Source organism: Lepidothrix coronata, unplaced genomic scaffold (assembly GCF_001604755.1).
Source record: "Lepidothrix coronata isolate B3197 unplaced genomic scaffold, Lepidothrix_coronata-1.0 Scaffold27, whole genome shotgun sequence".
Taxonomy (NCBI): Eukaryota; Metazoa; Chordata; class Aves; order Passeriformes; family Pipridae; genus Lepidothrix; species Lepidothrix coronata.
In genome coordinates this window covers 4,207,835-4,277,566 of record NW_016690207.1, presented here as the reverse complement: position 1 = coordinate 4,277,566, position 69,732 = coordinate 4,207,835, and the positions used below count along the sequence as shown (strand labels likewise).

Here is a 69,732-nt window from a genome sequence, read left to right as displayed (position 1 = left end):
AATCTTATGCACATACAAAATGGAAACAACCGCTTCCTGGTGGGATTGCTGGTATTTTGTTTTTTATAAAAATTTTAATCTCTGTATCCCTCCTGCTACTGTTTGTATTTTTTTTTGTGTGTGTGCCTAGTTGAAAAGCAAACAATTTCGCCTGCTCCTGCGGCGCTCCAGGTTTGGTTTTGCTTTACACTTATTTATTTTGCTCAGCAGTTTAAATTATTAGTCCCTGACCCTGCAAATATCTCGTTGCACGTGGAACCCGGCGCAGCAAGCGAGACGTGCCTGGGTTTGTTTGCAGGTGAGAGCAGAGCCCTCGACCCAGGTGTGGTAATTTAATTTTAACCCAAAAGAAACAGGCCCTGTTGATACCCCCCCCCCCCAGCACAAAGGCCAATTTGGGGTTTATTTGCACCAAGAGCTGAAGGTTTCAGCTCGCCTTGATTTGGTGGCCAGGCTGGAAATGGGATGGGAAAGGGTCAGGAGAGGCTTCAACAGCTCTGGGTGATGTTTGTGTGTCCTGGGAGCACAGGGGATGCTGACACCTGAGAAGAGAAGGAAAAAACCCCTCCTGCTCTATCCCTACTTCCACCCCACCAGTCACCACTTGCCTGGGGCCAGACACAGATAAAACAGCAAAAAAATCCATATTATATCAAACCAGAGCACAAAAAAAAGGGGGGAAAGTCTCATTTTCTTTTCTGAAATTAAAACCTAAATCTGACAAGTCATTCCAGGAGCACCAGAGCTAAAGAACCCTGCTGCCCTCTGGATTTGTGCCTGCTGGTTGAACAACTCAGAGTCCTTGGGACTGGCCTGTGAGGGGCAGTTCACCCCAAAAGGGGGGTCAACAGCTGTGCTTTTGGGATCCCCCAATCCTGGGTTGGTCCAAAAACAACACACAGCTGGGTCAAACCACACTGCTCGTGTCCCCCTTCGGTCCCTTTTCCTCCCTCTAACTTTCCCCACAGAAGCAAGTGAAAAAAACATGCGGAGTAAAAGCGTGGAAAAATAAATGAAAGCACTGATGTGTCACCCCCAGCCCCCAGGTCACCCATTTATTAGTGAGAGGCTCTGTTTTCTGTACCGTGATGGAATTGGGGAGGGGGTTTCCTCGAATCATTTGGGTTAGGAAAGACCTCTAAGATCATTGATTCTGACTTTTTTTTTTTTCCTTGTAGGAATTCCCTGCCACACAATGGAGAAAGGGTCTGAGCCCCCCCCATCCTGTCCAAACCAGGGTGTTGGGAGGGAGGGATCTTAAAATCACACCTGTTGTGAAGGTGCTGTAAAATCCCAGCAGGAGTACAGGCAGGAGTACAGCAGGAGTACAGCAGGAGTACAGAGGGGACTCTGCAATCAGAATTTTAGGAGGGAGATGAGAAGAAAAATTCACCCCCTCATTCCCCCCCAGGTCACAGCTGACCCTCAGGGGTGCTGCAGGTCCCTGGGGGACACACGCAGGACCCCCCAAAATCACAGCCAAACCCACACCAACCGGGCTATTTATTCCTGCCAGTTTACACACAGCCTTTGTATGTCTCTCCCAAAATAAAACCCAAAAGCCCTGAAGAAACGCAATTAAAATATTATAATTATTGGCGGCGGAGTATTTGCTTTTATCGGCTCCCATTTAAAAAGATGCAAATAGGGGCGTTTTTAGCATTCCAGTCAGCCCAGCTCCCTCCTGCAGAGAGGGAAATATTTGCTTTAGTCAACTTTGTTGTGTTGATTTCCTGGTTTCCCTTATTTTCCCTGTTTTTTCTCCCACCCCCATCATTATGATCACTCTCCTTCCCTGGCTCGGAGCCCTCTGTGCCGGCTCTGGGATTATCTCTGGGATAAGCATCCCGGGAGGGGCTGGGACACCCCCGAGGGGATGCACGAGGTGAACCCTCCTCCCCATGGCAGAGACCCCCAAGCTGGGGGTAAATCAGGAGCCCCCGGGGGATTGCAGGGGGAGCAGTGGTGGGCTGGGGGAGGCTGTTCTGCACCCGGGGGGGAATTGGGGGGGTCGGCAAGGGCTGGGTAGGACAATTGCGAGCCCAAAGCGCCCTCCCCTGGTCGCTGCCCAGCCCTGCTGCCCCTCCCGGGGACCCCCAGTGCTGGGTGCCGGGTGTGCCCCCCGTGTGCCATGTGTGTCCTGTGCCCTGGGTGTGAGTGTAGAAGACCCTTCCAGAGGGTTTTACTGCGAGAAGATGAAAGTTTTTCGCTCAAGGAAGCGCCCTTTCCTGCCTGGAAAGAGGCACCTTTCCCAGAGATGTGTTCTCCTCCTGCATTCCAGAGAAGCTCTCCCTGGTGAGTGCCATCTTCCATGGGCAGTGGGCCCTGTGCCATGGACAGTGCTGGGCTCCTGCACCCCCTGTATCCTCCTACCTCTTTGCTTTCACTCAATGTTAGACACAAAGCAGGTGATGGAGAGGCCACCAAGAGCCTCACAAGTGTCCCCACATCACCCCAGCTCCCCAGCAGAGTGACACCTTGTGCCAGGGTGGTGATGCCCAGACCCCCACACTACCAAGCACTGCCGCTCTGCCAGGGAGGGGAGAGTCAGGTTTTGGTTGGGAGCCATCCCTGGGGACAGGACAGGATAAAGGACAGAGGGACAAGGCAGGTACCCAGCCCTTGGAACTGCCAAAATCATCAACCACTATCTGAGAGCCATCCCTGAGGACAGGACAGGGGGACAGGACAGAGGGACAGGACAGGTACCCTGGGAGCCATACTGAGGACAGGACAGGGGGACAGGACAGGTACCCTGGGAACAATCCTGAGGACAGGACAGAGATCCACATCTCAACCCAGCCCAAAGCAGGAGCCACGAGCACCCCCAAACCTAAAGGTCTTTGCCCTCTATTAGCTCACAAAGCAACTCCCCCATCCCCTGCCCAGCCGCCCCCCTCACAAGGCAGTACCAGCCTCCGAGGCTAATTAACTCTCTAATTAAAGATTAGAGCACGGTTGTTGTTGGGTTTTCCCCACAGGGACTGTCTTAAACTCAAATCTGGGTGAGGATTATACAGAGTCGTAGTGGTGGCTCCAGCCAAGGGCTTTGGGTTTGGAGAGGGCATTCCAAGGTGCAGAGGATGGGCAGGACGTGCTGCTTCCCATTCCTTGCCCTCCCAAAGGAGGAAAAAAAATTGCTTGTTTGGGGAAAGCAGAGAGCAAAAGGAAGGGAAAATAGTTGTGTGAGTCCATGGGGATCCACCCTGGAGGCATCATTCCCACCCACCAGCTCCAGGGGATGGTGCTGAGGCAGGACAGCTGGGCCAGGACACCACAGGGAGATGGGATTGGGAATAACATTGGAAATCAGCCCTTTTTTATTCCTTTTTTCCCCCTCTCTTCCTCCTCTAAGACTAGAAACTGTGGAATTTCCCACCAGTGGGATCAATGTGGGTAAATCCCTGTGGAAGAGCCAGGGGGGCAAAGGGGAAGCACAGCCTGGCTCCAGCCACTCAGCCCAGCTCCTGGGGCTCCCCTGGCACCCCTCATGTGCTCCCCCAGCCCCTTTCCCTGCCTCCCTCCCTGCATAACCTCGGGCAGTGCTGAGCGAGGCTCCAGCCCTGCTTTATTAAGTTTACCTTGACCATAAACCCCACAAGATTATAAAAATGCAGAAAAGGCCATTTCTGTTCAGCTCCCTCATCCTCTGCTTTGCACTTTCGATCACATTCCAGCCCAGCTGACTGATTTCCCTGTTTCTGACCCAATTTGCTGCTGGGCTCTCGTGCCAGAGGGGGATCTCTGTGGGACCAGCCAGCTCTGATCCCTACAGTGAGAGAGTCCTCCAAACTGTGCTTTTCTACCCAAACCAGCCCCTATCTTGGGGCAGATTTCTGGGCTGGGGCTGTTTCCCAGCCTCCAACAACCCTCCTCAAGGCAACAGGCTGACAGAAACGAATCCTAGCAAGACTTTCTTCCTTTTATTTCTCTACAGTTTGGCCTTGTTGTGGAAGAATCTATATTTTAACCCTAATTGTCTCCCGGTGGTAATGATTAAGGCATGGCTGGGTGATTTGCATTCCAAATGCCACAAGGCTCTTGGTCCAGCCTGGATGAATCCCAGGCTCAGTGTCCAAAGCCCATTAAAAAAAATAAAACCCATTAATGTACACTTGTTTTTTGATATGGTTTGTGAGAGCTTCTCACTCCTCCAGTGGTCACCAGTTCCTGTTCCCCACTTGAGAGTCAAAGAGGGGCAAGGCAGAGATTCCCAGAGTTTTATTTCTCCCTTGGGGCAAAATAAAACATCCTGGAGCTGCTTTCCCACCTCATCCTATGTGGACATTGGGATGGTTCCTCCATCCACCCTCTCCCCCAAAACCACTCCATGCAGAGCTAAATAAAACCTCCCCAAGAGGGTAAAACCCCAAAATAGATTCATTCTTTGGGGAATTTAGAAGTTATATTTGGAATTAAGCACAATAGAACCAAAATAATTACATAGCCAAAACACCTATATATAAAAATATTTCCTATGAAATCTGCATATTAAAAGAATTCCCACGAGAAATCACACAAAGCAGCAAAAATTGGAGAGTGGAAACAAGTTTGTAAATAATGAATATGTATTAAAAAAATGAAATATATTCAAGTTAGAAAGTCGAGTAGTTGCTAGGCTGGTAAATATCAGCCTATAAAGAGCAAATTGCAGCGGAGCCAGAGTTTATTTAGTCTTATGTGAGGTTTTGTAAAGGCTCAGTCCAACCCACTCTACAGCTCCATAAATGGAGTTTTCCATTATTGTTTTGCAGATTAAAAAACACAGGCTGCTAGTTGAGGAAGGACATTAACCTCCTTTTTTATTACTTTTTATAAAGTGATATAACTGGGTTTATTATATTTTCAGATTTCAATGAAATGAGCGGTTTGACTGGGATTTACACATTCCCTCTGAGGCACTGGAAACTTTGCAGTGTTGTTACAGGGTACGAGACCCCAGCACCAAAAAAAAAAGAGTCAGAATGAGTGTAGATCATGTCTTTATCCATATTTGTCAAAAAAACCAGGAACACAGTTCCACAGAAAGGTTGGAAAACCAACATGCACATGCAAGAAAACATGTCTGGAATAAATTAAAGAGCGATGCAAATCCTGCTTGGAATCACCATTTGGAAAGGCAAACTAAAAATTATGTTCCTTGACAGTAGGAGCTGAAAACACATCCCCACCTCAAATTAATTTTGGATTCACTGCCTTCCCAACAGGAATCCTGTTCCCCAGAGTCACACTGCATCCCTGACCATGTTGCCTACTACAGCCCCATCCCACAAGGGAGCAAAACCCACCTTTCACCAGAAACACCCAGTCCCACCCCACTCCCAGGAAGAAATATCTCCATTATACAACTCATCAAGCCATAAGGTTTGCTAAAAACAAGGAGGAGAAAGGAATACATACATATATTTTTAAATTACACGAGTTTGGAGCTATTTTATCAGGCCAGGCAGGAGCAACAGCCCCACCTGAGCAAAGCTGTGTCCAAAGAAACACTTCCCAAAAGCTCTTACCTTGCCAAAATCCCACAGATCTGAGCAGAATCACCACAGCAACGAGAAGCAGGACCCCCTCAGGCACAGCCATACCTGAGAGGAGCCACCCAAGTGTGCCTAATAAAGCCCAGGAGGAACTTCCCTCCCTGTTCCCCATCACAGCTGATTAGTGTGAACCACTAACGAACTCTGCCAGCAGCTGCACTGCCACTGGATTGATTCCACTCTGCCTTCTGCTGCAGTGGGAATGGTGATAGTTCAGCCCCCCCCCAAATCCTTGTTGGGGAGAGGACAGGAAAAAAGCAGAGCCTCACCCCAAAAGAGGGAGGAGAGCAGTGGGGTGCAGGATCTGGGGAAGAAGATTTTCCCCCTTCCATCAGCTCACCACACCTCCCACATTCCAAAGTCTGCCCAAGCCCTAATCCCACTGTGTTTCACCCCAAAACACAGAGCCTTTGGGGCCACAGAGAATAAAGGGACGTGGTCTGGGGTATTGCCACAGTCCAGGGGGCTCATGAGGGGACAGAGAACCAGGAGGTGAAGCACACAGGTGTCACCAGCCATGAGAGATCCCAGTGCAGCCTCTGCTCTCAGATCCAAGGATCTCAGGAGCGTGGTCAGAGCCTGGGTACATCCTGCCGTGTCACCCCAGCTGCAGGCACAGCACCATACATATCTCCTGGGGGGATTTGGGGCTGAGAGCTGGTACCAAAATCTCCCCTCTGACCCCAGGGCTTTGAAACCACCTTGGTTTAATAAACGCAAAGAGGTCTGAGCATCCAGAGCCCTGAAACAGAGAGGGAATGAGGTGGGAAGAAGGTTTCACGGGGCCAGCACATACTTATTGATTGCATTTGAAATAAAATATTACAGCTATCATAGGAATGAATCACAGAATCATAGAATGGTTTGTGTTGGAAAGGACCTTAAAGATCATCTCGTTCCACCCCCTGCCATGGGCAGGGACACCTTCCACTAGCCCAGGTTGCTCCAAGCCCTGTCCAACCTGGCCTTGGACACTTCCAGGGATGGGGCAGCCACAGCTTCTCTGGGGAACCTGTGCCAGGGCCTCCCCACCCTCCCAGGGAAGGATTTTTTCCTAACATCTAATCTAATCCTACTCTCTCTCAGTGGGAAGCCATCCTCCCTTGTGCTGTCACTCTTGTAAATAGTCTCTCTCCAGGAATCTTTCTTGCAGGCTCCCTTCAGGCACTGGGAGGCCACAATCAGGTCACCCTGAAGTCTTCTTTTCTCCAGGCTGAACAATCCCAGCTCTCCCAGCCTTTCCTCACAGCAGAGCTGCTCCATCCCGCTGAGCATCTTGGTGGCTTCCTGTGGACTCTCTCCAGCAGCTCCAAGTCCTCCCTGTGCTGGAGACAACAACACTGCAGGGAGGGTCTCACCGGAGTGGAAGGGGCAGAACTTCATGGATGGAGAGGGGCTGGTTCCTCCCGGGGGCCTCTGGTAGCACCAGGCAGAAGAAACGGCAGCTCTGGTGGGAGCAGTGACACCATCACAGGCACATGTGGCAGTGGAACACCAGGGAGGTGGCAGTGGAACACCAGGGAGCCAAGGCTGGGAGGGCCCAGCCCGTCCTGCCGCCGCTCCTCGTGCTGCTGCCGGCGAACGTGAGGGCAGATCTGATATCCATAAATCAACATATTACTCATTTTCGAGCATTGCAGTCTGACAGCTGTTACATGAGCACATTGTTAGGAGCTGTCAGGCGCTGATACATAGTGCCTTTTACAACATATGTTGACTTTTATCTAATGTTGTTCCATAATTAGCCCCAGGGAGCAGGAATCTGGGCAGCCGGCTGGCTGTGTGATCTCAGTTAACCTTTCCTGCCGGGGGGAAAAGGGCAGAGCCGGGAGGGCTGCGAGCTGGGGATGCTTCAGTGGATCAGGAGGAAGCAGGCAGAGCATGGATGTGAGCGGTACCCACAGCCCAGCACCTGGGGACAGAGCTGGTCCTGCTCCCCTGCAGGGTCCCTGAGCCTTTGGAGCCATTATAAGAGGTAAGATAAAGCCCTGAGGGATCTGGGAGCTTCCCTTATGGGTGCAGCCCTGAATTTCAAGCTCAAACCAAGGTAATGGCCCTGGGGGTCTGGATGGAGGAGGGGACCGAGGGGTACTTCTCCCCATGCACGGATGGAGATGGAAGGCAGGGATGATTTACTGACCAGGATGGGAGATAAATGAAGGAGCAGATGGTGGAGTTAATGAGTGGAAAGGGTAGATGGATGGACAAAGAGACAATGGAGACAATGTGATAATGGATGGTTGCGCTCCTACCCAGATGAGGACAAATGTTCTGATGTGTCCTCACAGCCTGGCTCCTCTTTAGGAGCCTGTGATGGTTCCCATGGAAGACCAGCTCTTGGTCACCGTCCCTTTCACCACCAGGGTCCAGGTCACCCTTCGTGAGCACCTTTGCTGTCACCAAAAATTATTCCCCTCTCTCTTTGAAACATTCCCAGGCTCCTGCTCCACCAAAACAAGCAGCAGAGTACTCAGGACATGTTGGTCTCCATGAAGCAACTCATCTTTGTGGAGAAACCCAATGGGATGATGTCTGTGGGGAGGGGACACTGTCCCACTGCAGCCCCCCGGGCGCCTGGGCTGTTTTCCCTCCCTCACTGCAGCTGCTTAAGCTTGAAAAAACAGGAGAGGGAAAATAAATCAATAAGACACGAAGATAAATATGCTTTCCAGCGCGCTCACATGTTGCAGCCGACTCCTCTGGACGTGCTGTGGTGGCTGCATAATTCATGAACTCACCACTCATATGCAAATGGGGCAGCTCCTGCCGGGCTGGCCCAGACACACCCGGCTCTCTCCCACCACTCCCAGCACTCCTCGACTACCCCCCAGTGCTCCCAGTTCCCTCCCACCACTCCCAGTATCCCTCTTTGACTCCCCCCAGTGCTCCCACTTCCCTCTAACCGCTTCCAGTATCTCTCCTTGACTCCAAAATGGAATATGGGACGAAGATTCCTCCCAGGCAAAAGGTGCCAGGTCAGAAAGGTCTTGCTGCCCATGCAGTGCCCTGGGCAGCCCATCATCTGCACCTGAGACACCCAGGCTAGGGGCTTGCTCTCCTAGGGAAAGGGCTGTAAATCCTTTGCAGGAGCCCAGCACCCAAATTGCAAGTCCACCTCCCAAAATTGACCACGGCCTCAGAAAAAATCCTCCCAGGGCTCCACTAAATAAGTCAATTTAAAGTTAGAGGTCAGCCTCCTTTGGCAGGGAGCCGTGCTCTGCTAACAGCAAGCCTGGTGTGCCCGGAGAGGGGAATTTGTGGGGCATAAAAAGGGGTCTGTGTCTGCTGCTCGTGGTAGCTCAGAGCTGTGGGACGGCTCTGCTCACCCAGGAGCAAACGCTGTTCTTCGTTATGGCTGGGAATAATGAGCGTTATATAAATCAACACCAGCTTCTCAGATGGAAAAGTACTTTATTAGTCATTTTAGCAGCACAGCATCATCAAGGGCTTGCTTCAGGCAGTGTATAGAAGGCATGGAGCTGGCCCGGGATGCTGTGGGTGGTGGTACTTACCTTGCCCAGCTCCCAGCTGAGACTCTCCCCCTTCCAGGGGCTGCCAACAGCCTTCCCTGGCTCCTGCCTCCTGCTGTGTCCCTTCCTCCTTCATCCCAACAGCAGTGCTCCCCAGGAGTGACTGCTTTTCTCAGATAAATGGTTTAATTAGCTTTTTATTGACTCAAGTGAGCACACTCCTCGGGCAGCGGCTGGGAGAGGAGAAGCAATGTCCCAGGGAACACATCCTGCATCCCAGGCTGGAGGGATAAAAAGGCCTTTGCCCCATGGAGTCACAGGTTGGATGAGAAAGAGCAGATCCAGCCACAGGAGGGGTTTCTGGTCCCTGCATGAGCACCCATGTGAGCATCCCTTGAGTGAATTCCACCCTGTATTCCCTATGGGAAAAGAAACACACAGAGGGTGGGAATGTGGCAGGAGGACAAATCCAAGGTGGGAGAAATAATAATAACAACAACAACAACAACAACAACAACAACAATAATAATAATAATAATAATAATAATAATAATAATAATAATAATAATAACAATAATAAAGCACCTGCTGAACAGCAACGCTGGAAATCAAAGCACGAACACCAAATACGTCTGCAAGACGCAGGGAAAATTTTTAATTTTGGAAACTGGCAAAAAGATTTGAGATAGCTGGAGAACAATCAGCGCTTCCCTTTGTGCCTGGAGGGACTGACAAACTTTGCATAAACAATTTTCCTTCCCTCTGATGTGGAAAGGCTGCCACGGAGCAGTGGGAGAGGCCAGAACCGGTCCCTACTGACTTGAAGAAAGCCAAGCCCAAAAAGATTCCCTGAAAAATGACATCAATGGCCTGAGAGCAGTGGGATGGGGGTAAGACTGTGGGAGAGGGGGAGCAGTGTCCCTGATTTCTGGTCCAGGGACCCTGAGCTGCTTCCTAATCGTGAGCCCTCGACCTGGCCACCCTGATCCTGTTGGAAAAGATATTTCTCTGCCAGGTTAAATGCCAAAACAGGGTGGGGAGAGATTAAAAATCATCCCCTTCCCCAGGCAAGCTCTCCCAGCCCGCGTCATCCCGAGATGTGCTCTGGCACCGGAATATTAATGTGATGGAGGATGCTGTCCACCTCAGCCAGGCACCAGCTCCAGCACAGGAGAGAGATACCAGGAGCTCAGTTTGTGTTTGCCTGAGCCAAGGAGAAAATCTAATTAAACATGGCATCAGGGCTTGGAGGAGCTGGGGATGGGGCAGGAATATAAAGTGCGGCCGCTTCCCGCAGATCAGAGGGCAATATTAATAAACCCACGGAGGGGGACTGCAGGATCAGCTGGTGATATTGATAAATGTAAAGCAAAGACAAAGCAGCCAGGGAATATTGGATGGTAAAGCTGATAAAAAGACAAGTGGGGACAGCCAGCCCTGCCATCCTGGCGGAGGGAGCCCTGCAGCCACCCGCCTGCTTCCCAGGCAGGGGATGGCACAGAGCACCCCAAACAGGGGGGGACTTGGGCCCGTGGGCTGTTACCCCTATTAATGTGCCCCCAAACCAGCAGCCCCCAGAGCAGCACGGCTGCCCTGCACATCCCAGAGCCAGGTCTCAGCAGAGAGGAGGCCCAGGCACAGGATCTCCATCCAGCTGGGAGCTTGGGATGCACTGGGGATGGGGAGCAGGGACAGCAACGGCCAGGGGCTGTGTGGGAGAGCAAAGCAGGGCGAGCTGGGAGCACAGAGCACTGGAGATGCTCCCTGCTTGCTCCATCAGCCACAGGGATGTGTGTGGAGGCAGCAGGGATGGGGCTGAAGGCGGAGCAGGGGGCAGGAGGAGTACGTGGGGGATGGCACAGCCTCTGCAGCTCTTCCCTGTTACCTGCAGCCTTTCATCTCGAGATGGAAGTTTGTTTTCTTCTCTTCCACCCTCGGTGCATTGACCTTGAGTGTCCCTGAAGCCCCTCTCGCAGGGATCACACTCCCACGGCCGTGCACCCACCGCTCCCTCCCCTCTGCCAGCAGCACGTCGAGCCAGGGCATCGAAAAGAGCCACTGAGTGCGTTTTAAATAAAAGATCGCGTCTTTCCGAGCTATTGGAGTGATGATTTAAACATGAAGTCAAAGCCAGTAATGGTGTTGTCAGAGCCGTGGCGGTAAATCCAATCAATAATTCACTGATAGCAGGAACGGTGGCTCCAGCCAGACCTGCCTGCGGAGGGCACGGAGCTTCCCCCTGGAGCAGGAGGTCCCTCCCCTCCTGTCTCCCTGCCAGCATCACCCACGCTGGCAGCAGAGGTTTGGCCCCCACTGGGGATGGGCAAGAGCCAGGAGCCAGATCCGGAGCCCCACAGGAGGGGAATGCTGCCCGGCTCCAGGGGGTGGGAGGTGAAATGAATTTCTTACCTGGAGATGGATGTTCAAAACGCTGGAAACACCTTGGCTAAGTGATGGCAGCTCAAGTTTTCCTCTCAGCTCTTGTGCCCTTTGAGAGAGGCCAAATCAGTCCCAGCTGTCCTTGTGAGGCTTAAAAACACCGACAAGGGCCCCTGCCCCAGGCCATCAGCACAGCTGGGTTGCCCACCTGCCACAGGGGTACTGGGGGTGCCTCATTCTGTGACCCCTCGCCCCTCCAGCCCAGAACCCACATGCCCCTGGATGAGCTCCTGCAGCATCATTTACCTGCACAAACACCTCAGTCACAGCCCAACCACCTCTTTTTGCCCTCCCGTTCCCTCTAACACAGCAGAGATCAGTTCTGCTGTAACACAGGATCCAGATGGGGGGCCTGGATCCCCACTTCATCCCTCCTCCTTCCCACAGGGCTTCACCAAGACTGGAGCAAAGCTGGGTGGCAGCACCTAAATGACTCCCAAGCATCTGCCCACCTGTGCTGGGCACAGGGTGTTGTGGCACCCACAGCAGGATGGTCCCTGATACCTGCACAGAGGTGTGCAAGGTCCATGTGGGAATACCCAGGGCAAGCTGGGGCTGCCCTGGGCACAGTTTTGGGGAGCAGCTGGCGAGGAATGTGGAAGTGGCCATTGTGTGCATCTCTGCTCCCCCCTGGGGAGGAGTTTTACTGGGACTGGTACTCAAAGATGCTGCACAGCCCTGAGCCACATCCCCAACACACTGAGGGGTGTGAGGGCAGCACAGCTCCCCAGAGAGCAGCCAGCCCCTAAAAACATTGCATTGGACTCGGTGGGCACCCCGGCACTGGGGGGCAGCTCAAGGACAAGCAGGAGGCCAGACAGACAGAAGCAGCCCCTCCATCCCGGCCCTGTGGGCGGATACACAGAGGACAGAGGTGCTGGAGGTGGTCGAGGCAGCCTCTTCTCCTTCCATCCTCATCACCAGCGCCGGGAGCTGCCGAGCCGGCACTGCCACCTCGTGGCACGGCCACCGGCAGACACTGGGGATGTCCCCACTGCCCCCACATCGTGGCACCACACACCGCACAGTCCTGGACATGCTCCATTGCTTGACAAAGCCTTTATTACCAGGGCAGCTGCTGCCGCCTGAATCAGTGCCAAAAAATGGCAAAAAACACCAAAGGCAGCAGGCAAAGGGGAGGGAAGAGGGGGTCAGCCTGGCTAGAGGAGGGGGATGAGAAAGGGAAGCTGTGGCAGCAGGGAGAGTGGGATCCCTGGGCTCTGAGGGGACAGCATCACCCTGTCAGATGGGATTTGGGCTCTCTCACTTCTTAGTCCTTTCCCAAAAGCAGGATCTGAGCATCAGTGTCCATCTCGGTACCCATCTCAGCTTGGACATGCTGCAAATCCCAGTGGGAAAACACGATTTGGGGAACCCCACTGCACCCCATGGGATGCTCAGGACAAAGAACAGCCCAGCATCCCAAGAGCAAAGCATCCCTACCCCCCAAACACCTCTGGGGCAGCCCACCCCCTCCCCTCAGCCCCTCCACCCAAATCAACGAGAGCGACAAGTCTTTTTATAGATATATTTTTTTTTAGCAAATGTTTATTTATATCAAAATACAAAACATTTCTGAAGCAGGGTAATGTTACATGAGGAGCAAGTTAATCGATTCCAAAACCCATCATTCTCCTACAGCATGGCTAGTTGTACGTAACATTGCAACACTGCCAGAATTTCTTATAGTGGGTACATTAAAATAATAATAAAAAAACCAAAACCAACCCAAAAAGTCAATCTATGAACATGCAATGTTACCGGCGATAAATTAAGTACTCAGCAGGCCTTAAAATCCCAACAGGCAGAGACCGAGGGACCAGCTACTCCCAGTAAGGCAGGGCTTCAAACTCTCATTTCTTCCAATTTTTTGTTGGCTTATTTAGCATTTACTCGTCAACTGACAACAGTCCAAGAGCCAAAAGGACCCAACTTTCTTGGCAGAGTGGGATTATTGCTTAGAGCTATCAAAGCAGCCCCAGCTCCCAGCCGGCCCCAGGGGAAGGGCAGGGAGAGGGCTCGCAGGGCAAGAGCCAGGGGTCTGCCTTGGCTAAGCGCTGCGGAGGTCGGGCTGATCTGGAAGATGTAAAATCCCCCCGGATGAGGGGGCTCAGTGGGTCGTTATCCCCTTGGAGACCAGCTCGGGAATGCCGGGAGGAGCGGGCAGCGCTCCCGGCGAGGTCTCGGTTCCCTGCCCAGGGCAGGATAGCACCCAGTCGGAAGGAGAGTTTGGGGTGAGGGACCCCCCCCACTCCGTGCCCCTCATCGCACACCTGGGGAGCGATGCTGAAATTTGGCTTTCCCTCCCCGTGGCCCGGAGCAGCTCCGGGCCGTTCCCGGGGATGCCGATGCCGAGCACGCGGCCACCGGTCCCTCCTGCTGGCATTTACTGGCCCTGGAGAAGGCCCAGAGCAACAATACAGGTACAGAGAGATTATAGAGAGCGCGGAATAAGTTTCATATAAGGCTTTGGTACAGCACCATCATGTCAGATTTATTTGTAAATCGTTTACAGAAAAAAAAAAAGCTTACTGAAAAAATAGTGTTTTGTTTCTCTTATTTTTTTTTATAATTTTTTTATTATTATTTTCTTCTGAGGAACATACCTGAAAGTTCAAAAATTAACCCTCTAGTTGCCGTCTGGGCTCCCATCAAACGCTAGTTTTGCTGTGTGCAGTTCCAAAACGAAGTGACTCGATCCCAAATCCCACTCAGGTGTGACACAGCCCACCCCGTCTCACAGCAGTCACTAAAAAAATCAACACCACAGAGATTCGGCAGCTGATCGCTACTCACTGTTTAGTAAAAATTAAAAAAGGATTTAAAAAAAAAACCAAACCAAAAACCTTAACAAAAATTAAAAAAGAAACTCAAAAAAAAAATAAAATTTAAGTCACGACAACGAACGTTATGGAACCAGCGGTACTAAAGTTTCTTTTATTGTTATTGTTATTAAAAAAAGTCAGTTCCACTGGTTACCATTGAAACAGCACCAAAGAGCACCCTAACGTGTGTTATACATCGTAATACTCGACATTCAAGAGATGGAAACGAGGTTGGATGGTCTAGTCTTTATATCCAGAGGCAAGAAATTCTTCTTAAAAAGAGGAAAAAGTTGTTCCACACAACCAGACCCCTGTTGGGTCCGGAAGAAAATCCTGCCTTAGGGGAAAACTATGGAGTTAGGAGGGAATTAAATCAAGAGCTACCTGTGGAGGTCTAGGAGGGTTCAGAGAGTCTACAAAACCTATTAAAAGGGGATTAAAAAGTCTGGGCTCCCTCGGAGAGCCAGGGATGCTCCCAAGGGAGAGGTGGAGATGCTCCCGGGGGGATTTGGGGATGCCCCCTGGGTGATCCAGGGATGCTCCCCTAGGAGCTGGCAAGGAGGTGTGACCTCCAAATGCCCAAAGGATGGCTCGGGAACCTTATGGCAATGTAGGCATTTCCAGGAGGATTTCTACAGGGCTTTCCCACATGGGAATGCCAAGGGACTGGAGCCTGCACAGCCGTACAGAAGGTCCTGCACCCCCTGGGTCCTCGGGAGCATCCCCTGCCTGCTCTCTGCCAGCCCCGCAGAGGGGAAAAAAGGGAAGTTTGGCCTTAAAGTGCATCTGGGAGGGCAGGGAGCGTGTGCCGGCATCTCCCACCGAGCCAAAACCTCCCCGAGCGGAGTCGGGCGCTTCCCAGCGCTCCCGCCGGCCGAGCGGGAAGAGCCTGGGAGGGGGCGGGAAGCAAACACCCCTCCCGGGAAAAGCGAGCTCCTGCCAGATGCGCGCGGCTGCGGCGGATGGAGGCAGCGGGGATGCGGGAACAACCAAACCAAACCAAACCAAACCAAACCAAACCGCGGGAAGCAGGACGATGCTGTGGGCGCGGCCGAGAGGGAGGGAGGGGCGGAGCAGCTCTTGATGTGTCTGTTTGGCATCCAGAGGGTTAACGCTACTGTGGAAAGTGTGCTTTGTAAACATTTATATCTTTCCTTTTTTTCCTGTTTTTTTTCTGTAAGTGATTCGAAAGGAGAAAGCTGCCCGCCCCCCCCTGCCCACCCCCGGCAATACCCCAAAGCCCCACCGGGGGGACGGTGGGAGGGAAGTGCAGCCCCCCCAGCCCGGACACCGACCGGTGAGAAATCTCATCCCTTCTCTTTCTCCTTACATCCTTTTTTTTTTTTTTTTTAAACATATAAAATACTCACTTATGTATTTACCGCTAATAAATGCAAGTTAGTCCCACCAAACATGCTTTGCTTCGATATCAAGAATTGGTGCTGAACAAATCTTGGCTTGATATTAGAAACATCCCTCCCCCAACCCTCCCCAACCCGACGAAGAAGACAGAAATATCATGGAAAATACAGGTGACACCTACGGAGGACACGGTGCCGCTGTGAGGGGCCAGCTCCCGGGATTACATTCGTGCCTCAGCCTGGCAGGACATGGCATGACCACGGTGAGGGACCTCTGCCTGGCTCTGGAGGGGTGGAAGCGCTCGGGGTCTGTGCCACCATCCCCTCGGGGACATCTGAGCCCAAAAAAGAAGCATCTGCATCCTCCCAGAGCCAAGGATTGTGGGACACAGCACAAGGGGTAACCACTGCCCAAAGCCAATCCCCAAATCCTGCCCCAGCGAAGGCAGAGGGGGTGGTTTGCTGCCCCCTGGCATTGCTCAGTCCCAAAACTGGCTCCTCATCCCCCCCCTGCCACCCACGGGCACACAGAGAAGGGGGTCCGGCGGGTCCTTGCAGGAAAAGCCCCAAGTATCCCCAGCACATTCCTCATCACTGGGACAGGGAGAGCCTCATATCCCACCCATCCGGGCAGGGAGAGCCCCCATCCCACCCCAGTGCATACCAGCAGCCTCCCCAGCACCGGCAAACCCCGACGGCCAGAGTTCCTCTGTTTGGTGGAGAGGTACTGACCTGCCTACAGAGAAGGTTCCCTGCTCCAGCCACATGTGGGGACCCACTGTGGCCACCTGGGTGGCTCTGAGGGGCTCCACAAACCACAGGAGGGTTTCAGGAACCCTCAGGATTTATGAGGGCGGCGAGGACGGGCGGCCAACAGCGCCCAGCGAGGCAGTGGTGTGGGGACCCCATCCCACAGCGCGTCCCCCATCCTGTGCCACCCCCCAGGTCGCAGCCGGCCTCGTCCTTCCCGCTGCGAGCAGCGCCCCCGGAGCTGAAATTTGTCTTTTTTCTCTGGAAAGAAAAGCCCTAGGTGGAAACACCACCCCCTCGCCGTGGCCCTGGGCGAGCTGGCAGCAGGCCCAGGCTTCCCCATGCCGGGGCTTTTTCCCTTTTCAGTATTTTTCCCTATTGAAACAGCAACGTGACAGCAAACAGCGGCGATGCCGGGACGGCAGCCGGAGCCGGCGGATCCCCCGGAGCCCCACGAGCCCCCCGGCCTCGCCCAGCCCTCCTCTCCCTCGCCACCGTATTGCTCAAACAGCACTAGGCATGGATACAAAAATAAAACAGCTATGTGACTTAGATATATATAATTTTTATATATATATATATATATATTTGTATATATATTTTTGTCTATTTATAGGTGGATGGAGAAGCAGAGAAGCTGAAGCGCAATATAATGTAAAAATACTCGCTCTGCTCCCGCTGTTGAGACTCTCCCCCCCACCTCTGACAGCCTCTCTCATGCTGCACAGAAGTTTCTGACACCTATTACTAAGGAATTATTTTAAATATTTATTCTCCCCCCCCTTCTAAAATAGAAAGTAAATATATATTTGTTTAATTTTATATACAATGCGGTTTCGATACACCAATATCGTTTCTTTAGATAGAGATACTGGGGCTCATTTCTCAAGGTTGGTTTTTTTTTTAAATTTTATTTTAATGTAAGTGCTGGGGGGGGGAGTGGGGGGATATTAGAGGAGCTTTCAGTCCTGGGAAGATGGGCACCCCCTTTTGCAGCCCTCTTGGTCCCCTGCAACCTCAGGAGGACAAGAATAAAAGTCCCCCTGGGAGAGAAAGTGTCATTTTGATGGTAAAGCCAAAATCTGGGCAAATTCTCCTCCCTGGGGGATGCCAGCTTCCCACCCCACTGCAACCAGTATAAAAATCCTTAGCTACCACTACAGTACATGCTTTCTGCACCTGAACCCCCCAAGCCTGGACCAGCCTGTCTGCCCCCCCTTTCCCTTGCCCACCCCCTCCCCAGGTACGGTCCTTCCTCCATCCATGCACTATCAAAAGTCAGCCAGAGCCCTGGGATTGGGGATGTCCTGAGGTCACCCAGCATGGCCAGGAAGATGCCTATGCCACACAATGACGGGGAACACACAGCTCAGGCAGCACAAACCTGCCAGGTCAAAACCACAGAAAAGGGGAAAATGGGGAAACACGGCACTGGGCAGCTCCCCCTTCATCCCAGTCACCAGGGGAGGGGAACAGCTCCCATCTCCAGCCTGTTCCCAGCACCAGCATCCAGTCCTTTCCACATTGGGATGTACCAACTGATGGGAATTAAGTGCAATATTGAGTTTCTTCTTCAGCTGGCACCAGCATTGCCAAATCTGGATGCTGCTTCCCAACCCTCAGTTCCTGGATCGTGCATTCCCTGACAGATCTCCAGCAGGAACAAGTGTGCTTCCCACCTCTCCTCCCCAGCAAACACAGGCAGAGGGGAGTCAAGATTCACAGAAACAGGAAAAAAAAAACAAAACCACAAAATTAAGCTGAAGAGGGGGAATGGGAGTAAACATCCTATTTCCTTTAGGGGTTACACTGTGCCCAGACAGCACAGGGATGGGCTCTGGAGCATGGAGGGAATACAGCCTGAATTTGGCTGCCCCCGAACCCAGTACTGGCTCTGGCATCACTGATGACCAAATCCCCTCTCTGCCTCAGATCCTCAAAGTCCTGCTAATGAGGTTTAAAATAAAGACACTGTGAAGAACATCTCGTCCCTCCAAGGAGTCACTGTTGGGGCCGGCTGGCACAGCCGGCGCCGCGTTCCTCAGCTCAAGGGACAAATTTAGCTGTACCCCCGTCTCATCCCTTCTGACTCACGCTTTTCTGGGAAGAACAGATGCAAAGCAAAATGCTTTCACATGAGTAACCGGAGAGCAGCATCTAGAGGGACTTGAGGGAAAGGTTTCTGCGTGGTGCAGCTTTTTCTTTAAACGATGGCACCAGAGATGAGACAACATTACGTCCCCCTCCCATGTCACGTCCCGTGTCACGCCCCACGCGCGTCGGACACGCAGAGGAGAGGACCTGTCCCTCCTGCTTCTCAATGTCACGGCCCCCGGGTGAGTCACAGACAATGAACAAAGCAAAAATAAAAAATGGAGGGGGGGAGATAATGAGGGGAAAAAAAGCAATTTGTTGTGTGCAGCAGGTCACGCCTGCAGCGTGCCTCTCCATTCCCAAATTCCCCTCGGGCTCCAGCTGCTCCCAGCCCCTTCCCTGCTTTGCCCATCCCAATAATCCCCCTTTCAGCACAGCTCTTAACTCTCCCCTAGAGACACACATACCCCTGACATGCAAATCTACTGAATTCTGCAAACCTATCTACCTTTGTCCTACGCTTCTCTATCTATTTATATCTCATATATACAGTGCATTTTACTCCACTTCCTTGAAAAGATTTCCTTCCACAAAAAAGCATCGACTCCGCCAGCCCGGGGCCGCAGTGAGCCCACGTGGGACGTGTGGAAATCCCTGAAGGTCCAGCCTCATGGAAAAATACCCCCAGACAAGAGCTACAGCTGAAACCAACCCGAAACTCTGAGAACTCCCAAATCTACGTCACTGCCTGAAGCAGGAGGAGAAACCAAAATGCCAGGAGGGTTTTGTCCTGACACAGGCTGCAAGGTGTGAGCAGCAGTAAGTCACGAACACGTGTCGTGCCCGGATGCCATGAGACATGACTAAGCCCTGCCTGGGCTGCTGAGCCCAAACCCAGAGCCCTCAACACCCCCAGAGGTGGGTACAGAAAATTATTATTCCTTTTATATTCCCTTTACCAAACACTGTCACCTCCAGACTTCCTCCAAAGCAGGTGGCACCGAGCCAGCTGACAAGGTGATAAACACCAGATCAACAGCCTGGAGCCCAGCAGTGCCCCAAATCAGCCTCCAAGTCACAGGTGACCTGCACAGGGCAGCAGGAATGAGCATCCCACTGGGAAAAGCATCACCTGCTCACAGAGACACTCCTCACCACCCTGGGGGCACGTGGAGACCCCCCTGCTCAGGGGGACAGACCACAAACCATGCTGAGGTTCACACTGGGAAGAGACCCCGGGACCCTCCAGCTCCCCACATCCTACAAACCCACTGCTCCAAGTGCCTCCGGATGCAGTAAGTGGCAGGCACAGAAATGGGGCCCCACAAACGAGCCCTAAACGCTCCCCTTCCCCCCCACTTACAGTAACTTGCATTTTCCTTCATGTCAACACTGAGAAACCGAAACACTGCTGGGTTTGCACGGCAAAGTCACCTCAAAAACACGTGGGTGAAAGCTCAGCAAGTCCTGCTGGAAAAGCAGGCAAAGCGCTTTCCCTGCCCTTTTTCCCTGACTGCACAGGGACACACAGGTTTTATTGGAGAGGCTGCGAGGGACGGCACCCCACGACCACCCCCTCTTTCCAAGGGATCTCAGCAACACCCTATACCTACCTCTCCATGTCATCTCCCCCAGCTTGGGGTGCCCAAATCCTGCAGCCCCCACAGTGGCATGAAAACGGCACTGGAGCATCCCCACGGTGGCCACCTTGCAGGCAGAGGCACCAGCAAGGACCCCCCAAAACTGGGTTAGCACCCCTGCACTGACGCCTCAGAGGAGCCCAGGGACAAGTCTCCTTGTGATTCAGAGGCATTTTTTCACCGTGGTCCAGGATTTGCCAAGGGACCTAATGAAACATCGCATTCACAATGTGCAAGGAGGAATCGTACGGTTACTGATAAAGAAAGAGCCGTCTACCTCAGACCAGCTTATAAAATAAGAGAGTTTGGCCCAGGAAGATAAAAATCAAGATATATTTTGCAGCATGAAAGAAAAAAAAAAAAATTAAAAAAAAAAATGAAGCAGCAGCAGCAGCAGCTGTGTTTGCAAACCACCAAAGCGGCACGGAGTTCAAACGGGGATGAAATGGGGGAAGCGTTTGGCATCGTCTGACACGGCTTCGATGTCCCAGGTCCGCGGGAGGAGAGAGGAGCGACCCCCTGGAGGGCATGGAAACCAGAGGGCTGGGAGAAGCGAGGAGGTTGCCAAAGCAAGAGGTGAGCCAGTCAGCCAAAGCACGGCCCGAGTCTATCGGAAGGTAACTCGGTCTAGCAGGGAAAGGAGTTAAGGATGGTTTTAGGGAGGAGCTGCTTCCATGAGGCGCCCGGGCGGGATTTCCCACTCCAGCAGCGTGGCAGGTACACGGCTGAAAGAGAGAGGGCTGCAGCTCCAGGCTCTAAAGGTCGAAGACCATGAAAAGCCCAGTGGCTCAAAACACCTGCAAAAGGAAAACAACTCTCAAAAGACTGACGCAGCAAGCCGGCACGCTCCGTCAACCTTCCCTGCACTCCAAGTCCTCTAGAGCTCCTTAAGACAGGATGGGGCACAGTCCCGAGGTAGCAACCTCAAGAGCCTGAAGACAGCGCCTTGCCCATCCGAATGGGCGTCATAAACAGTTTGGAAAGCACTCAAAGGAAAAAGCAACCCTCTGTTGGAGAGGCTGAGGCAACGAGAGCGAAAGGAAAAGCGAGTTGGCCACGGCACGGCCAGCACAAAGCCTCCACACCTCCCCCGGCCCCGATGGTCACCTGTCCGTGGGGAGCAGCCCAGCCCATCGGGAGCAGCCCAGCTGAAGTTACCAGCAAGCTGAAGTGAGCCAGGCAGAGTTTTCCCCGCTGCTGAGCGGGAGAATGGCATTAAATCAATTCAGATCCGAGTGGATTCTAGGGAAAACCCTAAAAACACACTCAAATAAAAGAAATCTGCAGTCATACTGTTAGCAAAGTTGAATTCTCACTCTGAGAGTTGAGGTTCTTACGTCAGGTCACTCGTCACGTCAATAAAAGGCCCTGGTGCAGGCTGGAAAGAGAGGGACATTTCTGCCAGACCCTCCCTCCTTCCCGAGACAAACCTGCTGATGGTTTGAAGACCACCTACACAAAGTTGTTAAAGCTCAGAAATATCTCGTTATTGATTCAGAGGATTCATTGTCCAGTGGTTCAAACCTTACTGAGGGCCTGGAGATTGGAAAAGACGCGGTGCTCTGCTTTTGTTGGTCGAAGGTTCCCGAGCATCCTGCTGGGAGAGGAAGCACAACCTCTGAAACCAGGTGTTTTTTGGCAGAGCAATAGACAGGCTCCGGCCTGAGAGCGTGGCGTGGCCGGAGTGCCGGATCACAACCCAGAGCTCACGTCTTTCTCCAAACATCTCAGCCCTTGGAGGTTCAACCAGCAGCAAGAGCAAAAACCAAGGCAAAGCAGAATTAAAGGCGAGATTGCAGAGAATCTCTTGGCAATTCTACCTGGGAATAAACAAAAGTTTCATATGCAAATAGAGAGCCTGGGGCAAAAACATGCCTGCAGGCTCTTCGGTTCTCCTGATGCTTTTTCTACAGCCTGAATCCACTCAAAGCCAGAATATCTACATGAAACACTCAGTGTTTTATTCCCAGGCAGGCTGGAGGGTTTAGCACTTTACCGCAGAGGAAGAACTGTGCAAACCTGGATACAGCGGTTGATTTTACCACTTCAAACTAAAAAAAAAAACCAAAAAAAACCTCTAAATATTTTAAAGGTAGGGATTGCTTGGTATCAGCACTAAGCATTTATGTAGCACTTGCAGTCTGCAGGCCACCAAGTGCTTGTCCAAAGTGCTCAAATATGACTTATCCCCATTTTACAGATGGGAGAACTGAGGCACAGAGAGGTTAAGTGACTTGCCCAAGGCCACGCAGTCAGAGAGTGGAGGCAGAGCAGGAAAGCGAGCCCGGCTGTTCTCGGAGCGGGTTCCACCTTTCCTGCTAAAAAAACAAACCAAAAAAACGGCCTGTGCAATCCAGAAAACCACCAGCCACCAAACCTACCCTAAGTACTTCGAAGAGGAAATACATTCTGGTGAAGAGTTAGAACAGCATTACCGAGGGGAACAGGGGGCAAAGGGAGGGACACGACCCTGGCGGGTGTCACAGCCGACACGGCCGGGCTGGAGCGGGAGAAAGGAAGGGGGGAACGGTGGGACCAGCAGGAACGTGTGTTAGGCTGACGCGAAACGCTGGGCTTAGCTTTGCGCGGCCGCTCCGAGGAGCCGTCCGTGTCCATCCGCAGAGCTGGGCACCTCCAGCCGCTCCCGCCCGGGCTCAGCACCTGCCGACGGAGGCTTTTGGGACCAACGCAGCCAAACCCCCTCCGCTCGCACGCCTGCGTCGCCCCGGTTCGCGGTTACGAGTCAAGATTAAGCATCACACACGGTAAGAAATCACATCACTGCACGGCACCGAAGGACATTTGCCTGTGATATACAGAGTGTCGGGAAGAATTAATCGCAACCACCCTCTTCAAAGCTGGCACGCGCCGTACCTGGAGGGGGAAACGCCCTCGCGTGAGATCGGCCCCGCACCCGCGCGCTCGCACGGCGCCCAGAACGCGTCACCGAGGCTCAAAAGCATTTGCACAGACAAAGGGTGATTTCTCACGCCTCAGACTGATTGGAAGGCTCGGGGGGATCTTTCTGGTTTTTCCCTTTCAGAGATAGGTAAGGAAAGATGTCACGCGTGGTTTTGCTGTTACCTTCACGTCAAAGGAGGCTGGGAAGGGGGAGGCGGGGAGATTTTCACAATTACAGCTTTCCTGGGATTATTTGGTCATGTTTTTTTATCATAATCAGATTCACGGGATTACCAGTTCCTGTCTGGCTTGTTAGGTTCTTGTCAATTAATTACACTCTGTGTCATTTAATTTCTTCCGGCGATTGAGGGCCAGCTGCTCAATCCCATACTTTCTCCCTAAACGCGCACTGCGGACGCAGATGTCAAAAGCTCCGTCTGTGCCTTTGAAGCCTAGAGATCTTTCCCAAAACCGAGGTGCAACACCCCCCACCCTTCCCACCCCACCACCGAAGCCGTCTGGGGTGGGGGGAGAAGCGGATCCGAGGAGCACCCAGCCCAAAGCATCCTCCCCGTCTGCCCCAGGGTCCCCCCAGCTCGTCCCCGCCACGAGCCGCCGAACCCCCTGGCAGAGGCAGCAGCATCGGGGTGTCCCCCCTCTCTCCCATCACCTCCATCCCCATCAGCTCCCTCCACCGCTCCTGTTCAACCTCCCGGGGCCGGCGCAGGCTAAAGCAGGGTGGCGTGCCCGCTGGTGTCATCGTGGTCCACGCTGTTGAGAATGGCTGTCTGGTCTTCGGGGAGCTGCCGGTGGCAGAGGTCGTCCTTCAGCGCCGAGAGCCGGGCGAAGGGGTCCTGACGAGGGTGTCTCTTCTTCTTGCGGAGGCAGACAGCTTCGTCAGGCGACAGTACCTGAGAGCTGGGAGGGTGCTGAACCTGGGAGGCAGAGCCGTCTGGGAAGGGGGGAGAGAAGGCAGATGGGACCGGAGCCAGCAGCAGGGCAGAGCGCTCTGCTTGCTGTAAAAGGGAGGTTACAGCAAGCCTGGCCCTGAACCCGCCGCTTGGCAAGAAGGGAGCACGTTTTGGGCATCAGGGAAAATAAAATGAACACTCCAAAATCCAAAATAAATAGAGAAGGGAGATGCAGGGAACAGGAACTCGGTTTGGAGGAGCAAGGGAGGGACAACCCACAGGCAAGGAGCCATCCCTTTGGGAGGCAGGGAACAAGGGCAGCATCCAGGAATGGGCTTGGGGACCCCCAGCATTGGAGCCGGCAGGGACCTGCCCAAGCTCTGCCCACAGAGGGACAGAAGGGATGCTGTTGGGGACCGCAGGGTCCTCACACTCACTGGGTTGTTTTCTGGATTTCGAGGAGCCCTTGGATGACTTTTTGGGCTTCTTTATCCGCTGGTATTTCAGAGCTTCGAGCCTCTCAGGTGCAGCAGCGTCCCCGGGCGGAGATGGACGTTTTCTAGGAAGGAAAAGCAGACAGGCGCCGTCAGCGGCTCTCGGCCACGCTCGGGCCTCTGGACGTCCCCGGTGGGGGATCGGTCAACCCCAGCCAGCTCTGCCGTGGAAAAGGAAGAGGTGAGAGACCCAGGGCTGAGGGAGCAGGGCCAGCCAGGCGTGCCGGAGCGCGGGATGAAAGGAGCGAGGCGTCCCCGCTGCCCCTATGTCTCCCCTCCACGTTGCCGAGCAGCGCCGTGACCCGGCCGGTCCCACCGGCCACGTCCAACACGGGCAGCCCAGCTCACCTGCCACCTGCCTGCCATGCCAACACTGCTAAACAAAAAAGGACGGGGCAGATCCTATGTCCGATAAGGTATTTCTGGGAAGTGGTTGGAAACCCCTTGGGATGGAGAAAGAGAGAAAGAGACAGGCAGAAGCGGCACGGCAGCATCGAGACGGGCACCACGAGCCATCCGTGGCGGACAACACCGGCGCCACAAACAGCGGGGAGGCAGGATCCTGCTGGCCCTGCTCCCACAGCCAAAAAAAACCAGGGGCCACATGACAGACAGGGACACGAAGGGCACACACCGACAGAGCCGGGAGAGGTACCTCATTCCCAGGTCCCTGTGAGAGGCGACAACAGAAACGCAACAGCACGGGAGCATCTGCTCCTGGAACATCAAGAGGCTGGGAGCTGGAGATGGAAACACTGACAAGGTTTTATTGCAAGGACAAGGAGGGGATTTGCAAAGGGGTGCTTCCTGCAGGAGAGCCAGCAGTTGCAAGGGATAGCTTTCCAGCTCTAGCCCCTGAGGAACTCTTCTACAGGAACCAGCTCAAGGTGAAACAGTCTCCCCTTTGCAAAGGGATTTTTTACTTTATTTCCTTCACTGTACCTGTTTTTCCCATCCAAGGCCTGGAAAGCAAGACTGCTGTAGAGAGCAGAGCATTAGAGGAAAACCTTTTCCTTAGGAGAGCGGGCAGTCCAGCTCTTATCTATAACACATCACAGCATCCCCCCTCTTGCTGCTTTTCCATCTCCTTCCTCTGCTTCATTTTACTTCCATGACCCTCCAAGTTGCACCAACTTCTAATGGCACAGAGGGACAAGTCTGAGGCCACAGGTCAACCTGAGTCATCACCGAGCAACCTGTAGACAAGGTGTCCAGAGACAACAGGGGAGGCATCCACAAGGCACCTTTTATCGCAGTAAAGCCAATGCTTGAAGCCAGGATCCAGCGAGGAAAGGAAAACTTAAACCCATGTGCCTTCATCTTCAAAGGAGATGACTCTCTTCTGCTCTCACAGCTTGGTCACCAGAGGTCAGTGACCAAACCTTCTCACAACAACCACGCAGAGGATGGTGCTGACAGCAGCTCCTGCGTCTTCAGATGTCCGTGACTGGGGCAGGGATCAGCAAACCCTGCAAGCCACAGGCAGAAGGATGGGCAGGCAGAGGAGCTGCCTCAGCTGGCTGCAAGGAGGCAACATCAGCATGTCCAGACTCCTGCTTTGGCACCAAAACGTTGTGGATGACGTCCTCCCGGTCTGTCAGCAAGGTGAGACCCACCCAGCATTGCAAGAACACTGTAGATGCCGGTGGGAGCAGCAGGAAAGGGACAAACACAAGGACTGGAGCACAGACCCTGCACTCCCGGGCTGTGGGACAAGAGTACACCCACCCACAGAGAGTTTGGAGCTCCTCATCTCCCCCGGGTTCCAGGTAGAGGCTGTGCACCACCACGGAGCTGTGCATCTCCATGCACAGAGCACAACAGCAACACTCCACATCCAACATCCCAAGCGGCTCCAGAGCGGTGATACTTCAGCTGGAGCGCACAGGCAAAGAGCTCTCAAGGGATTTTTGCCCTTGGGGAGCAGAAGGGTGGGGTTTTTTTGAAGATGTCTGTGATTGCAAAGCTTCTGAGTTCTGCTGGCAGCGTTGGAGAGCACCCAGGGAAGTGCAGCGTGAGGTGACAAAGCAGCTGAGGCACAGCAGACGCAAGAGAAACCCAAACACTGGGAAAAGAAAAGCTCCTTTTCATGTTTCCCATTGCAACAGAAAAGTGAATGTGTGGAGAGCTCCCAGAGAGCCTCTGTTCCAGCTCCCAGAGAGCCTCTGTTCCAGCTCCCAGCAGAGCAGCACGTCAGCTGAAGATGAAGCAACTCATTAGACATGCTGGTAGTCCCGCTGGCTGGATCCAGGCGAGAGCTTTCCCTCGTTGGGAAGACGACATTTGCAGTTGCAGAGCATAAACACCTTGCTTTCAACTGCAACCAGCCTCTTATGAGAGAGGCTACACCACCCACTCCAACACGGACACTGAGCTGCACCAACACGGACAGCCACGCACATGCTGGCTCAGAGTAGGACCACAGCGACCCACAGGTCCGACAGCACGGGATTCCCTGCAGCAATTCCTGCTTGCATGGTCAATAACAGGGTTTTCCCCCTTTATATCCACCATTTCTATGATTTGCACACGAGGTACAGTCATGCAGGTGGCCTCAGCTGCTCCAGTCCATCATCCACGGAGCTCAGGTGTGCCAAGCCCTGGACACCGTCGGGCTCGGTGATCCTGCCACCATCCTGCCCATCAGCACCTGCTTTCTACCACCTCTTCCCATGTATTTGCTGATATTATTCAAGCACAGCTCTTAGAAGGCTCTTGCTCTTCCCACTCCTTTTTCTTTCTAAGAAGATGCTACTGTGGCATGTTGACAAAATTAGACAGATTTACGCAGGGGATTATGAGGAAATTGCCTGAAGCTCATTTCCACTAGTTCTCCATAATTGGACTCGTATTTATACACACAAACATAAACAGTGAGTGTGCTGAACCCATGTGTCACCATAAATACTGTCTGACCTCTGGCAAGGAAGAGATACAGAGGAGGACAGAATGATGCTACTCACCAGCCAGATTTTATCTGCTCTACCCACCCTTTCTTTCTTCAAAGGGCTCTGATTATTTCAAATTAATTTTCATTTTAAGCTCAGCCAAAAGCCTCTTCCTGCCCCCAGAGTTAACATTTTGGGCAGCTGCCCGTGCATGAGGGAGATCTTGAATACCAACAGACAAGAGGCTCAGAGAGGTGGGCAAACCTCTTCTAGAAACTTGAGTGTAGAGCTGGGCAAAGGAGCTTTGAGAAGCCCATGTGAACTCCTGACACAAGCCTTCTGTGAGGCACCACAAACACCTGGAGCAGCAGTTTTCCTCGAGTCTCCAAAGGAAAACCCTTCTGCATGAGCAAGGGTCTGAACTGCATGGACTGGGAGGTACTGGAGAGGCTGCAAAGGTACTGAGGGACCTCTGAGAGCCCCAGGACAGGAGCAGGTAGCCAGGGGAGAAGAAGTATCCAACCCAACACACATCTCAGCTGCTCTTCTTCAAATGTCCTTCCACATACAAAGCAAAGACGTAAGGGAGAAGATCCCTGAAGGCATCACCGATCTCTTTCCACCCAGAAAGGGAACCCATATAAAGGAAGAGCGCAGGAGATTCAAGGGCACAGTACATATATTTAACCTCGTGGAGATCTCAACACACATTCCCTTTCTCCTTCTCTCCTCAAGACACTGACATCCAGAAATAGTTTGGGCATGTTATAGAATCCTCTTGGACGAGGTAGAGCATCCACTCAGACCAGTCAGAGCATCCACTTGGACAGGAGCCCACTGTGTCTCGGCCTCCATGTGCTTCAACCCTTCATCCTCCTCAGATGAAGAGCTCAATTCTCCTACAGGAGGCTCCTGCAAGTCAGAATTCCCACTTTGCTCTGAGGCAGCTCTGGCTGCTGCCTCCATCCCGGAATGCTTGGGATCCTTCAGAGAGGTGTTAGAGAAACACGGCGGTGACGGCCCCTGGCCCCAGAGCTGCTGCTGCCAAGGCACAGCAATGAGGGAGGAAGAGGCTGAGGGAAGGAGCACACCTTCTACAGGTCTGCAGACACCACAACTCATCTACACAACGGACTTCACCACCATGCTGACGGAGAGGAGAGAGGGCGAGGGAAAAGGGGCCGGACTGGAGAGGAAGAGGGGGATACAGTCACGGGGAGAGGGAGGGGGGAGAGAGGAAGATAAATGAAAAACAGGAGTGAGAAAATATATAAGTAAATTAAAGAGACTGAAAAGAAAAATAAAATAATAGTAATAATAATAATAATAATACTTAAGAAAGAAAAGAGAAACGCACTCAGACAAGCGGACTCACAACTTCTCCAAGCGGGAGGAGGCATGAAACACATGCAGAGGATCAGCACATGGACAGTCTTTAAAGGGGAACCTGTTTTCTTTCAAGCAGGGAGCGAGGGGTGCTGCTCCTCCCGCACTCCTGGCACCGATGTCCCTTCGTCACTCAACTCTACGCCACGGCCAAGCCCCCCAACTCCCAGCATTGGCAGTGCTGTCCTGGCAAAGGAGGCTGGCGGGGCCACCCAGGGCAGGCTGCGGTGCCGAGGGGCGGGGGAGCTTGGTGCCTTGTCTGTGGTTTTTGGGTTTCCCTCTGCAGGGAGACGACAGCTCCCTTTTCCCTGTCCGGAGATGCACGCTGCATCCTAAGAGGAGAAGATGGGAAAACTCCTGGTGCCGACTCGGTAACAGCATTATTTATCCCTGCCCATCCATAAAAGCTACCTGAGCTTCACCTAACAAAAGCCACCACGCTGCAGCCACCACCGAGCTGAGCCCACACACTGCCTCTCCCTCTCCTCCTCTCAGGTTTTATTACTGCAGCACAGAAATCTGGCTGGTCTGGTATAAAATCCCTGTGCTCTGCACGCACTGACAATTTTATGACCCCAAACCATCAAGAAATTACTTGGCTGGGCTCTTTACGGGATTCCTCACTTATTAACTGAGATTTATTCTTCTGGCTTCCCCTTTTTGGTGATAATGACTCTGGAGTCGCTCCTGCAACTCCACCTCCCAGCAGCATCTTGGAGAAGGACACAGCAAGTGTCCTGCTGGGCACTATGATCCTGCTCCTCAAAATCCATCAGCCCACAGCACCCAGCACTGGAGATGGGAGCCAGCCAGGATCTGTGCAAGAGCCACACCAAACTCAGATGTGAGCCTGGACTCAGCTCTGCTGTGCTAAAGCCACGTTCACTCGTGTCCCTGATGCTCCCAGAGTGGGAAAGTGCCACAGAAAAAAGAATAAACAGCCACGTCCTCACAGAAGGCTTCCCTATTCCTTGAGAAGCCTGGCACAGCCCAGATCTCACCAAGGCTCAGTGCCAGCTTTGCTCCTCATGGGATACCCTGCTCTGCCATCAGCAGGGGAAGACAGAAGAGGGTGGCCAAGTGCTCAAGAGCTTTGGAGGCTGCAAGGCTCAGATGGGAGGGGTTTGAGCTCCTGCACAAAGCACACATCCTATCCCTGCTCCCATCACCATGACCCAACACTCCCTCCTTACCTCTCCTGCTCTCCGCACCTCAGGACAACCCTCCAGGTCAGCTGGAGGAATTTCCCTCTCCTGTAAACATCCCCCTGATTTCTCTGGGCATCCCATCTCTGTTGTGAAGCTCTTTTCCAGCCCAACAAGGCTCTGCAGGCTGTTGGAGAGTGTTGGCCAGGACCTTGACTCTTCCCATCCAAGGCAGCAAAGTTTAGTTTTTGTAAGGCCAGTCCTAAGGAAGTTTGGCCATGGCCTGGCCCTAGAAATGCTCCTATCTGCAATCCCACCTCTCCTTTCATAACCAGCCTGGCTGACAGCCAAATAGGTCAGCGTTCCCAATCCTCAGGGCCACAAATTAGTAGGATCCTGTCTGCATTTAGCAGTTTTAGAGACAGTCTCTGCTTCTAAGGCCTGAAAACTATCTCCAAATTACTCCATCCCGGTTCCAGGGATGCCCATGGCCATCTAGGAAACCAGCCTCATGAAGGCAGCCCAAGAGGAATTTTCTTGGGAGAGTCTTTCAAGGTCTGCTCAGGGCTGTTTAATTACAGCTGGGTCAGAAGAAGTCTTGGAGATTTCTCCAACAAGAATTTCAGGGAGGGAGGGATTTTACTACGACTACACTTGTGTTGGGAAGGATAAAACACCTCTCTGGCAGCCTGAAACCATAGTTATGCTGCTGCCAAGCATACAGTCTATCTTGGGAGAAAGACTTCTCCCATTTTCCATGATTTAGGAGACTTGGGAAAAAGAAAATAGATCCAGGTACTGCTGGAAACTAAATTCTCCATGTGCTGGACTGCAGCTGGAGACTGATTTTTGGAGCCCCGCTCTGAGCTGTCTGCAGCTGGTTGCTCCAGATGTGGCTGTTTTACTTGGTTCTAGGGGTGGGCCATGGGCTCCTCCTGCTTTGGATCATCCAGGACAGCCCCACCTCAACATTCACCTTCCTAATACCACACAACCCTCATGCAGCCTGCCAGGGCCAAAGGTGCCACGTGCCACTGTCCTCCAAAAAAGGAAGGGCAGCCATGGGGAGACAACAGCTCGGCTCATCCCAAACCCCAAACCCCAAAGGCAGAGGAGCAGTGGCCTGCTGCTGGGAGGGGAAACCCAAAAGCCACAGAGACTGTGCGTCCAGAGGTGTTTCCTAGTGTTTTCGGATTCCTTATTCCCCTTTAAAGGAAGAGATGGTATTGGAAAAGCCCCTTCCGTGTCCCCTCTCATGCCCCGCTCCCGGCCACCCTCCACAGCACCCACACCATCCTTTCGGACATGGATCACCCTTACCTATTGAGCTGAGGAGAAGCTTGTCTCGACAACACTGCCCAGATAGCTGAGATTAATCAAAAACAAAGCAGTTATCAACACCCGCAAGGAGCCGAGCTCCGCAACACATCAGCACGTCAACAACTCCAAAGGAAAAAGGAGGGAAAGAAACCAAACTGAAACACAAACGAAACGAGGCTGGAGAAGAAAGGGGGAAAGAAACAGAAGAGAAAGGAAAAGAAGAAACGAAAACGATAATCAACGAAGCGAATGGATACACTGCATAAAAGCACGGACAACAGTGCTGCTTTAACACGGCTCTGTCCTGGAGCTGGGTCTCCTTGGGGTGCCCTGCCAGGAGACGTGGACCTATGACTACATGCCTAACTGCATCACTCCGTAGCTGCGTTTTCCAGAGGTACACAGAAGTCATTTCAGGCTCGTTCAGCTCCTCTCCCTCCCCATCCTCTCTCCCCTGAGCCCTCCTGCCTTCCGTGCAGCGCCGGAGGGGTTTTCTAAGGCCATAACGCTTCCAGGTACCAGAGGGAGGGAGTGAAATGCGGAGGGCACTGCGGGGTGAAACGCTGCCTCCCCCCTCCCCAAAACACACGCCTCTCCTCCGAATGCCTCCGACCGCGCCGGCTCCGCGGGGCTGGGAGCCCCGGCCCCCGACTCCTCTGTGCCACAAGCCGGAGGAGGGGGCTCGACCCCACCAGACAACAAGCCAAAATGAAGCAAGACGAAAGGATGGGACGAAAGCACGGCTACGGGGTCTAAGGTGCTGTGAAAGACGGAGGGAAAGAGGAGAAATACAGAGAGAAAGAGAGAGAGGAGAGAGAGAGACGCTTTTGCCTGGAGCAACCCTGGTACCTGGAAAACCAGCCGCTACTGTCTAGTGCAGCCACATCCCTCTTTAGGGCAGGATCTGAGCGTGCCGGCAGCCTCCCGATCTCCGCTGGGCTTAGTTTATTTTTGTTTTTCCTCCTCTCCTGACATGCTGCTGGTGTGGCTAAGTCCTTGATCTCTCCCTGCCCGCGTCCTGGGGCTGCAGCATCCCTTTTGCAGGTGGGGCGGTGACCGTGATAGCTGTTTCTGTCATGCATTAAAGCTCTCTAGACTCCGCGGGAAGGAAGAGGAGGAAGACAAGAGGCGCGGCGGCGGCGGCCCTAACGTTCGAAGAAAGCCAAGAGCCAGCAACTAGAAGAGGAAACAACCTCCAGTGACACCAGGACACTTACCTAAGCGAGCCGGGAGCCAGGCCTTTGCACGCCTGGTGGACGGCCCGTAGCCCGAGTCACAGCGCTCCCAGATTCCCAAGGGAGCGGCCAGGCCGGAGGCAAATGTGCCACCGGCACTGGGAATGTCGCCTCCCTAAAACCCAGCACTCCTGGGCAGCGGCCATGCAACCCATGCCCACGGCACCAACCTCTGCCTAGCAAAGCCCGCGGGACGCCGTCTCCAAAAGGGATGCTGCAGCGTGCCCAGAGAGACCCTACGAGTTGGGATGGAGATGGCAGGGAGGGAGTCAGAGGGAGCGGGTGAGGCAGGGTGGGGGAAGCCAGGAAGGGGCCAGAGGGGCACCACGGGGCTCACACACTTACCCCGTGGCGGCTACCGTGGTGGTGGATGTCGGCTCCGGTTGGAGAATCTCCTCGCCAGCCCTCCTCGGAGAGGGGATGTCTCCGAAAACATCCATGGTGTCCACGGGCAGGGAGGAGCCCTGGGAGTTGGAGAAGCCAGTGCCCACGGGGGTGAAGGCGGTGGTCGGTCGGAAGCTGGGGCTGTCCCCCCGGCTGCTGGGCGCGGGGGATCCCGTCGACGACGGCGTGGATTTGCGGGAGAAGCTGACGGCCGCGGGCGGCTGCAGCGTGATCTCCGACACCTCCGTCTGCTGGATGAGGCCCGGCCGGGGCCGGGCGCGGGCGGTCAGCTCCGGGGAGCTGTTGCGGGAGCTGAGGGGACTTTGGGTCAGAGGAGAAAGCCTTGAAGGTTGTAGCACCACCTGATGTAAACTGGGCTCAGCCCTCCTGACCTGCCGAGGGCTGGGCCGAGGTCGGGGTTGGGGCTCGTACCACCTGGTGTCCAGGCTGAATGTGCTTGTGCCGCTGGGGCCGACGGGCTCGGACGGTTCGTGGTAAGGCAACACGGGTATGCCCATACCTTGGCTGGTATGTCTTAGCTGCCCTTGACATCCCATGGGTTGCATAGGTTTGTCCTGCCACTTGGTGGTAGCGGGCACGGAGGATTGACCCCTGCCCGGTGACTTGCCGGTCCAGCTCTTTGGTGCCTCCAGGGGCAGGATGCCCGAGTAGGACGCGGGGACCACCTGGAGGGAGGAGGGGGGCGGCCCCCGAGGAAGGCAGCCGGTGGGCTGGGAGCCCTCAGCTGCCTCGCAGGGCTGGAGCTGGTGGGGGAACGGCGCGGGGGCCAGCTCCAGGCTGCCGAAGGGGAACTCGGCCCTGCCCCAGGGCTCGGGGGACCGGCCCCCCGTGGGGGTCTGGGCCAGGGGCAGCGTGCTGTTGGAGGCGTTCTCCCCGTTCTCCTCGGGGATGGTGGGGTGTCCGAAGGGCCCCTCGGGGGGCAGCGGCGGGGAGGACATGACCGAGCTCAGCGGGCTGACTTCTGGCATGTAGAAGGGCGGCGGGTCCACCTCCCCGGGGCTGCTGCTGCTGAGGTAACCGTAAAACTGGTGGTGGAAAGCCCGGGGGGCCGGTGGGCGGGCCTGGCCCGTGGCCTGCAGGGCGCCGGGACCCTCCAGCGCCCGGTGGAACCGGGGGCTGTATGCTGGTGGCTGAAGGTAGGACTCCTGGCTGGAGGAGAGAGGGGTGAGCTGCGCTTTCAGGGCGGTCACGGAGGTGGGGACGACGGGGTCGTCGTTCTCCTCGTCCGACTGCCTGAACTCGGGGTACATGTCCGTCTCCTCCACGAAGGGGAAGCCCTCGATCCGCCGTGTCTTCAGGGAGGGCTCCATCTCCGCCGGGTCCATGACAAAGCGGCCGTCGGGCCCGCGGCTGATGAGCTCGATCGGGGTGGTGGCCTCGGCTTCGGCCTCCGCCTTGGAGACGCTGTACTTCTTGCTGCTGATGGCTCGTTTGGTCTTCTTGTAAAGGGAGAGCTCCTTCTCCTTGGTGGGGCTCAGCATCCGCTTGGCCTGCGGACCCTGGTCGTCAGAGGACTCCGAGGGGGGACGGAGCGTGCGGATGCTCTCGGGACTCACCTTGCCTGAAGACAACCTGGACCACAGGGGAGAAAAACCGAGAGAGGGGACGGTCACCCGGAGGGGAAAGGAGGTCTTCTTGCCCAGAAGAACCACTGTCTGGATCCGGAAAACAAAGTGCTACCAGCCCTCACAAGAGGAACTGGGAGAAAGGGGCAGGGCCTAACCAGGGTGGCAGAGTCTTGCCAGAAGCCGCGCACAACATCCCTGCTCCTTGGGAACGGAGCTCGGCACACTCAGCATCCCCCCTGGGGCAGGTACTTCACACCAACACCTTGCAACAAGCTCCACCAACACCTTGCAACAAAGCTCCACAGCCCCACCGGGACAAAAGACAGATCCAGAGCTCACTTCCAACTCCTTCAAAGGCTTCCTGTGTTCACCTGAGCTATTCATGCCCAGGAAAGGCCCTGAGAGGAGCTACATCAAGTAAATGTCCCCTCTTGCAGAACTCAGCGTCTCACTTGGAGATGCTGACGGATCAGCTCAGACCAACTGTTTCTCCCATTCTCAACACTCAGATTTGAGGCTGAGAGCCTCAAAAGGCAGAGAGCATCAGAAGAGTTCCCTCATCCCTATCCAGAAAGCCTTGGACAAACAGGATTGTGAGGCAAAAGGTAGCAGATCCAACAGAGACAGTGCAGGTTATTTCAGTGCAGTGGATGAACCAGAAAAAAAACAAGATTCAGATCCACCAGCACCAGGACATTTTGCAGTGGTCCAGGAGCCAAAGCATGAGGTGTCCACATCCCAGGCTCTCGCACTCCTGTTGGGAAGATGCTCCCACTGATTTGCAGCCACGCCTGCTTTTGATGGGCTCCGCAAGGAGCTGTGGCTACTGCAGCACCACGACCCACCACCTCTGGGCACAAGTGGAAAGAGGCTTCAGCAGGGGACTCTTGATGAGAAAAGATGTGTTTCCCAAGAAAAAACAGAGCCAACAGAGAATGACTCAAAAGTACTGAGCTGGCAGGGAGGACTCTATGCGGCAGGCTAGTCCTCCCAAGGAGCCCCTTCATGCTGGTGTGCCACTGAGTTCCACCAGCCAACTCCAGCTTGGTCAGTGTTTACAGATCCAACAGGGTCATCTCTTATCTTAGTTTGCTGCATTCCCTGCTGCTTTCTGCTCCAAAGCCCATTTGTCTCTTGTGAACCGCTGTGCTCCCAAAAGTTCAGGGAACACCCAAAACAACTTGTCAGAAGCAACCAAGTAATGATGAGATATTTCCATCTGAGCTTTGCAATAACTGTAGGAAGGAGGCACCTTGAAGACCCACAACCTGGTGCCGCATCTAAGACAGATACTTACGGGGACTCCAAACTCTTCCTGCAGTGGGTTATCGAGAGAGGAGGGTCTGGAAGAGAATAAAAAGGGGAAAGAAGAGAGAACGCTGAGGAGGCGCAACACGACAGACACAAGACAGACTCAACATCAAGACAACAAAAGACACTCAACAAGAGGCCAAGGTTTCATTGCTCCAGTGCTTTAATGGTTGCTGACAACAAACAGCTCCCGTCACAGGGTCCTGCCCGTCCTGCTGCCACAGCCCCGCGGGCTGGAGGAGAAGGAGCCGACTCCCTGCCCTCTCCAGCTCCCCAGCCGCCCTTTTCCCTACTGGCCGCTCCTGCATGGAGGCTGCAGTCCCAGCTTTCGGGAAGCAGAGCAGCAGGGTCTCCTTTGTGGGGTCTTCTCTAGCCCAGCGTGGCACTGCCCACTCCGGGCTGGGAGCAGCTGGAGAGCCCAGCTCCGGGGGGGGAAACCTCGAGGAGGTGAGTGATGACCCCCATCTGTGTCTCAGAGGACACCCCAGCCCTAAACCCCCGGCTCTAGGAGTTATCACCACGCGGGAGAGTTCCCTCGGAATTCCCAGGCTACTTTCTCTGGCGCCTCTTCACCCACCCTGCCTCTCCCGCTCCCGACCACGGGCGCTTTTCAGGCACAGCCGAGGGATCAAGTCAGGGCTTCACCTGAGGACGCGCACGGACGAAGAAGAGACAGACACAGGGAAGAAGGTTACGACCACAACACAACCAGGGGGGGAGAAACGAGGAGGAGACAGGAGGGGGGGAGGGAGGGAGCACACCGGGAAGGGACTCACCTTTCTTGCGCTTGAGCTTGCGTTTGCGTTGCTTGTTGACGAAGCAGGCGGCGAGTGTGCTGAAGAGGATGGCAGCAGCCAGGAAGCAGATGGTGGCAACGATGCCAGCCAGCACCGGGCGGGCTAGACCCTCGTCCGTCAGGTCAGGCTGAGGGAATACGTCTGGGGGACAGACACAACGGGGTGTTAAGCCCCATTCCCTGCCTTCCACAGGGACCTACCACGGCGTGGAGGCAGTGACAGTCTCCAGGAATGATACTGTACATCAGGACGATAATCTCTGTAAAGAGATCCCAAGCCAGCCCACCCAGGGAGAGCAGTCAGTGCTGCTTCAGGGCCAAGGGTTTTAGTGACCTCACACCGCATCATAGAATCATAAAATAGTTTGAGATGGAAAGGGCTTTTAAAGGCCATCTAGTCCAACCCCCCTGCAACGAGCAGGGACATCTTCAACTAGACCAGGCTGCACGAAGCAACCTGACAAACCTTCCTGTGTTAGCTGATGGACACCCAGGAAAGAAGCCTCCATGCCAACAAATACATATTTATGTCTAAACACACACAGCTGCAGCAAACCTGCAGTTAACTCCTGGCTGAAAAACCTGCTGCAGCAGCAGAAGGTGTTTTAACTTGTTTGCCAGTGCTTCATTTCAGCTTCTCAATGAAAACTGGGCTCCAAACCCTCATGATACCCCTTCCTTAACCGTGAGCACATCTGAACTCCCAGCAGACCTCGGCTGTGGGCCCCTGCAGATGCAAACCCTGCACACCTCAGCGCTCCTGCTGTGTGCTCACACATGGAATCGGCTGGAGCACCGGCTTTCAGCCTGGGACAGCACCTGCCTGGGGCCAGGGCACCTGCCAAACCCCATCAGAAAAATCGGGCGTGAGGAGAAAGGGCAGCGGGCAGGGAGGCTGCAGGCAGGGAGGCTGCAGGCAGGGAGGCTGCAGGCAGGGAGGCTGCAGGCAGGGAGGCTGCAGGCAGGGAGGCTGCAGCAAGATCACACCACACCGGCACCACTTGGGGGCAGAGAGAGACCGCTGCATCACGGCACAGCAGAGCCGGGCTTTCCACGAGAGCCATAAAATCAGGGTTCGCCGCATCCCCGTCCCCTCCCGCTGCCCTCGCCCTCCCCATCGCCACCACAAGCCCTCGCCTGTGTCTTGGCTCGAGGAGCGACCCCCGAGCTTGGGCGGGCACAGGGTAAACACACACACAGGAGCTGCAGCGTGTTGCAGTCTCCCGTTGCAAAGCTCTTTTCCCTGTGGACCCTGCACTGCAGTGCTACGTTTCCCTCTCTCCACCTTTCATTCCCGTTTCCAGGCTGCGCAGTGCCCGGCTGGAGCTTTGTTCTCCAGGCTCACCGCAGGGCCGGGACGTGCCAGCGGACACCGACAGCACCGTGCTCCAGGGGAAGGACTAAATGGGGCAGGTTGTCCTCTCCTGCTCCAGGAGGCAGCCTGGACACCCGTCACAACCATGAGCCCACCCACCAGCCCAGCCCACAGCCCCACAGCCGGGGAGAGAAGCGGGACACCCCTCACCTGTACTGGACACCCCAGCGACGTTGCTGGGTTCGCTGATGAGATCCTGCATGACCGCCAGGACACGGAACTCGTACCAGGTGTCCTGCAACACCAGACACACCCGTCAGGTCCCCCACTGCAGGCTGCCACCTCCCCAAAGACCCCAGCAAAGGGATGGGGCCACCCCTAAAGCTTCCCCAGAGCTGCGGCAGACGGTGCAATTTTATCACAGAATCATGAAGGTTGGAAAAGACCTCCAAGATCATCGAGTTAAGTACGGCATGGGCACAGCCCCTGCTTACCAGGGACAAGTCCTTGGCAAAAAACTCGCCCTCGGTCCCTGGGATGCCGTCGTCCAAGATCTCCCACCTCTCGGCGACGCGGAATTCCATGATGTAGCGGTCGATGGGGAAGCTGTGGTTGGCGGGAGGGAGCCACGACAGGAGGACGCCTTGCTGTGTCCGGTTGGCTGTTAGGCACCTCGGTGGGGTAACCAACACCAGAGGCTCTGGAGTTGTTACAGGGAATGCTGGGGACAGAGCAGAGGGGACAGGGACACCTTTGAGATGGGGCAGGGGAAGCGCAGAAGATGCTTTCCCACGTGGGCACATCAGCAGCAGCAGGACCACTGCAGCACCTCCCACAATCCAGGAGTTTGGGGCACATCTCAGGAATCTGGTCTCTTATCACAGATGTAGAAAAGTGGCTTTTCAAAAAGCAGGGGACTTATGATGTCATGACTTCAGCAAAAGGGGCACAGTGTTAAAAACCCTCCTGCTTCCTCCCACCTCCACCTGGGACAGCCCCAAGGCAGAGCCCAATGCAAGGCCCTCCTACTGTACAAGTGATTTTGTGCTCTATTAATACCTCCTGATCCCAGCTGAACTTGAGGAAGATCTGAAAGGTGACTGATAGAGTACAGCTCTCCCACACTATCTCAGGACAAGCTTTCAGGAGCCTCGTGCATCCAGCAAAGTCTACAGGCTTCATCCAGGACCCTCCACAAACTATCTTCTACATGGCTGGAAACTATTGCTGATGATCATCATCTCCATCCCCAGCAGGCAGGACACATGGGGCACTTCTCCCCACAGACCTCCCAGATCCCATCCCTGCCCTCCCCTTGTGCCCATGGAGGACCTACCTAGAGTGTTCACAGTGACCACCTCACTGAAGGAGCTGGTGCCCAGCTTGTTTTGAGCCAAGACACTGAACTGGTAAGCAGTCTCTGGTTCCAAGGTATCCACCAGTAGCCAACTGGAACCAGCTGGCACAGGGAGAGACAGCCAGTCATGGGGACCAAACTGGGCTCTCTTCATCCTGCCAAGAGAGAAGGCAGCATCCTCAGGGAAGGTGTCTTTGACAGGGGGGACAGAGGCAGCATTAACTTCTCGAGCGAAAATGGAGCTTTCCCGAGCGATGGTTTGGTTTGAGAGCAGTGATGTGTATGGACGTGGGGCAGCCACTGCCACCCACGAGCTGGCACCATCCCACCGTGTCACAGCAGCATCCCCCGGCTCACAGGGACACTGCCACCAGCTCTCCCCTCTGCTGTGCACCACCTGCACCCCCTGAGCAGGGTCAGGGACGGCAGCAGTGCCAACAGCCCCGCTCTGATGTGATCTCCATCAGATTCCCATGGGAAAAAGTGGAAGCTGGAGCATTTCAGCTCCATGAGTGCTGCAAAGGGAACGGCTGACGCAGGAGACGGGCCCTGTTCCCATTTATACCTCGACAGCTCCTGAGCCAGAGCCAAGTTCTCCCTCAGCTGTAGCCCTGTACATGTCATCCCACAGGAGACATTTAGCTAAATCCCCATCTTTGCCACATTTGCACAAGTCGGGGGCTGCCAGCACAGCCTGGGGCATCACTCGGGGTTTGGCAGCGCAGCAGAGGCACTGGCACGGAGTGCAGGACACAGCCTTTCTGCTGGGATCTAACCACAAATCCAGGGTGAAAAAACCTCCCAGAGCCATCCCAGTGCCACCCCAGCACCCACGAGCGTGCAGCCACCTCCACAAGCCATTATCCTGCCAGGAAGCACCTTGGTGGAAGAGCCCCACGTCCCAAAGCAGCATCACTGCACTGCAATGATACTGCAAGTACTGGTGCTCATGTCAGAGAGATGCTTTAGGGAGTCTGAGCCCTCAGCTGCACGTTTTGGCGGTGTCAGCAGAGGATTTGGGAAGGATTAGTGCAGATGGTCTGTTCTGTGTAGGTAAGGGGGCACATCTGTGGCCACTGGCACACAGCCGGGGGAATCCAGCAGGAAGGAAAAGATGGAGCAAAGAGAAATAATACCACTGATGAGGGAGCAAGAGGTGAGGCAGGAGAAGCCATGGCAAGCTATGGAAAGAAGCGAGTTGGTGGAGAGCCATGTGTGTGCAGTGTGCCTCCACCAAACCGAGTGGAAAACCTCTGGATCGCCACAGCTCCAGCTGGGACTACAATTCCCAGGATCCCCTGCCACTGCAGCAGAGGCAGGAGGGCAGAGGAGCAGCCCCTGAGCAGGTTTCCCTGCAGCATTTAACCCACTGCCTTCACATCCCTCCTCCCCAGTGCTGCTGAGGGCAGGTACAGGAGGGCAAGGGGCTGAGGGTGGGGAGGGTGGAGGGGAAATGCAGCTCTAATCGCTCTGGGGAACAGGAGACAGCCCTTGCTGAGGGACAGCACGTGTGCAGGTGGGATGCTGTGGTGGCCCTGGCCATCCCTGGGAAGTGGGGTTTGCATTTCCAGCCTCAACAACCACAGCAGCAGGAGGAGAGTGTGAACCCGCAGGAAATGAAGCCATGTTTTGCTTGAGCATCCCAGAGCCACAGCAGGGAGGAAAATGCATGGATGGGCCACGCTCTGGATGGCACTACATGACCCAGCACTGCCCCAGATCCCTGGTCCCAGGGCACAGCACAGTCCCCAGGGATCACACCCTACAGTCAGGGCAAGATGGATTGCTGCCTCCCTATCCAAAGTCCCCACAGCTCCTTGTAAATTCCTTAAGGCAAGCTCGGTACAAACACCTTTCCCTGCTGGCTGCTCTGCCCGGTGTGGGGTCTGGAATTGCCTTGAGGAGGCAGGAACCCGGCAGCAGGTTGCAGAGCAAAAGCAGCAGCAGTTGCAGATGCAGCCACGTTTCCAGAGCAGAGAGGTTTAACCACTCCTTCCCAAGGACATTTTCATCAAAGCAAGGTCTGCACCACTCAGCTCACTCCCTCATTTTCCCTCTCTGCTCAATCCATTCCTTCTCTCCATCACCAGACTGCCCAGCCCCAGGCTGGAGCAGAGCAGAAATCATTACAGGCAGCGTCTCCCTCTCTTCTCTCTATCAGCAGTCTCCACCGGGGCAAATTAAGGCAAGGAAGGAGAGAGAGAGCAAGAGGAAAGGCTGAAGAACAGCCTGGAAAGAGAAAGGATCACCCCCTCCACATTTCCAAGGATGACTCTTCACAAGAAAACAAGAGCAGAGCCCGAGGAAAACCCCAATTTTGCTGCAGCTACATTTTGCCCTCCCCTGCCCCAGGGAACAGGCACAGGGCTGAGCCTGGCCCTGCTGCAGGAAGGTGGGATGCACCCACTGGCTGTGGGTGCCGGGTGGCACAGGAGCAATGGGAACAAAGCCCCAGGGGCTCAGACCCAGCCAGCATCTCACAGTGGCTGGTCATGATCCCAGCTGGGATTTAACCATCTCCAGGGAGCCACAGAGCAAGGAGAGATCATTTCTGCTTAGTCACAGCTCTTCCAGGACGCGCTCTCTGAAGGTTGCATTTTCCATCCTCTCCCTGGCTGTTAAGCCCCGTAAACAGTTTATCTTGAAATTGGATGCCAGAGGCAGAGTTACACGAATGCAAAGCACCTCCCCTGCACCACAAGCAGAGTAAAACCTGCTGGGGCAGATGGGAGGCAGTGGCCAGCACAGAAAGGAGAGGAAATACAAGAACTACATGATACCACCACCACCACCACCACCCACCTCTCCGAGGAACCCAACGCCCCACGGGCACAGAGCCGGGCGCGCCACCCTCACCACCCTCCTCCCCCCAGGCTGCTCGAAGCTCGGGTCGGCTAGGAAGGAAAAGAAGCAGAGAGCAAAGCATGCCAGGATGACTCACAGAGGGCCGTACCAAACTGAGAAAGTCTGCTCGTATCCACCGTCGTAGCCGGGCTCCCAGGAGACGTTGGCTGAGGTCATGGCGGCCACGACGTGCACGCTGGTCGGGGCGTGAGGGCTTGTGCCTGCAGGGAGAGGGGCACGGGTTAAAGGGGAGCAGGACCACCAAGGCAAGGGGGGCTGCTCCCAAGCCGTGATCCGAGGGGGCTCCTCCTGCACCTGGAATTTCTGCTGGAAATAGCAGGACAACTGTGCCTGCAAGCGGCCAAAATAACGGCGCGGAAAAAGGCAGCTCTGCCAGTAAATAACATTTAAAGGAGACATCGCTCTTAGTCATAGAATGGTTCAAGCTGGAAGGAACTTTAAAGGTCATCTACTCCAACCCTCCTGCCGTGGGCAGGGACACCTTCCACTAGACCAGGTTGCTCCAAGCTTTGTCCAGCATGGCTTTTAACACTTCCAGGGTTGGGGCAGCCACAGCTTCTCTGGGCAACCCGTGCCGGGGCCTCACCGCCCTCACAGTAAGGAATATCTTCCCAATATCTTGTTTAAACCCTCTCTCTGTCAGTTTGAAGCCATTCCCCCTTGTCCCATCACTACAGTTCTCTTCACAGGGAGCATCCCCACCTCCTGCCTTGCCAACAGGCTGCCTGGGGGGCTCTACCCAGGGCCCCTTCCCCTCCCTGCCCGTACCTACGACGGTAAGGTGGGTGCTGGCAGTAATGCTTGCGACGATGTTGGTGGCGACGCACTCCCACTCTCCGTGGTCGTCCTTGCCGAGGGAGCGGATCTGCAGGGTGCCGCCGGGCAGCGTGTTGTGCTTGCTCCTGCTGGGCTTCCCTACCTTGGGCAAGGAGCGGGGTGGGGAGCCGGGCAAAGAGAGAGGAAAAAACAAAAACCACGACTCAGAAGCGGGTTGTGGGGCAGGGCGAGGCGGCGGCGGGGTCACTAAGCTACCTGCGCGGCCCAGGGGACACCGCCGGCCACCGGCAGGGGATCCGGTCTCTCCGGTCGTGGCAAGGCAGACGGTTCCCCCGTTTCCGAGAGGACCTGAGGGGCAACGCGAGAGGCATGCGTCAGGGAGGCTGCTCTCAGCACTCACACACCAGCGGAAACCCCCACGGCACTCGCACGGACAGCGAGCCCTGCGCCAGGGCTCAACCTCCAGCATCCAAAGCTGAAACTGCTGCGGGACGAAGGTGCACCGGCCACCCCAGCAGACACCCTCCCAGGCTGGGGAAGGCACTGTCTGCCCCAGGAGATGCCCAAATTGCCCCTCAGCCTCAGACAGCAGCAGATGAGAGGCAGGACTGCTCGTGTCAGAGGTCTGGGCAGCAAAGGCCCCATGGGGATGTGGGAAGGTGGCGGGTGTGGAGGTGCCTGGAATCTCTGAAGCCGAGCAGAAAGATGGATCTTGTAAAAACTTGTCCACGCCCATCTGCCAAAGTTGTGCAAACCCCACGTTGGCCAGAGTCCTCTTCAACTGTTCTTCATGTGGGAGTCTCTGCTGATCAACACCAGGACCCACGGGCTGATGCCAAGCAGGAGGAGCAGAGGAGCCGATGGGCACATGGGGTAACCACTGCCAAGCCCAGGAGTCCTTCAAGAGACTGGTCAGCGCTGGTGGGCTGATGGGGAGCAAAGGAGTTTGCTTCTGCCACTGGGAAACCAAGCCCAGTCCAAGCCAGCCCTGACTGGAGTTTGTGGCCCTGGGCTTATCCCCCCAATATGGGGAGGACCATCAGAAGGCACAAGCAGGACTGGAAAGAAACCTGAATGAGACTGATGAGGGAGGGAAACTAAAATAAGGTGGAGAAAAAGACTAAACAGCCAACAGGCTTCAGGCAGGGCACTTGCAAGCTGTGCACGTCATGGTCCTCCTAGTGCTGGTAAAAGGGGCTCAGAGATTCAGCATCTCATGCCACAGGGATTGGGGACGGTGCCCAGTGGGTGACACTGGGACCTTGCTCACTCTCAGGAACCCTTAGAAGGGGACAGGAGACTTGGAATGAGATCCTGACAGGGGGCACAGAGCCCAGGAGGTCTCCTGTACAGCTTTCTTATGGGAGCAGTAAAGGTGGGAAGCAAAGGGAAGGCTGCAGGAGGCCTAGAGACTGTGCCACCACACCCTGCTCTATGAAAAGGGACATCTTGAAGTCATTATATCCAGTCCAGCAGCACTAAAACAGCTTCTTCCCAGGGTCTTTCAAGTCGTGGGGCAGCAAAACAGCTGCTGACTGGTCCAGCCCTTTGCCTGGACTTGCTGCTGGACACCCTGACGTGCTCTGGTGTCCCATCCATGGGAGGTCTGTGCCATGAGAGCGGCATCGCCGGGGCTGCCACGTCCTGCCAGTGACCACCTCACACCCAGGCAAGGAGGAAGGTGTCCTGTGGGCAGTGCTGGCGAGGAAGAGGAAGGGGAGGCCGGGGGTGGGAGCAGTGTTTCAGCTTTGTGGATGCTGCCGTGACGGTTTCCCGGGATTACAGCACTCGGTGGCCACAAGCCGGGCTTCCCCCACCCACCTGCGGGACAGGACGGCAGTGGCTCAGCCCAAAGCGAAGCAGCTGTACCTGCAGTTTGTTCTTACCGGGACAGAGTGTGGCTTCTCTGTCTGCAATATTCACCAAAAGCCAAAGGCACTGCAGATTTGTCTGGCAGGCCGGGTACCTTTCTCCAGGCGATGATGGGAAAGGGGTCTCCGGCAGCAGCGCAAGGAATCAACAGCTCCCTCCCTGCCTCCTGTCTGTACTCCCAGCCTGGTAGCACCGTGAAATAGGGGGGGTCCTGCAGCCAAGGGAAAAAACAAGGAGTGTCAGCCCACCCCAACTCCCATCACCAAAACAGGCCCTTTTCCAAACCAACCAAATCCCTGATTTGGATAAGCTTGAGGCGTTGCAAGGAAAGCTGCGTGGAGAACGTGTGCTGAGGAAGCGCCAAACTATACACCTGGAGGGAGGTTGTCTCCAAAAAAACACTGCACTAGGGCAGAGAATCACAGAACCACAGAATGGTTTGGGTTGGAAGGGACCTTAAAGACCATCTAGTCCAACACCCTGCCATGGGCAGGGACATCTTCCATGAAACCAGGTTGCTCCAAGCCCTGTCCAACCTGGCCTTGGACACTTCCAGGTAGCCACAGCTTCTCTAGGCAATCTGTGCCAGGGCCCCACCACCCTCATAGAGAAGAATTTCTTTTGTATATCTAGCCAAAATTTCCCCTCTTTCAGTTTGAACCCATTCTCCTTGTCCTAGCACTACAGTTCCTGATGAAGAGTCCCTCTCCAGCTTCCTTGTTGGCCCCCTTCAGATACTGGAAGGCTGCTGTGAGGTCTCCACACAACCTCCTCTTCTCCAGGATGAACAGCATCTGGGTTTTTACTTCCTTAAAACAGGAAAAAAACCACCCACACCACATCAGACATCAACCTGATTTCCTCGCCTCGGCAGCCGCCCCAGCGGATGTGTGTGTCTGGTACAAAAAGCGTTCTCATGTGAACCTCAGAGAGACACCATGAATCACTGCTGCTCACAGGCACAGGACTTCTTGTTCAGGGAAGGAAGAGGCAGCAGCTCCCACCCCAGCTGCACCAGGAACTGTGCTGGGAGCCCAGCGTGCCCCAGGCTCTGCACGCAGCCGGAGCACGTGGAGCTCAAATCATCCATTTATTAAAATCCTCCAGAACCCAAGCCCAGGCCAGCAGGGCTAAGTGTTTTGTTGGCAAAAAGGCCATCCCAGGGAGAGGTTTCCTCAAACCACCCTCGCCCAGCACTACCAGAGCCTTATATTCTCGCACCAGCCGATAATTTATATTATCTTACACCAGCTGATCCAGCTCGTGCTCAAATCCGTGCTGCTGCTCCAGCAGGATCATTCCAGCTACACCAGACAGGGTGCCCTCAGGGTTTGCCTGTCCTGGTGGGAAGCACATCTCCAACCAGAGCACAGACACACCTTCACCCTCAAGCCTCTGCTGTCCCCCTCACAGCAGTGTCCCAGGAGGACACCGCTCATGGCAAACACACCGGATTTTGGCAGGTTACCTTCAGTACCAGTCGGGCAGGGGGAGACTGGCCCATCGTACCCAGGGCGTTATAAGGCACACAGGTGTAAGTGCCGAGAGCGTCTTCAGTTGCCTCCTCTATCCGGATCGACCCGTCCTCCAGCAGGTTCCAGCCAGCATACTGCAGCAGGGAGAGCGAGGGACTGACTGATCCTACACCCACCACAGCCTGTTATTTTCCCTTCAGCCAAGCCCCCCACCCACGCCCAGGGCGGCTGTCACATCCCTGGGAGACACCCAATCCCATTCCCAGCATCTCCTCAACTGCAGAGAGAGGAAACGTGGGCAAGATCAGCCCATCCAAACACAGCCCTCCAGGGAAGGGTTGTCCTGCTCTGTATGCACCCAGCGGGTTTATCTTGAAGGCACTCTCCTCCCTACACACAGCCAGGCTTCTTCATGTAGCCCAAAAAATTTAAGATCAGAATCTAACCCTAAATAAAACTTGTCCTGGAGTGGACAAGACAACTCCAGCCGAGGGGTTGAGGGCACCAAGGACCAGGAAGCCACAGCAGCAACAGATTTAAATGGACTTAAAACTTCAAGTCATTAATATTTAAGCAAAAAATTTAAAATATTGAGTGTTTTCTTTAAATATTTAATGTCCAATATCCTTGCTCAGACTGTGATTGGAGGAAGACAGAGACTTGTTAAAAGGGCCTTTTAACCATCCGTTGCCATTGGAAAAATAAACCAGGGCCATCAGGAAGCGACTTTAGGGGGAAGCAGGCACTAGGTCTGGGAGACACTGTGTCCACAGGGCTCTGCACAAAAACCTGAATTAACTCTGCCCACAGCTGATAAGGAAAAGCAGAGTCATCCCACCCATGGGGCTTCTTTTCACCTGACAGCCAGGCCGGACCCACAGGGTGCCTGGTGGTGCTCACCAGGGATTCCCAAGGACATGAGGGTCCGATCCCCCTTTGTCCCTCCCCGGGGGCTTCGTTACCTTCTCGATTCGCAGGGGACGCCCGTCCTTGTTCCACTTGACCAGCGTGACCGGGGGCTCTGCCTCGACCGGGCAGCGGATGTATCCGTGGATCCCGATGGGAACGTAGATGACGGGGGGCATGTTCACCACACGGGCAGGATCTGGGAGAGCAGCAGCACCACGTTAGCACGGGGAAAGAGCCCATCTCTCCCCCCTGCCTGGCTTTAGAGGATCTACACCACTTTTGTAATGAACTCCAAACCCAGCACCACCTTGGCTCCCACAGGCTGTTATCTCCAGCCTTGCTACACACAAATCCACTGTAATACCTGGCATTTCTGGGAGGCTTTACCAATGCCCAGGGTGTTCCTACCCGGGGCTCATTAAGAATTGCATTTATGAAGAAATATGAGATATGCCTGCTCCTAATTCCACACCAACTTGCATCCTGCTGAAGCCCAAGCTGCTCCATCACAGTGGGACACACGTGCAAGGTGTGACACACACCCAACACCAGGAACCAAAACTATTTCAACTCTCAAGCCTTAAAATACACTAACAGCAGCATCCAAGATGGTCAAAGAGACCCATGTCCAGGCTGCCATGAGCCCTTCACCGCCTATATCTGCTTGTCCTCGTGGCTCGTGCCTCATCAAGGCTGGGTCATGTTGAACACCAAACACCTCCACCCTTTCCAAGATGCAAAAACCTTAAAACACATATCTTAAACCCCCCCCCCCATGCTGCACCACCCACACAGAGAGGTGTCTCGCAATCCTCCAGTCTAGAATGTGTCATTAACAGCACTTCTAAGAGCTTTTTAATTAAGTGCGAGTGGGTTGGAGAGAATCTAGACTTTCTTTAATAAGAAGCTTTTGAAAAAAAAAAAAAAAAAGTTACTTTTAATAAGAAGAGTGAGTATTTCCACAATCTCGTCTAGACACCGGCAGCGCAAGGTTATGGGAAAATCCCGACGGGTCTTATGCTGCATTAAGGGATGAAGGTGGTTTTTTTGGGGTGCAGCACCAACACAAAGTGGGGGCTTAAAGGCAAGGTGCTTAGTAGGAAAGGATGGAGGACGTGGGGGTGCCCTCTCCTTGTTGCTTTCTTGGGGTTAAAAAGACAAAATTTGGGAGATATTCTCCCTCCCTGCTGAAACGTATCACCCCATCCACCCCCCCAAACCGTGTGCCCCCGGCAGTGGCACCGTAACCCAGATTGCTGAGTGCTGCATATGGAGCAGGCTTTACCCCCCTCCGCTTAACTCCACCTCTTAGGAAATGTAATCAAGGACTCCAGCAGCGCGGGAGAGGGTAATGGGATCGAGCCTTTCACTACTAGGTCACTGGCCGGGGGCCAGCCCGGCTCACTAATGACCCAGAGATGTGTCCCCATCCGCTCCGGTGGGTGGGAAGCTCCTTCCCGAGGCATCAGCCCCCACATGGACGAGGTTTGCTCAGGAGGAAAAGGGTTTGTGGCACCAAGAGCCAAGCACCCCTCCCTGTGCGCCTGAACGGCAGATTGTCCAAACGCTGTTTCTCCTGCCACTAGAGCTATTTTTAACAGCTATCAGCCCTGACAAGCGGTCCTGGATTAGCAGCAGGGCAGATTTAATGGCCTGAGGCCACAGGCTTTCCCAAGAGCCGCCCAGCCGGGCACATCCAAGCCCCAAATCAGGCCTCTGCCTGGGCACAGCATAACTCACACCATCCCCCTGCCCGCTCTGCCCCACAGGGAAGCAACAGGACCTCCCAGCCCTTCTCACAGTGGCTCCCCACTAACCGGCACCGGGTCTAGAGGCAGCAGCTCTACGTCAGCCTGGAAAACCCGAGCCATGAGCCCACTTTGCTCAGGCCCGTCTTTCATTATGAAATAAAAGCGCCACAGTCTTTTACAGCAGAGCAATATTGCAATTGTGAGCGGCGGCAATTGAGGCCATTACTGTCGAATGCCACGAGGCGCCGGTGGCACACTACCCATTACCGCCCGGGGATCCCGGGAGAACAGGCGTGGGAAGCAGCACTCCTGCTCCAGCCCTTTCTCCTCCGCCTGTTTAGATCAGTTACCGCCTGAAAAATGTGACACACAAGGCTGCGGAGCTCGCGGAACAGCCACACCATGGGAACAAGCCCCCACAATAAACACCAACAAGTACAAGACCGAGAGCCCTGATCCGGTGCTTCCCAGCAGGATGAGGGCAGAGCGTCGGCAGCAGCGGTGGGATATGATGCTCACCTAGACAAAACCCACAAAGGTGGACACCTGCCCCAGCTCAGCAGTGTCACCCAGGATGCTCAGACCATTTCAGACCATTTGCTTTCTTCTCTCCCACATCCATGTGGGATGCTCTCAGCTTTCTGCTGAGGGTGATTCCACGCTCATCCAAAGGCTGCTGTCGCATTAACCCGATTCTCTTAGGATCACACCAGGACAACAGAGCCTCTGGGGCTGCCTCAGAGGCAGATGTTACCAATGCCAGCCCCATCCCCACACTCACACTGCACTGTCAGGTAGGCAGAGGCTGATGGCGAGCGGCCCAGGCTGTTGCTGGGGATACAGGTGTATTTTCCAGAATCCTCTGGCTTGACATGGAAAATAATGAGCGTCCCGTCGATCAGGATCCGCACCCTCAACTTCAGGTCGCTGCGAGAGAAGAGGAGAGGAGGATCACTGGGAGGCCCAGGGCAACGCCCAGCACAATCCCAGCTCCTGGCACAACTCCCAGCTGCCAGGCCAGGTGCCAACTCACTTCTTGAAGTAGACGTTCTCCTCCTCCCAGTACCACAGGTAGGTGAGGTTCCCGGGGTACGCCTCGGCCTGGCAGGTGAAGAGCGCATCCTGGGAGATGTTGACTGTGATGTTCTCCGGAGGGGAAACAATAAAGGGAGGTCCTGGAGGAGGGGGAAGAGGAAAGTGTCACCCCCACCTCTAAAGGTGTCCCCACAAAGGTTGCTCAGGCTCAGCTCCATCACAGCACTGTTGGCTGGGAGCTGCTGGAGGGCTCTGGGGCAGAGCTGGCACTGATTCCCTGGGATCACAGGGTGCAGGGACTGACTGAGGGCCACAGTGACCCTGTTATTCCCAACCTTTTCCCTAATCTCTACAGTTTTGTGGATGGGGTCCATGCCTGTGGTGCACGGCTCTGCTTCTCTCAGGGCACACAAACACACGCCTCACTTCATCCCGAGCACTTCTCCAGAATAGCATCACCCACGGGAAAAATCCAGGGAGGGGGAGAGCACTGCAAACTGCCAGGAGCCAGCAGTTCACCACTGCCACAAAAGCAGAGCAGAGGACACCCCGCTCTCCCCTCTGCGCCGGTAGCTGTTGACCTAATTAAAGATTTATTTAATAAGAGCGGGAGCGCGGAGCAGGAGGCCTGTCATGCATCACCGCTGTCTGACGAGGCGCTTCATGACAGCCTCAATCTTTTCCCCGCTTCCCCAACAAAACCGAGCTGCCATCGGGGCCTGGCTGCTCGTCAGGACAGCACAGCCACCGCCACAGCCCAATTAAGGACATTCCTCCATCCTCCGAACCGGGATGCGGAGCCCGGGGGCAGCCGGCACGGTGCCAAGCGCAGAGGCCTTGGGGTGGCACCGCATCCCTGTGGTCCACGTGTCCCCATTCCCAGTGCTCCTGGGGGGGTGCTGAGGGGCTGGAAGGGCTCACCTTGAACGAGCAGGCGCGTGGTGTGCACGGCCTCCCCCTGGATGCTGTACGCCCGGCAGGTGTAGGCACCTCTGTCCTCCCGGCTGATGGAGAGCACCGTAAGGCTCCCGTCGCTCACCTGGGAACAACAAGGGAAGACCCTTGGAGCGTGGGCAGGGACCCCCCCCCAGGGAGATGGGGGAAGACCCTCCCTCCCTGCTTCCCACGGCAAGGGAGCTGCCGGTGCTTTTAGGGCCGGATGAGAGACGGGTTTCCCCGCTCTGCAAGGCTTCGGATATTAATAAACCAACACACGCGTTTCTGCTCGACGCCAAGGGGAAGGGAAGGAAAAAAAATAAACCATAAAATAAATAAATAACCATCGCAACGCGTTTATCTCCCGGAGAAGCGACTGGCAGGCAGCAGGATCCAAACTGCTCCTGCCAAGCGCCCCGGCACCTCGGGGTGCTTCAGAAGGAGAAGGATGCCTCGTTAGAGCATTCCCTGCTCCCCAGGGACCAGCCCCACTGCTGAGGTGGGAAGTGAGGGGGAGACCCCAGCCTGGCCACTGTCCTCCCCCCATAGGGACACCTCACAGCTGGAAGAGGAGTGGACAGGTTGCCCCTCGGGGACACAACAGAGGAGGGATGGATATGGGACCATCACCCTCGGGGTAGCAGCACCCCCATGCACAGGGAGCCCTCCCAGCCAGGCTTCCCCCCCACCTTATTCTGCCTCATCCTTCTATTTCAATTAGTAACAAATGATTCCTAATTACTCTCATTAGTGCCTGCGCTGATTCCAATGCCTGATTTACCAATTACAGCTCAGGGGGGAATCTCTGCCTGGGAGCCTCTGGGATGCAAAAAGTGTCCTGAAGGGGAGGGGAGGAGGGGAAATCCTCCCTGCTCAAACCCCTCCTGCATCCATCCCTGTTGGAGGACACACATCCCCAGGCTGCAGCCCCCATCCCATCTCCAGGGTCCCAGCCCCTGGGATGGGTCCACAGGGAGCAGCTCGGGTGTAGGAGTAGGGCTGTCCCAAGCACCTGGGGGGGTCTCCAGCCCTCACCCAAGGGCAGCCAGCATTACAAGCTGCTGCTCAGCAGGGATGGGGAGGGGGAAAATGGGCATTTCAGCATGGAAAAGTGCTGAGAAAGCATGTCTGGCTCCAGGCGCGGCGGAGCTGCCGCCGCCATAGTCCTGTCGATACTGTCCCTGCCAGCGGGGACCCCAGGAGTCCCCACAGCAGCCCCCACCAGAGACCCCGTCCCCTGCCACCTACCTGGTACTTGCCATTGTCACCCAAAAGGTCTCCCTCTCTCAGCCAGGTGACGATGGGCTTGGGGTTCCCGAACGCCATGCAGGTCAGGGTGACACTGCTGCCCTCCTTCGCCTCTACGTACTGCGGCGGGGTCTCCGTGAAGGTGGGGGGAGCTGCGGGGCACAGGAGACCACCGTGACCCCCCCAGTTCCACTGTGGCTCCGGGGGGGCACAGGGACAGAGGGGCAGCTGCCTGCACACCAGGGACACCCTAAACATCCTCGCAGCGGGGCTGAGACCACCCCAAAAGCGATCGAGGCTGCAGGGACGGGGATGACAGCGGCTCTCACAGCAGCTGTCCCTGGGGACACCGACCAAGGGCTGCCACACCGCACCCCAGCCCTGTCCCCTCTCCTCCCCACCAGCTCCGGGGCACGGCACCGCGTCCCCCCCCCTCGCTGCACATTAACTCGCTCTTGTCAAAACATGGGAAAACACCGCAGTGCAGATCGAAAGGCTCCTTCCTGATGAAAGAGGCTGGCAGGATTACAGCCCGCCCCTAATTACCCGCGGTTGTTAAAGCCCACTTTAGAGGAAGACAGGTTGGCAATTTAATCTGCTCGGGGAAAAAGGAAAAAATAAAGAATTATATTTTGTTTCTCCCCAAATGATTTTTATTTTCCCCCTAAGAAAATTAAGCGTTGTAATGCGCTGGGGGAAAGCCACAGCCTTCACCCTGAAAGCAATCCCTCGAGCTGGAAGGATTATGGTTATTATATTGTTATTAAGCCCCTGCACACCCTGTGCTGTATAAAACCCCCAAAATGCCCCATTTTGCCAAGAGGAGGGACAGGGCATCTGGGGCCACTTCCAGTCTCTTGAGCTGGCGGTTTGCAGGATCTGTACACGTGGTGGAGGTGGACCATGCACCATCCTCCTCCTCCTTCTCTTTCCCTCTTTCCCAAACCCTCGGAGCTCATTAGCAGGCAGGGGGAAAGCAGGAAACGGCAGGCAGGGCAGCAGGCAGGGATGGGGCTGGTGGCCTGCACAGCCCCGCTTGCAAAGCTCCTGCTCACTAATTGGGCTCAATTAGGTGGCTCTGCTCCATGCCATCCCCCCAAAGGTTAAATTGATTGCTCAAGGTCAAGGCAATACCAGCAAGGAGCTGCCGGTGCCCACATCTCCTCTCCAGCCACCCCACTGCAGCAGGAGAGGCACAGCCCTGCTGCCGGGCTAAAAATAAAGATCTCTCTCCCGATGTGCAGAATGACAATTTGCTAATTAGTTTAATATACGGCCTTAATAAAATGAAAAAGTAATTTGAGTAAATCTGAATTTCAAGAAAACAAAGATTTGATTTTCTGATCTGTTTGTTGAGAGGAGATTCGTTCCCAGCCCCTGTTCTTGATGTCTCTCCTTTAAACAAGCTCCACGCAATTAAACTGAGGAATCCCTAATAAAACTTTGTCCCTTTTGAAGTCGTGGCCAGCCTGGACGGCTCCAGGCTCCTGTGTCTGCGAGGCACAGGTGCTGCTGAGGTCCAGCATCCATCAGAAACCCGGCATCCACCCGAAATCCCATTCTGGCACCGCTCACCCTGCACCGTGAGGTGGACCCAGCTGCCGTTGTGGAAGGTGTCGTACTGCTGGTCCAGCATGAGCACTTTGCACTCGTACCAGCCCTGGTCCTCGGAGCGCACCTGCTCAATGCGCAGGGAGGCTTTGTCGTGCAGGCTGGCCCGGCCTGTGGGAGAGCACAACATCAGCTCCACGGCCCCCCGACACCGGGGCAGCCCCCCGAGGTGCTGCCGCAGGGGACACCCCGTCCCGCCCCGGTTTGGGGGCTGGTGGAGCCTCCTGGTCACGGCCAGCCGGTGACACACTCGCCCGTCTGGGGATGGCAGAGCCAAGCTGCCACGGCCAGGTAAGGTGCCTCGAGCGGCGTCTGCCCGCAGTGACACCGGCCTTCTGCTCCCAGCCGGGGGCTGGCGGCGGGACAGCCGGCATGCAGGCGTGCCCCAAAGCCTTCCCTGGCCTGGGAGACTCCCAAAAAGCAGGGCGGCCCTGAGCTGACCCGGTGCACAGCCCCCCAAAAAAAAAAAAATGGGTCAGGAGCAAACCAGTCCAAACCTCCACCACCAGGTTGTGGCACTGCTCATTCATGAGCTGAGTTTGGCAGGGCTCAGCCCTGCCTGAGTGGTGCATCTTTGCTGCTGCAGCATTTCTCAGGGAACAATTTGGGCAGAGAGCCCTGCAATACCCAAGGAAGATCCCCAGGACAGCGCTCACCAGGGAATGAGATACCAAAATGGGCCTGCCCCACCACACCAGCCTCCTCAGGGCTGGTCCCCGGGTCACACCCCCCACCAGAGGACACCGGCCACGTGTCACAGGCGGCACATTGGCGAGCGGCCACATGGGCTCTGCAGCTCCAACCTGTCACCTCCGCCCGGCACGTGGCCCTGGCTCCATCCCCCCAGGGTCCCTCCCCAGGCTCACAGCTGCTCCGGGGCGCAGCGGCAGCAGCCACCGCCACCACGCGTCACCCTGGGTTTCTCTGCCTCGCTTGCTCCCGTCCCACGCAGCCCAGCTGGCTTCCTAACGCTGCTGCTTAATTAAAACCAACTGGGTGGAAAGCGAGCAACGAGAGGCAGAGCCCGCGTGGTTTCCGACGGAGGAACGGATGGAGCGGAGCTGTGCATCCCAGGCTGCGCCAGCGGCCAGGACCTGGCACGTCCCCCCCCGTCCCCCTGCGCCCCCAGGACTCACCGGCATACTCTGGGTCGACATGGGGAGGGTAAAACCCAAACTTGATGAAGATGGGGATGGGGACGCCGAACTTGAACCACTCCACGACATAGGGAGGGGGCTGTCCCGTGAGCGGGTGGATCACGTCGCATGGCAGGATCACGCTCTCGCCAGCGCGAGCGGTCACGAACTCGGGCTCCTCCCTCGAGCCGAGGGCACCTGCGAGGGGGCGAAGGAACAAACTGTGGCTGATCCCACTGCTGGACCCCAGCATCAGACTGGGACCCCCAGGAGAGCCACAGCAAAGGAGATGCCTGTCCCCAGCTGCCTGTCTCCACTGAGGGCAGCCCCTGGATCTCCAAAACCAAGAGGGAGTCCCCAAGCTCCTCCACTCAGCTCCAGGGCCACCCTGAGCCACCACAAGACACATGAAAGGGGCCATTAGCACTCACTGCTCCAGGACAGCTTCCCAATCTCTGCACCAGGGCAAGGGTGCTGCCCTGAGACCCCGCAGGGGTTTTGGGGACCCCCTGCTCTCAGCAGAGGGGGGCACAGAGCATGCCTAGCACTGCTCCCCATCTACCAGCACCAGCAGGGCTACCCCATGTCCCTATGGCAGGGGAAAGGCTGCTTTTAGCAGCCATGCTTGTGCCCTTACATCTTCCAGCAAGCATGCAGGGACCACTGACCACAGCTCTGATGTGCCAGCCCAGTGACCCAGCTCTCCTGCAGCTGCCAGGGTGGGCTGAGCCCCTGGAGCAGCGATGCTCCAGCCAAGTACACGTGTCCTCGGGCATCCCTGAGAGCCCCGAGCCTGAAACCCGGCTGCGACCTGCACGTCAGGTCTGTCACCCTGCTCCTCCCAGCTGGGTAATTACAGGGGACTTTGGTCTCAGCTCCGAGGCTGCTCCACCCCGGCTGTGCCGCCCTGCTCGCTGCAGCCTGGCGTCATCCTGCTCTGCCAGCAGCAGCAAAGCTGCATCCTCAGCACAGCGTTCGGAAAGGGAGAGAAAGGGAAACCCAGGGCTGGGGGGAAGCCAAAGAGGGGGGGTCCCCAAAACTAGGTTCAGACCCACATCTCCCTTCCCATCAAGGAAGGGCCCCCCATTTTCCTGGCACACGCGGCTGCCGCCTGCTCCGGGGGGATGCTCGGGGAGGGATGCTCGGGGAAGCACGTTCCCACTCCTCCGCGCTGCTCCTCGGGGCCGCCGGTGATTGGCGGCGAGTGACATCACCGCTTCCCCGCCGCGGGAGCCGAGCATCACCGGCTATTTTTGGCTCTGGCACAAGCGCGTACCGGCGAGAGGCCCGTGATGTGCCACCCCACGGGCCCACCAGCCGAGTGTCCCCGTGGGAAGGGCAGCGGGCAGAGCCGGTCGCGGCTCTCACAGGGCACACGCACGGCGTGCCACCGCAGAGGGTCACAGCCTGACGGTCACCCAAGTGTCCTTAGCCCCCACACCACCAGCAAACTGGGCACCGGCGCCCGTTCAACTGGGAGGGCTGGCTGGTGGCAGCGGGGCAGGTGAGGCCGGGGTGCAGAGCTGAGAGCTTTGCGAGGAGCCGACGCTGCATTACACGCCCACTGCAGGCACCCGGCCCGGCTAGGGGGGTCCTGCACAGCCCCAGAGCCGCCTGGACCCCGCCGGGGAGGGGGGATCGCTGAGCACACACGTGCACTGTGCATGCACACACGCGCACCCCGCTTTGCACCACGCCGACAACACTCTCACACCTCTCCATCCCTCGTTATCGCTGCATCGCCAACGAGCTCACATTCGCACCCTGTCAGCAGGGACGGTGTCAGCCCTCCCCTGCCGCCCCGGCACAGAGCTGTTAGAGCCCGTCCTGACCCCGCTGCGCCCATCCCGGGCCTGGGAGGGGGGCTGCGCTGCAAAGCTGGAAGCCCCCTCCCTGCCCATGGTCCTCCTGCGCCGATCGGGGACAGCGCCTGTCACGTGCTGCTCAAGAGCATCCAAGGACGCGCTTCGCCGGCCGCCTTGCCCGAGCGAGCGGGTCCCCAGCACCTCACTGCCTGCAAAGCCACAGCCTTCCTTCCACCGACAGCAGAGGATGGAGAGGGCAGCACTGCAGCCCCTTCCCCAGCCCCCTGCCTGCCCCAGCCCACCAGCTCCCGGCGCACCAAGGCGGGATCTTGGTTTCCAGCCCAACACCAAATGGAGCCTGGGATGCTGACGCTTGCCCAGCTGGAGCAGCTCTTTGCCCAAGAGGCCACCCAGACACCCCGGGGATGGGCGCCAGGGCGTCACGCGACGCCAGGATCCCCTGAGTGGCTCCCCAGCAAAGCAGTGGGTGACGTTCCCCGGGGAGGGGACGAGCCAGCCGCTCCGCCGGACCCACGGCTGGCCACGGCTGCCCGGGCGTAGGAAAATAGGTCAGCCCCGGCAGCTCTGAGCGCCGGTGTCTGATCGCAGGGCCGGTGGGGAATTGCACGCACGGCTGAGCATCACCTCCCCACGCGCACGGCCGACTGGCAGCCACGGCGGATAACCGGCCCCCGGCTCTCCCCAGCTGCCACCCGCCCCGCTACCGCCCCGTGCCCTCCTGTCCCCGCTTCCAGAGAGGCCTGAAAGCAAGGGGAGATGCTTCACAAACCCTCTTTGGGTCTCCTCAACTTCCCAACCCAACCCCGCGCTCCCAGCCCTGACCGGGTTTTCCTGCCTAGTCCAGGCCAAGAAGGCACGCGAGCGATGGGAGGCTGCAGCTCTCGATCCAAAGTGTTTCTCACCCCCACATTTGTAGGGAAACGCTTGAAAACAACTCGCAGACGCCAGAAGAAACAGAGCACAAATAGACGGGGTATTTTTAAACCCGCTTGGTCTTCCCAGCCAAGTTCAGAGGGGCTTCAAGGCTTAACCTGCAGTTTGGAAATACGGTCGCCATCAGCGAGCAGCAGCAGGGATGGGAGCCCTGAATCCCCCTCGGTGCGGGAGCTCACGTGAAGCTGGGGGATGCCTCGTAAAGAAAAACAAGTAATCAACAGGCTTCATCATCCAAGCAGATCCAGGGAAAATAAAAGCACGCCGCGTGCCAGGAGGCAAGAATACAAGATGCGGAGGTGGAGTTGAACAGCATCCCAAAGGGAGAGGAGGGAAGGCTGCTGCCACAGAGACGGTGCCACCACGGGGCTCCCCAGGATGGTGATGCCAGGGATGGGGAGACCCTCACCTGGATCTGGGCATCCAATTCCTCCCATCCCAAAGGCAGAGACATAATGTGACACAGGACTCGGTGAAGCTGAAGGCTACCAGCATCTCAGGTGCACTCGCTAAAGCAGGACCCTGCCTGCAGGTGCTTTGTGACAAGGAGGTGGCCATGGTTTGGAAACCACCAGGTTTCCAAAGGAACCAATGCCTGGGAAGGCTGTCCTGCCCAGGACAGCGGACACCCATGCCCTGAGTCAGAGAGGTGACCTACTATCTCCTTGCAGCCTGCTAACAAGCATGGAGGCACCACTATCTGCTTCCAGCACTGCCCCCCTACCCCAGGCACTCATCCCCATCCCTGTCCCCCCGAGCCTGTGGACCTCTCCTCCCTGCCGAGCACAGACGAGATCTGCTCTGACACATCCCGCTCACATCGGTGGAGGCGGGATATGGCAGGGATCTCTGAGGACAAGGCCACCAGCGTGGCATATGGAGGCCAGCAGGGAAGGAGAGCAGGCAGCCATCGCTGTGAAACGAGGAGGGAGGCGACTGCAGCCCGTGGGGGGGACAGGGACAATGTGCTGCAGGGACCCCGCTGTAAAGGCACTGCATGGGACACCTGCCCCCCCCAAGTATCTCGGGGGGTTGCACCCCCTCCTGCAAACTCGATCCCCCCCTCCCTGGCCAGGGGTACTGAGAGCCCCCCAAAAGCCTCTGCCTATCCCCTGATGGGGGGCAGCCCCGGAGCGCAGCCCTCGCCCCCTCCCCCAGCTGGAAAGCAGCATCTGGGCTTTCAGCGCGATTCCTGCGTTTTAAACCCGATTTTCCAGATGGATGGAGGGCAGCGCGCAGGTCAAGCGACATGCCTCAAGGTCACACGGGGCCAGCGAGGAGAAGGATTAGCTGCTGTCAGGGGTGGCTCAGTGCCCCATTCACAGTGAGACAGTGACTCTAAACCCCGTCCCTGGCACAAGGGGTGTCCTGTGGGACCACCAACACCACCCCCATGCAGGCTGGCAGCTTCCCTGGCATCCCTAGGGGAGTGTGCATGCACAGAGTGCTGCCCCACAACAGCCCCATGGCGGGTCCCTGCTCCCTGGAATGACTCAGGTGGGAACATGCCTGGCTGGGCAGCAGCTCAGTGAGCACGTGGTAGCACAGGATGGTGCTCGGAGAGGCACAGAGATGGGGCAAGTGAGAAAATCACTTCCCTGCAGTCACCCTACTCCCACCTGGGGGTCCCCTGCGCCCCCTCCCTCTAAACACCACCTGGAGTAGAGCATCCCCAAGTGCCACATGGCAGCTGCCTCGTGGGAACCATCATCTCCCAGCAACAACCAGCAGCTACCTGTGCATTCCCCGAGAGCTCCCTTCGCATGCCACAGGGCTGAGAGAGCTGCTGCAGTGGGAGGCTGGAGCCCAAATCCATCCCAGAGGAGACCTCCTGCACCTGGAAGCACTGCCAGGGTGCTGTGCCCCCCAGCCCAGCCCCACACAGCACCAGTACCCATGGGCAGGCTGCCCATTGCCCTCTCCACAGAGTAGCATGTACTACTCCAGTGCCTTCACAGCCTTCCTGGAAAACTGGGATGCAGGCAGCGCTCCGAGCTGCCCACCAGCAGCTCCTGAATCACACTGTTCCTGGCTCAGGCAGCCCTCCCACCAACGCCAGCCTCTCCACTGTGGAGCGGGAGGAAGGGAGTTGTTTTTCCAAAGGCCAGCTGGTCGCTCAGGGCTCCCAGCTCAGGAGATGCCTCCCGCAGGGAAAGGGAGAGGGAAGGATCCTCCATCGGCACAGAACAGGGCTGGACCCACTGCTTGCCCGTCTGCAGGGCTTCTCTTCCAGCCTCAAGGCACGACCTCCAAGGCGAAGGACTAGAGGTGAATGGGAGCTGTTCCACCCTGGTGCAGCTCCGGAGAGGAACTTGCAGGGGTCGCCCATCGCCAGTGAAGCATCTTCCAAGTCAAAAGGCAACCGAGCCGGGAAAGCACCACTGCCAAACCCCTCCGGCAAAGCCAAGTCATCGACCGAGACGCTCACACCCCTCCCTGCCCCGCGCTCTCCCATCCAACAGGTCCAGAGGAGCACAAATCCTCCAGGGAACGATGGAAACGGGAGCTGGGCCAATGCCCTTGGCCGTTCCCGGTGCCAAACCATTGCCTTGCCAGAAGAGAGTGGGGCCAAAGCCGCACGTGCCAAATCCGGCGGCTGCCAGTCCAGACCCCTCCATGGCCGAAGAGGCACTATCCCTTGTGTGGAAGAGCTCTGCACCGGGATCGAGCAGGGAATGCAGCGCCGGCACCGCCGCGCCAAACCGCTCCAACCGGCCAAGGTCAGTGCCAGGAGCATCGCCCGCCGTGGTGTCCAGGGAACCTCCTTGACAGGAGTCCTCGCCTGGGGCTGGCAAAGCCAAATTCTCTCTCCGCAAACCCGCCTGCCGGATCCACGAGCCTCCCCACTCACCGTGTGGTGCCACAGCATCACACCCGTGGGAGAGGGAGGAAAAGCCCCTCGGTGTGACGGCACTGCTGGGAATGCCAGGAGGCCGGATCCCTCCTCTGACACCCACTCCCGGTGCGGTCACGTCCTGGCTCTCCTCCCCCACTCCATAAGAAGGGATAACGCACCCTCCTTCCTCCTCTGAGCCGATTAATGCCTGGAAAGCCCTCGGAGAGCCAGGCAAGAGGGCTGCCCAGGGCCAGCGCTGCTGCTTCTCAGCTTGGCAAGGAGAAGGGAGTGTGGGAGGAAGGCCACGGCAAGGGGAAAAGCCCCGGTGAGGGCATCGGCGCACGGCGAGCCCCAGCTCTGCTCTGAAGCCCTGTCCCCAAGCAATTCAGGGTGACAGCCCCCCAGGAGGAGAGGACAGCGCTGGGGTTAAGGGGTTATACAGCTGGGGTGAGCCCCGTGGGCTCCCCATCTCCCCACAGCCCTGCACGGGGGCCACGGCAGCCCACAGCACCCCCTCAGCCGGCGCCCACCCCCGCATTACTCACGGCGCGCTCATTCACCGCGTACACGCTGCTCCACACGCACAGCACCCCCGTGCCCGGGGGTTCCCGGCGCCCACCCACCCCCGCCACCGCTTCCGGAGCCCCATCCCGGCGGCTCCGGGGTATTTCCAAGTTCCCGAATGCTGAACTCGGCTGCTCCGCTCCTCTCCCAGGCTGAGCATCCCTCCACAAACCGCTGCTGCAAACCTCTGCCTCACCACACTGCAGCACGCATTTCAGGAAGGCAGCAGCCGGCCACGGCTCGGGAAGAGGGGATACGTACCCCCAGATGGGGCAGCCCCCATGCTGCCCCCCCAAAAGCACAGCCCCATCCTGACACACCCCCCCCGACTCCAAGGAGTCGGCTGCCAGGCGAGGGTGCCAAGGGACCGTGGCATGGTACAGATCTGACCCTGTGGGCTCGAGGAGTGCTGTGAATTGGGGGGGACTGCAGTACCCTGGCAGTGCCCCCTCCCAGCCCACCCGTGTCCGCCGAGCCGGCGTTCCCCCCCGCCACGGGGAGGGGAGTGGTGGTGGCTGCCAGCCAGGCATCGCCTGCTGCCGGCAGCCACTGCATCCCCATGGGCAGGGCACAGTGACACTCAGGGCACAGCTCCTGCGTCTCATCCCGGGTACGGACCACGGGGTAGCTGGGATGACCCGTGCCCCTTGAGGAACCAGCGGCAGAGATGGGGGACGGTGCTGCACCAGCGGCAGGCTGCTCCCCTCTACCTGCAGGGATGGCTCGGGGGGGTGGGAGGGGGCTGGCAGCCGAAGGAAAAGAAGCCGGAGCAGGAAAATCAGGGTTATTCCCCACTGCCGTCTCCCTCCTGACCTTGGACAACCCTGTGCCTCAGTTTACCCCAGCACGGCAGCCAGCCTGCAGTGGGGGGGGGAAGGAGGGCAGCCTCTGCCGGGCGGGGGGGGAGCAAAGTCACCCCCAAAGCCGCAGCCGGGGCGCTGCAGGGGAAGGAGACGAATCTCTCCTGCATTTCTCCTTGCCCAGCCGGGCTACCCTTGCAGGGAAGGGCAAACGCTGCCCGCACCCTTCGGCGCTGCCGCAGGCGCTTCTTCCCCAGGACGAGAGAAAAAACACGGATGCGAGAAATGCTTTCCCATCCCTGATCAAGGGGGACACTCAGCCAGCCGTGCCCCGCGCCAGGACCCGCAACCCGCTTGCCTTCTCCCAGAGGGAATTTCCAACCCTTGGGCAGAGGCTCCGCCGCACCGAGAAGAGCGCGGCTTCCCGAACTTCCCCAGCTGCAGCCGCTGCCCTCGGGGAGGTCACGGCCAGCCCCGCCGAACGCCTGCGGAGGGAGGATGCGCCGGGCGCTCCCGGCTCCCCCCCGGCAGCGGAGGATGAAGGAATCGCCAGCGCCCCGCCGCAGCGGGAAGAGCTCGGTCCCCGCGCCGGCAACGGGGAGGACGCGAACCTCGCAAAGCCCCTCCGCAGCCGCAGTCCTTCCCCCACCGCCCCTTCTGCCCGGGACGCGATGCCCTCCCCGGTGCGCGCATCCCTCCCGGTCCATGCGCATCCCCCCCGCCGCACCCGGTACAAGAAGGGGGAGGGGGGGGGGCACGCACAGGGCGGCCCCGCAGTCCCCCGGGGCTAACCCCGGCGGACAACACCCCCGCGGCCCCGCACTCACCTTGGACGGGCAGCCCGCGGGCGCCGAGCACACTTGCTACCAAAGCGGCCACATACCAAATCATAGTACTACCGGCCCCCGGTGCGCAGCATCTTCCGCCCGCCGGGCGGCCCGGCCGGGGCGGGGCGGGGCCGGGCCGGGGTGGCCGTGTCCGGGCAGGGCTCGGCGGGGCCGGCGGCGCGCTCGGGGCCCGAGGGGCGGCTCCGGGGCGGCTCAGGGCCGGCCGCCCTGCGCTGCGCCCGCGCCCATGCCCGCGCCGCACCTGCGCTCCGCCGCGCGGTGCAGCCAAGCCTGCGCCCTTTAGCGGCTCGGCACCGCCCCCGCGCGCCGCCCATTGGCCGCGCCCCTGCCGGAGTGGGCGGTGATTGGCCGCCGGCGCGGCCCGGGCCGGTTCAAGGTGGGTTGCCGCGCACGGGGCCCCCGCGCCGCAGTATCATGCGCACTGCTGGGAGCGGCGGGCACCGCCGCGGGCACGGGCACGGGCACGGGCACGGGCACGGACAGGGCAGCGCCGCGGCCCCGCGCACAGCTGTGCCCTGCGCCGCTCGGTGTCGGCTCCTCGCCCGCGGATGTGTCACCGCACCGGATCGATGTCAGCTCCATGTCCGCGGATGTGTCACCGCACCGGCTCCGTGTCACCCCCCTGTGCGCGGATGTGCCGCCGCACCGGCTCGGTGTCACCTCTCTGTACACAGATGTGTCACCTCCCTGTGTCCAGTTGTGCCCCTGCACCAGCTCAGTGTCACCTCCCCATCATCAAATGCCCCCCTGCACCAGTACAGCATCACTTACCTGTCTCCAGATGTGCCGCTGCACCGGCTCGGTGTCACCTCTCCATCCCCAAATGTGCCCCTGAGCCAGTACAGCATCACCTCCCTGTCTCCAGATGTGCCTCCGCATCAGCTCAGTGTCACCTCCTTTTCTTCAGATGTGCCCCTGCACTGTCTCAGTGTGACCTCCCTACCTCCAAATGTGCCCCTGCATCAGTTCAGTGTCACCTCCTCATCCCCAGATGTGCCCCTGCCCCAGTACAGCATCACTTACTTGTCTCCTGATGTGCCCCTGCACTGGCTCGGTGTCACCTCCCTGTCTCCAGATGTGTCACCTGCACAGGTAGAACATCACCTCCCCATCCCTAGATGTGTCACTGCACTGTCTCAGTGTCACCTCCTCATCCCCAAATGTGCCCCTGCACCAGTGCAGCATCACCTCCCTGTCTCCAGATGTGTCCCNCCAGTACAGCATCACTTACTTGTCTCCTGATGTGCCCCTGCACTGGCTCGGTGTCACCTCCCTGTCTCCAGATGTGTCACCTGCAACAGCTTAGTGTCACCTCCCTGTCTCCAGATGTGTCACTGCACTGTCTCAGTGTCACCTCCTCATCCCCAAATGTGCCCCTGCACCAGTGCAGCATCACCTCCCTGTCTCCAGATGTGTCCCTGCATTGGCTTAGTGTCACCTTCTTGCCTCCAGATGTGTCCCTTCACTGTCTCAGTGTCACCTCTTGATCTCCAGATGTGTCACCACACCAGATCAGTGTCACCTCCCCCTCCCCAAATGTGCCCCTGCACCTGTACAGCATCACCCACCTGTCTCCAGATGTGTTACCGCACCAGCTCAGTGTCCCCTCCCTGTCTCCAGTTGTGCCCCTGCACTGTCTCGGTGTCACCTCCCCATCCACAGACGTCACCGTACCGACACACTGTCACCTCCGTCTCCAGATGTGCCCCCTGCACCAGCACAGCATCACCTCCCTGTCCCCAGATGTGCCCCTGCATTAGCTCAGTGTCACCTTCCCTGTCCCCAGCTCTGCCACCTGCTCCTGCTGCCACACACCACCCCTCTGAGATCTGAGATGCCGGTGCCACTTTGTGCCTACCCAGGGTCACGTCCCTACCTCAGGCTGAGCCACCCACCCCCTGCACCAGCTCCACATCACCCCGACCAACATCAGCTGTGCCATCCGTCCCTGCCACTCTGCACCACCTTGGGGTCACCTCCCTGCCACTCTGCACCACCTTGGGGTCACCTCTCTGCCACCTGTTTGGTGTCACTGCAGCCTTGTAACCCCATATCAGCTCAGGGCAACATACCTGCCACCATCTGTGCCCTTGCAGAGGTTCAGGGTCATCACCACCCCAGCCTGGGATGGACATGTCACCTGCCCCCTGCACCAGCTTGCTGTCACCTCTGCCAGGCCCCTGCACCGCTCAGTCTCCTTCTTGCCACCCCCCACAGCTTGGTGTCACATTCACCTGCCATCTCACACCCAGCACTGGCTCAGTGCCACTGTCACACCTTGCACCAGCTGTATCATCCTCCTGCCCACCTGCACCACCTGTGCCACCGGCCCTGCTCCTGCTCTACACCCACCACTTGCTCCCATCCCTGACCCCCTGTGACAGCTCTGTGTCACCCTGTCCCTCCCCCCTTGTCCCCTGCTGGTCACAGCCCATTTGAAAGGCGAGAATTGGGGTTGACTCCAATGGAAAATGGGTAGAGGACAGAAAGTCCCCCTGTGCTCAGCCCACCTCTCCTCCCTGCAAAGACCTGGTGATGCCAGATGGGCAAACAGCCGGGCTGGCTCCCTGAGGAGCATGCCAGCCACAGAAACGGGCCACTGAACTTCCCCGGAGATGACAGCCAGCCCAGGGGGAGACAGCCTCACACGGAGAGGGGGACACACCATTTCCCCCCTTGCCCACATCATTGGGAGAGTATCTGGGGGAAGGTCTGAGCAGCTGCTTGTCTTCCCACCTCTTCCCATGCCGGAAACAGGCAAAAAAATCCCAGCCCCTGCAGAGGATGAGGAGCATCCCACACCTTCTGCCCGGAATTACATTTATTGAGGGTCAGACACTGGCATGCTCCGGGCAGGAGGGGGAGCATCCCCCGCCCAGCCCGAGCTCACGCGAGCTCCCGGGCGGTTTGCTTCCCTAGCAAATTCCAAGACCTCATAAAAGCCTGACTCAGCTCTTAGTGCTGAGGTCTGAAGTGAAAGCTTGCAGATATTCATAGGGGGTTGGCACAGCCAAGGCTGACCCTTGTGCTGGGGCAGTTTTGCTCTCCTGGTTCCTGAAAGTCTGGTTTGCAGCAGCCTAGGAAGGCAGAGCCCCTTGGCCAGCACCCTCCCCTTGCCAGTCCTGCCACCTTCAAAGCACCCAAAAATTCCCAGCCATCCCCCACTGACTTCAAAGGAGCAAGCCCAAGGCTGGCAGAGCTCCATTTACTCTCACCCAGCTGGACACAGCTGATACATTCCGGTCCAGCTGGAGTCCATGTCACCACCCAAATCATCTCCATGTCTTTAGCTGGGTTTTGCCACAATTTCAAAGAGGAAAAAAAACAGTTTGGGGCATTGATGGCACATATGGTAACACAGCCCAGCCCAGAGGCACCAGGAGCCTATGGTGGATGGGGGGGACCCAGTCCTGATCCCAGTGTCTGCATCCTCAAGCCAAGCCCAGCACAGGGGCCCCACCAACATCCCTCAAGAAACTGGAAATATCGGCTTGGGTTGGAGCATGGCTGTCAGTTCACACCCTTGTTTCTCCAGACTAATTTGCTGGTTTTATGAAATCCATTCCCCACTGTTTTCACACTTCTCTCCCTCTCTATTTATAGCTGGGTTTATTTACATGAGCAGGGCACTCCGTGTACTTGCACGTCAGTCTGTGGTGGCAGAACCGGGAGCGGGTGAAGGAATCAGTGGCAAGGCAAGGAGCACCCCGAGTCCTTGGACATGGCCACCTCCTGCCTGCCACGTGGGAGGCAGGCAGGGAAGCCTCCACGCCGGGATGGGAGATGCCAGGGGATGAGCTGGAACCAAATCAGCCACACATACACCGGACCCACACATACCCCATCCTGTCCCCAGCCCCGCAGGGCACGGCAGTGCAGTTCCCATGGGATTCAGGCTGCCCTGGAGCCAGCACCTTCCCAAACCACAGGCCCTTCTTCTTCCAAGCTGGAGCAGCTCTGGCAGCAGCATTTTGCTGACCTGAGCCTTACCTGTCTGTTGTGCTACTGACCCAGGGATGCCCCTGCCCTGGACACAGCCATGGCAAGCAGAGTTTACCACACAGAGCTGAGTCACTTGACAAATGCCCAGTGATAAATTCACCACTTTGCCTAACAAGAGGGATAAAAATGTTGTTGCTTTTTTTTTAAAAAACCCACTCTGACAGATGAGGCAGGAGTTCTCAGATTAGCACAAGAGCAAGAGACTTGGGGGATGCAGCTCTCTCCGTCACACACAGTCATCTGGGAGAGATGCAGCCCTACTTGAGCCCTGCTGCCATTTCCCTGGGACTTGGCTCTTGGGAACAAGGACAGAGGTTTAGGTTTGGGTACCAGCACAAGGAAAGTGGGAATGAGCTGCAACTCAGGCTGAAAATTCAGAGATATCCATCACTTGGAGCAGTGAGGTTCTGGATCACTGCACACAGGGAAACAAAAATATTTGACATTGGAGAGGGTCTGATCTGAAAATGGGACTTCCCAGGATATGTGTTACTGCCTCTCTCCCCTTAACTCCTCACTGCCCATGACCTGGCCAGGAAAGCAGGAATCTGGACCCAGCTGCCTCCCACCTGGTCGAGGGATGCTCCAACCCACACTGGGCTGAGTCTCCCTGCACAAGTACATGATTATTCACAGCCTCCAACATTTGCATGGTGGAGTCACGAGTCTCACAACACCTGATCTCCCGGGAGAGCTGCCTCCTGTACTTCAGGAGGGAACGGCCCACATTCCAAAAGTGGGACTCGGTGTCTCACAGCATCCCACATCGCCCAGCTGTCACCTCCTCCCCTCTCTGTGCTGGGACCGGGAGAAGGGAGCCCACCCCACCCCTTCCACACAGCGAGGAAGAGCAGCAGGGCAGGGACACGCAGGAACCCTGAAAATTCGGGAGCTGAGCGTGGAAGTGCTGAGCCAGCCTGCAGTGTCGCTGCGTGCACAGCGAGGCTGCTTTTTGGAAAGATCAGAAAAAGCCCCCTCCATGGGATCTGTGAAGGACGAGCAGGCAGATGGGCTCGACTCACGCCGAGCTGGGGTCAGGCTCGTTCCCTCCTCGTCCCCTCTCCCATTGCCGGTGGCTCATCACCACCGCGTGACTCCAGCTGGCAAGCAAGGAGGAATATCCTGCCATGCCTTGCCTGCTGCACATCCAAGTCGTGGAGTAATCCACCTGTGGTATTTCAGAAAAGGCACACCAACTTCTGTGGAGAGGGGTCAGTTGAGTCACAGTAACAACTTTTTCCCCCTGTTAGCAGGTCTCCAACGTAGCTAATTACTCATCAGCCCACTAATAGACTCACTCACACAGCACTGCCTGGATCAAGCAGCAGTGATTGTCTGTCTTGTCTTATTAACCTCAAAGAAGGATCCGACTGCGGTAACACGATACCCCATCCTTATCTCATCACCTGCCTCTCCAGCCAAAATATGTCTCTCTGCTGTGCAGGGCATCCCTGTCCCAGCAGCAGCCAGGGGAAGCCAACGCTGTGGGGCTCAGCCTTGTTGTGCTGCTCTGTGGGACTTTGGCTAGGGCAGATACAGGCCAGGGGGGGTGGGAGACCCCAAACCCACAGCAGCCACCATGAACTGATGTCTTCTCCCCCAAGCAAGGGACTCGTCTCACCCTTCACACAAGACAGGTTGTCCCCACACCGGTGTTGTAGCCCCCCATCCTGCTGCCCCACGGTGGGACACATCCCTGCTCCAGCACTCCTGGGGCTGGTGGAGTCCTCCCCTCGATCCTAAAAGGATGACAAAGTGTTCTCTGCTCAGTGCCAGGAACTGCAGCCCCCTCCAGTGCTCCCACCCCCCCACTGCAGCCCAGCACTGCCGCCCACCCCATTACTCACTGGGCCTCTCTGGCACCGGGAACACACCTCCCTGCGCGGGAGCACAGGCACAGCACGTGCTCCTGGGGGCTGGGGGACTTGTCATCGGCACTGTCATCGCCATGAGTAACCACACTTTGCTTTGGCTTCCCCTAGAACGTTCCCCAAAAAGAGTGTGCATCTCTCCTTGCTGAGGGGGCACAGCTCCATGGCAGCTGCTCAGCTACCAACTCCCCCTGCAAGGTGGGGAAACTGAGGCACGGGGATTTGGCCATGCCGGAGGGCTGAGCTCCCGGAGGGAGTGGGGCAGGCTGGGGGGCACAGGTGACCCAGTAAAGGTCAAGGGGCAAGGCTGGCTCAGCACTGCGAGGCACACGCTGCTGTCCCGGTTCTCCAACCTCTTGCCCTGGCATCCTTTCCAGCCCTTGCACATGCAGCGTGTCATCAGCTGTGACACACTCTGCTGACGTCCCTGCATCATGTGGCATCAACCTCTCCGTAATTACCAGCGCAGGAGCTCTTTCCCCCTTCCCTGTTCTCTGCTGCTGCCGGCCGTGCTGGGCTCCCTGGTGCCCACGGCCAGAGCCCACCCCAGCCTGGTACCCCCCTAACTGTGGGGGCTGGTTGTCACCCCCCTGCACACAAGCCCTGCTCCCCCAGGACCCCTGTCAGCGCCAGGCAGGGAGCACTGTGATGCAGGACCCTTTGCAATCCAAGCATTTCCTCCCCCGAATCCCACCAACAAAGACATGCAGGAGGGGACAAGCCTGTTGGGGTCCCCTCCACAGCTGGACCCCACAGCATCCCAAAGGCAGGCAGGTGCCGGGCTGGGCTGGCTGAGGGCAGCGAGGAGGGTTGCAGCCCTCCCAAGGAAGGGGGGCCAGGCTTGGAAAAGGCTTTTGCTGCCGGAGAGAAGGGCTCTCTTGTGCAGTGCCCAGAGGCAGGAGAGGCTCAGAGCCGCCTTTGTTCCAGGGGAGCAGACGGCGGCTCCGATGGGCTGGAGCCACGCACCTCCCAGCCCAAGCTGCACCAGCCACTGTGTTTCTCCTCCCTCGAAGTGATCATCTTTGGTGGGGGGCTCAGGGTGGCCCCTGAGGACTCAACAGCCAGAGACCATCCCCCGTGGGCTCGCTTTTCCCATGGCCGTGCCAAGTAGCCCCCCAAAGCAGGGTGCATCATGGAGGGGGGAAGCAGAGTCCAACCTGCTGGGGAGACCAGCCACGGCATTCCAGCCCCAGCCCCCTGCTGCTCCCCAGCCCACAGCAGGTGGGCAAATCCTCGCCTCCTGCAAACAAGAGCCTGACAACCTGTAACAGGATTGCCGGAGGCCACAG

General features: G+C 56.7%; 1 protein-coding gene across 10 annotated transcripts; it reads right to left on the bottom strand.

The window, feature by feature from the left end:
- Positions 1 to 13,919: 13,919 nt before the first annotated feature.
- IGSF9B (immunoglobulin superfamily member 9B) lies at positions 13,920 to 62,618 on the bottom strand. Of its 10 annotated transcripts, XR_001873970.1 has the most exons (23): positions 62,550 to 62,618; positions 54,764 to 54,961; positions 53,592 to 53,738; positions 52,017 to 52,168; positions 50,754 to 50,871; positions 49,831 to 49,972; positions 49,579 to 49,724; positions 47,100 to 47,242; positions 46,131 to 46,271; positions 44,757 to 44,873; positions 43,046 to 43,138; positions 42,782 to 42,932; positions 42,090 to 42,213; positions 39,128 to 39,303; positions 38,286 to 38,512; positions 38,002 to 38,086; positions 36,457 to 36,618; positions 35,667 to 35,712; positions 32,742 to 34,373; positions 32,567 to 32,632; positions 32,011 to 32,337; positions 31,162 to 31,207; positions 24,419 to 24,487 (listed from the first exon to the last, which is right to left on the bottom strand). XR_001873970.1 is itself a non-coding variant. In XM_017809804.1 (22 exons), exons 1-22 carry the CDS (start codon positions 62,611 to 62,613, stop codon positions 23,746 to 23,748), a joined length of 4,299 nt encoding a protein of 1,432 aa, XP_017665293.1. In that variant the 5' UTR covers positions 62,614 to 62,618; the 3' UTR covers positions 13,920 to 23,745. The 10 variants fall into 10 exon arrangements, 6 of the variants coding, with proteins under 6 accessions (XP_017665293.1, XP_017665288.1, XP_017665289.1 ...); XR_001873969.1 differs by lacking the exons at positions 31,162 to 31,207; positions 32,011 to 32,337; positions 32,567 to 32,632 and adding exons at positions 13,920 to 22,922; positions 23,688 to 23,969 and having other exon boundaries at positions 24,366 to 24,487; XM_017809804.1 differs by lacking the exons at positions 31,162 to 31,207; positions 32,011 to 32,337; positions 32,567 to 32,632 and adding an exon at positions 13,920 to 23,969 and having other exon boundaries at positions 24,366 to 24,487; positions 32,742 to 33,101; positions 33,213 to 34,373.
- Between the last annotated feature and the right edge of the window lie 7,114 nt (positions 62,619 to 69,732).

Bases quoted from the DNA above. Each gene is read 5' to 3' on its own strand.
- IGSF9B (XM_017809799.1), bottom strand. From the start codon at position 62,613: ATGATTTGGTATGTGGCCGCTTTGGTAGCAAGTGTGCTCGGCGCCCGC. The intron at 42,933-43,045 runs GTAGCTTAGTGA...TCCTTGCCCAAG, and splicing joins GTGTCCCCTGGGCCGCGCAG to GTAGGGAAGCCCAGCAGGAG. The intron at 36,619-38,001 runs GTGAGGGGTGTC...TCTGTCCCCCAG, and splicing joins CGCTGGGGTGTCCAGTACAG to ACGTATTCCCTCAGCCTGAC.